This window comes from Plutella xylostella, chromosome 23, assembly GCF_932276165.1.
Source record: "Plutella xylostella chromosome 23, ilPluXylo3.1, whole genome shotgun sequence".
In the NCBI taxonomy this organism is placed as follows: domain Eukaryota; kingdom Metazoa; phylum Arthropoda; class Insecta; order Lepidoptera; family Plutellidae; genus Plutella; species Plutella xylostella.
In genome coordinates this window covers 5,861,794-5,933,882 of record NC_064003.1, presented here as the reverse complement: position 1 = coordinate 5,933,882, position 72,089 = coordinate 5,861,794, and the positions used below count along the sequence as shown (strand labels likewise).

Sequence of the window (72,089 nt, the reverse complement as noted above, 5' to 3'; positions counted from 1 at the left end):
ACAAGCTATAATCATAAGTCACGTTCAAAGCATTCTGAATAGTACATAATAAAATAGTTATAGGTAAGTATACTTATAATTAATTTTGTTTGTTTTTAACTAATTGCTACGATTATTTACCAATAAGTAATTAGTAATTTACCAGTTACCTACGGATGAAAAAAACGACTCATAGTATATAAATAAAAACTGAACAGTTCTACTTTTTCATTTTTTAATATATATATATTGTAAGGACGTACCTAGCACCTGCACAATATTCCACCGGGAAATCTAAGTAATGAACTTCGCAAAGACAACATTAGCGCTGACATAAAAACATATTTTATAGAGAACTTTTGTTTTTTATCTATTTTATATAATTTTATGGGTAGATACAATTGAGTATGAATGGTCTGGAGACGAAATAGGCAGACGTTCCCCTCTGGCGGGGTGGTAGGCCAGAAAGGCCCACCGATTTATAAAAACTAGTTGCAGTCTCAATTTTCACTAGACTCAATCTAGTTGGCAAAGCGTTCGTTTTATAGAAAATGATTTGTTTACATACTAAAATGACAGCTTCAATTCATTGAATATCCGGATTCCAGATTTGATCACAGATTTGGTCATGGTTTATTGTTATTAGCTGTTTCCTAGCAACCAATGTCAAAAAAATGCAATTGTGATGTACCGGTATGTAGATATGTATTAATCGACAAAAAAGGTCATAGTTGGGAAGCGTCCGTAGTCGAATTGGCTTCAGTAATCGTAACTGATCACTGAGGTTAAGCAACAACTGACACGGTCAGCCATTGGTAGGTACAGCATGAGTTACCGATTTCAAATGGTTATTTTCTGGGCGCTTCCGTGCTTCGGACGGGACGTTAAGCCGTGGGTCCTGGTTGCTGCTTCGGCAGCAGTCGTTAAGCCTATTTAGAGGCCGCCCGAAGGGGCGGCTTGAAAGCATCTGACCGTCGGGTTGCCCACTTACTCGACAACTTCAGTGCATTGTACTCATTCAAAAACGGCGATACGGCTCGCGACCTATCACGTGAGTATAAATGTACAGCGAAAAGCGGGTGAATTCATTTATTAATCATTCCTAATTAAATTTAACTATACCTAATTAATTTGAAATTAGTATTTCTAACCCATGTTCTTGAATTCATCGATAACACTTATCGATAATTGTTACATTCATTGGCAAGAAAAATGAAGACACTGTGTTCATTATTAAATGTCACTTCACGTAACCCTTATTGCTGGGAATTAAAACTCATAATGATATGTCCCATGAGACATAAACATGGTAAACGGTAAAATTTCCCCCCGCAAAAATTGGCAGACTTTTTTGTATCAAGAAAGATCGCTATGACGCTTCCCGAGGGTACACCCGAGTCCCCGTTGTTCTATGGTAGATACTTATACAATAATAAACATATACATTTGAAATAGCACTAAAATAGGAGTTTAGAGCTAATCTATCTGTGTAACTTTCTTAAGGCAGTCCTACACTAAGGCCCTGTTTCACAATGTCTGGTTAGTTGGCTACCTGTGAGATAAAATATGTTCATGCTGTCACTCTCTGTTTTATTTTTTTTAACAGTGACAGCATGTATTTTAGTTCACAAGTAGCCACTAACCAGACATTGTGAAACAAGGCCTAAATGTTTTATTCTAAATGGCAGTTTTATTATCCCTTAGTTTTTTATAGAAATCTCCAAAGGAGTACAATTTACGTTCACTTGCAAAGGAATTTTACCCCAAAAATTTAAATAATATATAAGCTTTGAGTATTAATTTATCAACCTTTTTACGCTCAAATAGACAATTACTAGCAGTCTGCCCAGTTTCCATGCGAATGACTGCACAATATTATCAGAATGAACCACATATCCATGTACTTACATAAAACTTGTACCGACTTACTCACAAATGTCGATTTAAGAAATGTCAGTCCATATAAAATTTGACACTAAATCGAGATTTAACACTAAATCTAGAATTAATATGTTTCTGCAAGTGGCCCTAAGTGCCAATATCTCCATAGTCGGTTAGAGCATAACCAGGTATTTGTTGTTTGATTTTTTGACATATCTGTCAAGATTTGTATATGGTGATGACGTATAATTGATGAATAAATCCCTGGAATTTAAATCAGCAATTTTAATTGAGAGATTTATTTACTTAGAATACCAACATGATACGTGTGCCACTATAGTTGCTATACAATACTTAGCAACATACTGAGTTGTGCCAACTTGTGTCAAATAAACATTAAATGAATGTCTCTGAAGTTAAGCAATACAACACAATAGTTTATTAAGAATGACAGGATCTAATAAAAAAAGGTTCAAACAAGAAAAACAGAACGTAGGTAGTTGAAATTTGACCTCGTTGCCACATTATGTAGGAAAAATGGCAGAAAAATATTACAGAGAGGGAAAATATAAATAGAACTTGACCCTATCAAAACGATACCTGCCTGATGGATTGTTTTCACACGACACTAAGTAAATTAAGTTTATATTACCGAAACTTTCACACTAGTTAAAAGATTTAGTAAACCGTAATTTATTTTATAATTTAAACCGGCCAAGTGTGAGTCGGGCTACATTATATATCTATAAATTGAAGGTAAAAAGGTAAATATTATTTATATATTATATAGTTTTTGTAAGAAAATTATTTCGGGGTTGGTTGTAATGGCTGAATACAAAGTCAATAGTCAGTAATATATTATAGATTGGCAAGTTGCTTGGCGACCCTTCTTGCGGGGTGAAAGACGCGGAGGGGACGAGGTACCCAAGACAACAGCGGGTAGCGGGAGGGGCAGCGGTGAAGGGCAACGCGTGCACTGCATTTGTCATTGTTACGGCAGTCTCGGCCGCGCAGCCGAGGCGGCCACATGTCTTATATAGTCTGTCATAATTTGAGTGCGACCCACATGAGATCATTGATCCTGAGACGATTAGTCTTAGGATGAGTGTTGAGGCCTTTTTAATATTATCATTATATTATTATTAGGTATCTATAATTCGTCAACAAAATAACGTTAAAAACAACAAATCGTATAATGTCTCAATATAGGGGCTTCTTGTAGAACAGCGTACCGGATCAGTCATGCTACGCGGCTAAAGGTTGGTACTGCGCAGTCAGATACGAAAAAGTAAACAACAAAGACGAAGAGTCCATATGACAGTGCGTCAGTTGTCAGTTCTTGTAACTAGGAAAGCAACCAAAATTTATGTGATTTAATGAAAGTAATTAATGAGCAAAACACAAAATTACAAAATTGATGAAATTTTGAAAGAAAATGGTCATATCGTGCTTCGCCTACCCCCATACCACCTGGAATTAAATCCTATTGAACTTGTGTGGCGGTACGTGAAAGGCGAGCTCGCAAGAACATCGATTGACTCTAACTTAGATAAAGAGATAAAAGACTTAGAGTTGCTTTTCTCTAATTATTCGCCTGAAAAGTGGAGAAATTGTGACGACCATGTCATAAAAAATTAAGACGAACATTATAAATCTGATAGAGTATTTGACGATGTATTGGACAGGTATGTTATTGTTTATTTATAATTTAATGTAAATTAAACATAAAATATTATAGGTGTACACTGAACTAATATGACTGGCGTACTCTAGTACATTATACTTCAAAGTAGGTATAATGTTTTTTGGTTTTTGTCTTAGATTTATAATTGAAGTTAATGAAAACGATGATGAATATGAGGATGACGACGATGATGAACAAGTTCAAACAGAGAGTGAACATGAAAGTGACATGGAAATTGATTTATAAAATAAAACACTTTTACATAAATAAATTCAAATTGGTAGATATTCTGAAGGTAAACATTCAAATTTTAATGCTGTCAAACTATAAATTTTAAGCTAAATATGACATTTACGGGAACACTCATCGAATAAAATTTTACTTACGTCAGTGTTGGGGCCATAGGCATAGGGTCAAGGAACTTCGTGGGTACACACACAAACAGCTGACAGACAGGTACACAGATGCTTGTAACTCCTTCCCACCTTCCCTATCCTAATGGAAACTGCAGGTAGATGAACACTAGCTGTCATCTGCCACCTCAACGACTGACCCTCGTCCACTTTTACCACCGCCGCGATTCGAGTCGGTCGACGCACCTTACGCTCCCGTCACTCAATCCGCGATAGAAGCACACTTCGCCGCGTACTACAACACACGTAGCTCTACGCCGCGCACCGGTGCATCAGCACATCAACCTGGAGAAGAACGGGTGGAAAAAATCGAAGAGGTCAAACGCATTTGCGCAGCCGGACAACCGTTCCTGCCAGGTCAGTTTCTTCCTTCAAACTTCCCCCTTGCTCCTTCATTTCATGGTCCTTCGTAAACCGGATTCCCTATTTTCAGTCCATCCCGGTTTATTTACAACCATCTGTCTAAACTTCACAACTGAAACTGAAGTCTTCAGTCAGCTGTTTTGTGCGTGTCATCGTTACGTCACGTTGTTCTGTTCTCTTGGTGTCTATGGTCAATCGGCATAAATCGGTTAGTCGAGTTCCCATCACTTCTGAGAATTAGGTTCACAGACCAACTTTCGTTTTGACACGTAACTTTTAAATATCTGGGACTGCTTTTAGGTTATTTTATTAGACGAAAATATTAACAAACAACAATGAGCAAATCAGAAAGCAAAATGGTTAGGGGTTCCTCAGCCGACCCCACCAAAGTGTGTATGGCCCAGCTGGAGGCTGCAGAGCAGTACCTAGCTGGGATCTACAAGCTAGCTTGTAGTTTGCAGGGAAAATCGGACCCAGCTAGCGTTTCAATGTTCAGAGTCCGTTTTGAGGACTTAAAAGAGATGCGTGACCTATATCGGGACGCCTACACGAGCCTGAAGGGTCTGTCGGTTGAGGAGTCCGCGCTGGAACAGGCTGACCATAATTATATAAAATTCTGTGAGATGGTCTATTCCGTGAAAGTGATAGCAGAGGGATTTTTATCGACTAGCAGCGGTACTCGGGTGGAGCCGAGATCAACTCAATTTCAACTACCCAAAATAAATCTACCGAGTTTCTCGGGTGTCTACACCGAGTGGCCCAACTTCATAGGGTTGTTCGATAGCCTCATCCACAACAATGAGGGTCTGTCCAGTGTACAGAAAATGCATTACTTGGTCGGCGCATTGGATAGGGAACCTCTCGCCTTAGTTAAGCACCTGCAGTTGTCCGACGGAAACTATAGTATTGCTTATCAGCTTCTCAAGGAGCGCTATGAAAATAAGAGGCTTATAGCTGATAAGCACCTAGAAGCCATACTGTCCACATCATTGGGACAGGGTTCAGCAGTCAACCTCCGCAAATTTGTTAATGTTATTAAGGAGAACAGTATGGCTCTCGGTGCTTTAGGCTTTGATGTGAAGTCCTGGAGCTTCTTATTACTCCACATCATCCTTAGGAAACTTACCCAAGACCTTAGAAGTAGGTTTGAGCTTAGCCTCGATGGTTCTTCTAGCACCATACCCACATTCTCCTGCTTGCTTGCCTTCTTGGAGAACCAGCTTAGGGTGTTGGAGGCTGTTGGTGGCTCCAGGGGTTCAAGCAACCAGGGGACTCCGGGGACTTCACAAACCAGAACAAGTCTTGCCGCTATGGACATTTCATGTGTGCTCTGTAGGGGTAGCCATAGTATTTATAACTGCGACACATTCAACGCCATGACACCTAGCCAACGTAAGGAGGTAGTCACACAGCAGCGCCTATGTTACAATTGTCTGCGCTCTCACTCTGCAAATAGATGCACATCAAAAAGTAGGTGCTCAGTGTGCAATGGTCGCCACCATACCAAATTGCATCTTGCACTATCATCTTCATCTTCAACGTCTCCATCACAGTCATCATCATCATCGCCCCGATAGCTTCCACATCATCATCATCTATGGAAGTGCTCTCTGAAAGTCTACCCGCAGTGTCCGGGCACTCGGCTGCATCCCTCAACTCGACGGTCTCTGACGGTAGGGTGCAGAGCACCATGCTGCTGGGAACAGCGATGGTCGGAGTACTTGACTGTAATGGTCACGTACATATAGTGAGAGCCTTGTTGGACAGCGGATCTCAGGTATCAATTGTTACGGAGAATTTGGCCCAGAAGCTGCGGCTTCCCCGCAGTTCATCTGGCAGTTTGTATGGTTTGGGAGGTTCATCTGCTCAGCGGACCAATGGCAGCATTGAGATCCGAGTGACATCCCGTCATGATCGGTCAGCTCCTGGGTTGGTAACCACAGCTGTAGTTTTAAAGCGCATCACGGGTAATCTCCCTACTGCTTCTGTATCTCCACGTGTCATGGAGCGGTGCCAACATCTTATGCTTGCAGATGACAGGCTGTCCACCCCGGGTCCCATCGATGTCCTCATAGGCGTGGACCTGTATAGTCAGGTGTTCAAGGGCGGTTCTTACCAGTTGGGTGAAGGGTTTCCCACAGCGCATGAATCTGTGTTTGGGTGGATTTTGATGGAGCAAGCGCCAGTCAACTCTCAAGTGTGTAGTCTCATGTCTCTGTCTTGCACGACCGACGAGCTGAACTCTACCTTGTCCAAGTTCTGGGAGGTAGAGGAGGTTCCAGCCACCGCCGTGCAAGATCCAGAGAACATTCTTTGTGAAAGGCATTTTGTGGAGACACACACTCGGGACGAGACGGGACAGTTTATTGTGCGACTTCCCTTCAAATCCACCCACATGCCTCTGGGCGATACCCGTACATACGCCTTGAAAAGGTTCTTTAACTTAGAGCGCAAGCTACAGAGAGACGCCAGGCTTCTGTAGCATGTGACGTAGTACAATGCATTCCATAAATATTTGTAATAATATATTTAAACAACATACGTCACAAGTCGCATACCTTCTTTTTAATAGATAGCCAAACTAGACTTTATTGACATGTTTACGTCATAGCGCATTCCAGAATCTTCATATAAATATGTTACTATTTTACTGAATAAAGAGAGTTTTACTACAGTTAGACACGACGCGTGTATCATTTCACTACTCCAAGCGCCCAACATCTCATGGCGACCGCGACAGCCGGCCTGCCGAGTCGCGGCAGTGCCGGTTGCACTCGAACGTAAAAGTACGCGTTATGTGTCGGAATAAATAAATTAAAATAAAATCCTTTAAAAAATAATAATTTTGGAGTGCGTGAAAAATAAAAGTTAATATAAATAAATAGCATAATTGGATGGCGCCTGGAGTCTGGAGCAGTACAATAAAATGGAGCTGACGGCTGGTGATGGAGCTGGAGACAGACGGAGCAGGGAGACTGGTCTGATGGCTGATGTGAATCAGCGTGATGCGTTGACAACGTATGCGAGCAGTGCAGTGATGTCATCGTCAAAGTGTAACGTGATGAGTGCAGTGCGTAAAGTAAAAAAGTGAAGTGAAAACTTGCCATTGGTCATCCTTAATATGACGAAAGTTAAGTAAATAGTTCGTTAATGTAATGTAGGTTTTAGGTTTTTTTTTTATTCTACTTAATAGATTTATGAATTGTTTTTTTTAGTAGTCTCACTTATGTTTTTTTTAAATAAATTAATTGGATCTTTAAGGTATTAATTTTAATAATTAGATATATTTTAGAAACGATTGTTGACGACAACGACGGCAAAAAAATATATTAACAAAAATATTTAATAGCATTTAATAATCACGAGGGGCTTACAAAACCGTAAAAACAGTTTACATTTACACTAATATAGACAAGAAAATATATGTATATTGACTATTTATCAATATTTAAAGAATTATAAATACAAGGATGAAGGCATAACTCAATAAAGAGTGGTGGACTCTCTTTCTGATCATGGTGTGATCGAGCATCCACTGTGTAGAAATGCAGAAATTTTCCACAAAAGTAAAGAAATATTAAATAATAGTGCAAAGGTGCACAACGCGCAATGGACGCGATAAATATAAGCGTAGTATAGTATAGACGTACACGCATAATACGCATGGTGTAAATGATACATGCAAATATATAAATACTTAAATAATGAGTAAAATACAACGTCCCCGTAGACGGTTACCGCGCCTAGAAATTTCTAGTGATAACAAAAAAATGCAAATATACTTATTTGCTATCGGTTATGACAAAAGCTCAAGAGAAAAATCTCATAGAGCCAAGGAAAAATACTACTATTGATTCAAGTGTATGTAAATTGAGATTTTAATAATATAGATACTTAGAAAATCAAACCATTTACCGGAATTGACATTTATTTTCATGATTAAATTATGAAAAAAAAAAACATATTTATGAGATAAGACGCAATTATTCGCCTAAACTGCAGATTTTGTTACTCAATCTTAATTCCAGATCATGTCTGAAACGAGCTTTCTTCGTAAGGGAATTAGATATATTTTGTGACACTTAATAAAGGAATAGTGTAGGTATATTACGCACTAAAGAAAATGATGATAAAATAAAGCATGCTTGCAATATGTTAATGTGAAGAGAGGAAAGTACCTCGATGATATAAGTTTAAAGACTAATAATATAAAAACACAATTATTGACTGATGAAAGACATACGTGGCCGTAGTATATCTACGTGTAGTCATCGTAAAAATATAAAATACCTAAGTGAATGATAACTACTGAAGAATATCAGTGGGTGGTAATTAAACACCTAAAATATAACAAAAGTAATGACAACCTTTAATGTAATACTGTATTTTTTTTATAAGTTGTCAACAATGCGGTTCTAATAATTAATAATAATAATATATGGCAAAAATACACACTAGATAAAAATATCTATGTTTAATTTCCATAATGAGTATAACTTGGAATTACCTATTTTAATTGTGGTATTCATAATAATTGTTACAATAAAAACATATTTTGTTCGCATCATCAATAAATTCCAACGTATCATATTTCAGCTTGGATCCTGCCTGTTGTACCTAAGTTAAATCAAAACATTATCCATATTTGGAGATAGGAATCTATTCAAAGGTCAAGTGCAACGCTCCACTATGTTATAAAATTTAAACATGTGACCATTAGAAATAAGTACTTATATTTAACCGAAACGTAATCTCTAGAATATTTTATTGTTATGAATAAAAAAAAATTCCCGTAGTTAACCATTATCAAAAATATTTGCAATATTTTTTTCTCAAAATTAGGGGGGTGGTGTAGCATGTGACGTAGTACAATGCATTCCATAAATATTTGTAATAATATATTTAAACAACATACGTCACAAGTCGCATACCTTCTTTTTAATAGATAGCCAAACTAGACTTTATTGACATGTTTACGTCATAGCGCATTCCAGAATCTTCATATAAATATGTTACTATTTTACTGAATAAAGAGAGTTTTACTACAGTTAGACACGACGCGTGTATCATTTCACTACTCCAAGCGCCCAACATCTCACTTCACCAGCTCTACAGCGCATTCATGGCCGACTACCTTGAAACTGGCCATATGCGGCCTGTGTCCACGCCTAGCTGTAACGAAAGGTACTACATACCTCATCACGGGGTTCTCAAGGAGAGCAGCAGCACCACCAAACTTAGGGCGGTCTTCGATGCGTCTCATCCCAGCTCCACCGGTGTTTCGCTGAATCAAATTTTGATGCCTGGTCCCAAGCTGCAACAGCACATTTCGGACGTCATATTGCGCTTTCGCACATACGCAGTCGTGTTCACTTGCGACATAAAGCAGATGTACCGGAATGTGCGCATGCACGACGACGATTGTCGGTACCAGACCATCTTTTGGCGCGAGTCACCGGACCAGCCCCTCCGGGAGTTTGAGCTGACAACCGTCACCTATGGCGTATCCAGCTCGGCTTATCAAGCGATCCGCGTCTTGCACGAGTTAGCCAACATCAACGAGGTCAAGTGTCCAGAGGTTGCCCGTATCCTTCGGGAAGACACCTTCGTTGATGATGTGGTCAGTGGTTGCGGATCCATTGAGGAAGCGAAGCTGTTGCAACAGCAGGTGGTCGATGTGTTGTCACAAGGGGGTTTCACTGTTCGGAAGTGGGCCAGCAACCGTGATGAGGTCCTCAATGGCTATCCTAGCGATCATTTGGAGTGTCCCTTTCGATTCGAGGAATCAGGGGACAACATCTTCAAGATCTTGGGGATCGAATGGAATTCGGACTCGGACAGCTTCGTCTACCATGTTTCACCCTTCGGGAGATGCAGAAGTAAGCGGGAGATTATGTCGAATGTTGCTCGTATCTACGATCCCTGTGGTTACTTAACTCCTGTGACCTTCAAGGCCAAGGCCTTCTTACAAGGTCTTTGGTCACACAATTTAGGTTGGGATGAACCTCTGCCCGAAGAACTCACTACTGAGTGGGCTTCCTTCGCAGAGGGCTTCGTCAATTTACGGCTGCCCCGGATTACAAGATTTGTATCGTCTGATCAACCTCAAACCCGTGAGTTGATGGGTTTCAGCGATGCCTCGGAATCTGGGTACTCAGCCGTACTCTATTTACGCGTGCTAGACGCGTCAGGTGAGGCGACGGTGCATCTTCTCATGGGCAAGTCCCGTGTGGCACCCATCAAGCAGAAGATGACCATACCGCGCCTCGAGTTATCAGGAGCCTTCCTATTGGCTCGCATGATGCATCATGTTTTAACGGTGTTGCAGAGTAAGATGATCGTCGACCACTCAATTGCGTGGTGTGACTCCAGCATCGCTTTGGCCTGGATTCACACTCCACCGCATAAGTTAGGGGTTTTTGAAGGAAATCGGGTCTCCCAGATTCAGGGTCTCGTTCCTTCAACTGAGTGGCGACACGTTCCATCAGCGCTCAACCCTGCTGATTGCGCCAGTAGAGGTCTTCGACCCGACGAAATTGTCGGGCATGATTTATGGTGGTCCCCGTCTTGGTTACGGGACGACCCTTCCACTTGGCCGGAGAACATTGCGGTGAACTCGTCCAGTGCCCAAGTGCATACTGGAACCATTGCGAGCGAGGAAGAGGTAGTAGCTGTAGACCCTTCTTTCATTGTCGGTCGCTACAGCTCTCTATCAAGAACCAAGCGAACAATGGCTTGGGTTTTGCGATTCATCCGCAATGTTCGAAGTCGCAATCATCCGACCAAACATGACCCGTTGGTCGTACCGGAACCATTGACGGTTTCGGAGCTTGATGGTGCCTTGCTGAGAATGATTAGGTTGGCGCAGATGTCTTCCTTCTCTGAGGAGATCACAGCCCTGCGCGAGAAGAAACCCCTCAAGCGACTGACTCAGCTCAGTCCATTTTTGGATTCAGAGGGTCTTCTTCGTGTAGGTGGACGTCTTCGGCACTCCGGCTTGCCATTCTCTGCAAAGCATCCCATCCTTTTGCCTTCGAAGCATTGTCTGACCGATCTGATCGTCGACTACCACCACGTCACTCACATGCACGCCGGACCTGCATGCTTGATTTCGGTGCTGAGCCAAAGGTTCTGGATCCCTTCAGCGCGTCGTGTGGTTCGACACCGAATACATATGTGTCACCGGTGTCACCGCCTGAAGGCTAGACCTTTGCAGCCGCTCATGGGTGACTTACCTCCCAACCGTGTAGGCCAAATTCGTCCCTTCATGAAGGTCGGCATTGATTTCGCGGGGCCTTTCCTAGTAAAGGCCTCCACTTTGCGAAATACGAAGTCCCACAAGGCATATCTGTGTGTCTTCGTTTGCTTCGCCACTAAGGCGATGCATTTAGAGGTCACCACAGATCTCACTACCGAGGCGTTCTTGGCAGCATTCCATCGGTTTGTGTCGCGAAGGGGAATGGCGTCGGATGTCCATTCCGATTGTGGGAAGAACTTTCAGGGGGCTAGGCGTCATCTATCGGAGGTAGAAACCTTCTTGCGGAGCAAGCAGAGTGACATAGACGCTGCTCTGGTTGGTCAGGGTGTCAGATGGCACATGAATCCACCGTATAGTCCGCACATGGGGGGGTTATGGGAGTCCGCAGTGAAGTCCGCGAAGCAGCTGCTGAAACGAGCCATCGGGGATAGGATTCTCACTTTGGAGGAGCTGATGACCGTGTTCTGTCGGGTAGAGGCGGTGCTTGACTCGAGGCCGTTGTGTGCTCTGTCGAATGACCCAAATGATTTGGAGGCGCTCACCCCCGGGCACTTTTTGATCGGTCAACCGTTGGTGGCGCCACCCGAGCCCTGCTTCGAGGATATCCCAATGCCACGCTTGAAGCGATGGCAGCTTGTGCAGCAGATTGCTCAGCACGTGTGGCGCAGGTGGCAGCTGGAGTACTTGCACACTCTGCAGCAGCGTGGCAAGTGGACCAAAGATCTCCCCAACCTTCAGCTGGGAGACTTGGTTTTGATTAAGGAGGACCACTTGCCACCTCTACAATGGCGCAAGGGGCGAGTGCTCGAGCTGCACCCTGGACCCGACGGGGTCGTGCGGGTTGTCAAACTCAAGACGGGCTCTGGCACATGCCTGCGTTCGATGGCTAAGCTGTGTCGACTTCCCACTTTGCAGGATTAGGCTGGCTTGTGGGTCCCACCCCAGCCGCCCTGTTAGGTTTACTAGGTAGGTAATTTAGTTTTATAACTTTTAGGTAGGTATTACTTTTTTTTTGTTTTTTTTTTTTTATGCGGAAAATCACCTCGGAAAATCATCTTTCTTATATGTTTTTTTTCAAATTTTGTTTTTACTTTCTCGTTAAAGAGCCTAGACGCTCTTTGGGGGGCGGTTTATGTTGGGGCCATAGGCATAGGGTCAAGGAACTTCGTGGGTACACACACAAACAGCTGACAGACAGGTACACAGATGCTTGTAACTCCTTCCCACCTTCCCTATCCTAATGGAAACTGCAGGTAGATGAACACTAGCTGTCATCTGCCACCTCAACGACTGACCCTCGTCCACTTCTACCACCGCCGCGATTCGAGTCGGTCGACGCACCTTACGCTCCCGTCACTCAATCCGCGATAGAAGCACACTTCGCCGCGTACTACAACACACGTAGCTCTACGCCGCGCACCGGTGCATCAGCACATCAACCTGGAGAAGAACGGGTGGAAAAAATCGAAGAGGTCAAACGCATTTGCGCAGCCGGACAACCGTTCCTGCCAGGTCAGTTTCTTCCTTCAAACTTCCCCCTTGCTCCTTCAGTCAGAAATAGTTACAAGCTATCGCGAGATTAATCCGGGCACACTTTTCTACGTGTGTAGCATGTCGTGCTACCTCGCCCCCGCCACTTCTTTCACCCCGCAAGGAGGGTCGCCAAGTAACTTGCCACATTATAGTCTGTAATACTCTAAATTGTAGACCTTGTGATTCTTACGTTGGAGTTACTATGAGTTGTTTTCTATTGATTAAATTGGCATGAAAATTACTACATGCAAAACATTTTTGTCTTCTAGGTATAACGTCGTCATTATTCTTTGTAGTTTTTTTATATCCAAAAAATGCGGTGTACCTAAAAAATGCCGCAATCTTGTTTCATACATCTATGTCAACGGTAAAACACCCGTTTCGTTTTTTATGCTCCGTTCTTCTTTCTTTTTTGGTGGAAAACTAAAGTACCTACTTATTACAGAAATTCCTATGAGATACCTTCAAGGAATTGAAACAGTGATATATTTACCAGTACAGTCTACTCAATCAACCGATTTGGCATAACCATACACAAAAATTGCATCGTAAACAACGTAGCTTAAGCATGGTACTTCTAAGCCTTAAGCTAGAAAGCCTTTATATTTTTAAGCCTTCTCAGCAAGTAATATGTCTGCCCGCATTTCCTATCACTGTAGGAATGCGAAATCCAGTTTCCCAGCGATAAGCTGGAAATAAAATTTACTGAATTTCTGAGATAGCATGTATATTTAAACCATGTATGTATATATGTATGTAGTAACATCTTGGCTACGAGCTAAGAACAAATTATCTCACCTTAAAGTAACCCAGAAGAAGGAAACAGGATCCTTAGCATCACTAGCTACGACGCTAACTTTTATTGTATTCATACATTATTGTAACAATAAAATATAGAGGATAGGTTGGCTGATTTTTGAAACAAAATTTATTACCTAGGTACTACGTCCCTAGCGAGAATATAGGTATATTAGTATTTCAGTTAATTAATCAATATCATTAACATGAGAAGATGCAGCATAGGTATAGATCATAAGTAAAACAACAATTACCTACTTAGATAAAAAAACTGTTACCCACCTTTTCTCGCAACGTTTTCTATGCATACTATTTGCATAGTAACAAAATTACATTCAGCATTTCTTGTGATTTTAATACGGAGCGGGCAGCTGGGGCCGCGGCGGAAACGGATACGCTTTATCAAGCAAGCCGCTGTTAGAACATCTTAATGTTGCATTTATCCTCCTGACACCTGGCGTGCTATGAGTAGGACATTGAAAAAAAAATATACATATAGTTTAAAAATACCTATATTAAAAGTTTTATGGAGTATCCCTGTTATTCCTTTAAAGTTTTATAAAGTACCTATCCCTTAAAAAATTTGTTCTTTGAAAAAGTGACAAAACAGTCCAGTAGTTAAAATTTAAATTTTAAAAAAAATTTAATAACAGTTTTTACCTTTATACCTCTCGGGGTCAGGAGGATAAACTAGGGTATGTTTTAGAGTTATTATTACTTATTTTGTATTTTTTTCTAATGTACGTAACGCATAAATGAATATATAACTATTCGCAAAATTAGTACACTCACGGGCAATGAAAAGTTCCACACACAAAATCTCGACACAGGCGACTAATTTTATTTTAAACATTTCATTTAAAAATTTAACAAAATACTCTGTTTTTTGTTGGTAATATCCTGATGTTAAATGTAATTCAATTTTGCAGAAGGCGTCATTAAGCTAGCTTTTTCCGTTTAGGAGTAATTTGGTGCTTTTCTCATTGGAACCTTTTCATTGCCCGTGAGTGTATTAAATATTGTATTGTAAACAGATGCACACAACTCGTTTTTAAGATTAACATTGTTTGTACGAATTCCATGTTTTGGGAATCCAAGTTTACGTGTCGTCTGTTGCATAAATTCTTACTACTTAATTCATTATTTATTTTGGTGGATGCAAATTATCTCGGTGACTTACTAAGTAAACTGCACAGTGCTTGTGAAATATATATATACAGGGTGTTGCAAAAAGGGTATACTAAGCCGAAACCTACATGTGCAGCATGGTATATCTAAGCCCGAAACTGAAATAAGAATTTCAAAATTCGCGAAAAAAAATACGTGACTTTTTACTATGGAGAATGAATATATATTACATTGTAGCTGTTCCCGCACGCTTCGCTTTGCCTTAAAAAGTTTACCCGTGGGAATTCCGGGATAAAAAGTACCCTATGTTCTTTCCCAGGGTCTAAACCATACGTATACCAAATTTTATTAAAATCCGTTCAGTAGTTTTGGCGTGAAAGAGTAACAGACAGACACAGTTACTTTCGCATTTATAATATTAGTTAGGATTAGGATTAGGATATACCTCGCTATATACATAGTAGAGTTGCAATTTACTGGCACTAAAGGTCCGCCGGATAGCTCATATATTTTTATCTGCGTTCCACACTGCTCGTTCGGACACGTACCATAGGGCGTTAAAAATGTATTTGTCAAAGTTAAATCTATGTATGTACCTATATGTTTTGATGTTGTTTTTTTTAGTTTCAATTTATTTACTGAACACAAATCATGTTTATGGCTGCGTTTTCCTTTTGTTCTGTTCTTTAACAGCAAACCTGCCGAATTTCCAGTAAATTACTAACGTTTTATAACAGTCTTAAATGGAAAGAAAAGTAACGAAATAGGTAATTTAGTACGGAGAAGTCATTAGTTTTCACTGGAATATTTTTTTGTATTTTTAATTACGGCTCATTTACCTACATCCGTTTTATCCTATTTAAGTAATACATTTTAATTCGTCAGTGCTGTAACGGAGTTCTATCTCCACGGAGATCCGGTAAAAAGGGTGATATTTGAATGAATGAAGGTTGCTAGCCATTCGCTTGAACGTTTTTTAGCTGTGTGGCAGCATTTTTTTTTTGTTAGTGAAGCTACCGCCAAATTGCTAGTTCAGAAGCAAAGGCTGTATTGTCTCGCCTCAAAAACTCATATTCTTTACGAGTTTACACAAGTTGCCATTTCGGAATAAATACATAAATTCTAGTTAAGTATTACTTGTGCCCAGGATTCAACCCACAACGAATGTGTGTGATCATGTGATTCAGTGTTATATACAGAATAAAAATTTATAAAAGAATAAAAAACCTATTTAGTTCAATCTGCATATTGTGTATAAATCCACAGTTTAGAATAAATTGCGTAGAATAAAATAACACACAAAACTATAAAACTATTGTTATTCAAAACTACTCATACATTTTGTGTGCCGATTTAAAATGGTTGCGCAGTATTTAAAACGGCTGCGTTTGGCCAAATTATTATGTAGGTATTTGTTTTTTTTTACATATCGCTGACATCCTGTTTTTTGCTGTAAATAACTAAATAGTTGATTTACATCAAACGAATATAAAGCTGTAACAAAAATGTTACAAAATGACTCATGTCATGGACCTGTTTCCAATGTTGAATGAAAGCTCTCGTTGCAGCCCAAGCTCTATGCTCGTTTGATGTAAATGGACCTGAACACAAAGATGTTTTTGACAGGGGTCCGAAATGGCTGTCACATCTGTGAAATGGTTAAGTAATTACTTGACCAAAGCCAAGTGAATTAGGTAATTCGACTTTGAAACACACAAAGCCTGGCATTAGCCGCACAAGTGACCATTCAATTGACCTATATTGAAACCCCTTTCCAATATACCTGTAAGAGCATAATTATATGCCCGTCTGACGTAGGTAGCTTATTAATCAGCTTCCACAGCTTCTTCCCGGAAGCCCTTGTTTGATGTTTTAACTTTATTTGCTCAATTTCCCCTAACAAACAGCTGTTTACGGAAGGGAAAATTAGCAAGAAAGGTCGATTGCACCGGGCAGGCTGAGACTGTTGAGAATACCAACTGCATTAATTGTTCAGGAAACCCTGTCTCAAATCTACCTATAATCACGGGAATTCTCAAGTACTATTTGTTTACTTTGGTTTATCATGTATTTCAGTAGGAATATTATCCTCTCATCGGCTGTTTTCACAGCATGCGGATTTGATCCGTCAGATGACTAAGATTACCGACATAGCTGTCAAAATATGTAAACAAGCTGAGGCGCGAGCATAGGATTCGATACTATTTTCGAATCTACACGAAGGGTCACTTTTACCAAACGCTAAACGTATTTAAATCAAATTTTAAATACATTTTGTACTGACAGACGTATGACAGGCTACTAAATACGTTTAGCGTTTGGTGAAATTCCACCTTACATATGGAAAAAACAAATGTCACTTTTGGAACTAACTTTGCCTTGACTTTGCCTTACATTTTGACAGTGACAGTTGACGATACGCAACGTTAACGGAGGATCTAAACTTGTGCTCACGACTCTGAAGTGGCAGTGGGCTGGTCAACCGATGAACCGATAACCGTTGGGCTAGACGAGTTCTCGAGTGGAGACACGAACAGGCAAACCGCGTGCGTGATAGTACACCATCGGTTACACCAAACAATATTAGTCTATGGGTTACACTATGGCCATAGCGTAACGTACATTTTTTTCTCTCATACAATACACTAAGGGCCACTAGCACCAATATATTAAATCTACATTTAGTGTTAAATCTCGATTTAGTGTCAAATTTTATATGGATTGACGTTTCTTAAATCGAGATTTGACACTAAATCTAGATTTAAATGTTTGTGCAAGTGGCCCTAAGATTTAAATTTTAAGTTCGGCTTTATAGGATTGTCCAATAACGCCTGAACTTAACTGGCATAATAATAATTATGATATAATTATGTATGTAAGACTGCACTAAGAAGAGGTAGGTTTGAATGTAAAAATTGTTTCTGGTTTCGTTTGTTTGTGTGTTACTTTTGGAGAATCTAAAATTAATAAAGATGGTTCTCTTCTTAATACCTCTACCGTAATTTCACACTTTATCTTTGCGGCAATGGTTAGGGGGGCAAAATTGAATGCAAATAAGGTGATTACATTAAATCGTCTCTCTTTTTTACCGACAACAAAATAGGAGGTGTTTCTCAATTCGTCTGTACTTATGTATTTTTTTATGCAGTTAAAGACTGATTGGGTTTACTTCTCGTAACAACGTCGTCTACTCGTCGTATTTCCCCACGGCCGGCCCCACCGCCTATTTTACTTTACTTCATAGATAAGTTTCCATCAAATAATTTTTCATCAAGCTATTTTTGTACTAAAATTGAAATATATATTTTTTCACAAGTAAAACATAGCTAATAATAAATATTTGTACCATATCAAAAACTGCACTTAATGGGCATTTTTTATAAATTACATGCTAAGATTGCGTTGTATATTTTTTAAAAGTATAAATAATAGAGTAAAAGGGCTTATTTAAAATAAACTTATTTATGTGAGTTAGCAGACCATTATTTTTTTTTAATACAACATGACTCGTTATTTTATTGGACTGTGATCAATAGCAGGACGCAACATCAAAAAACATTACAATATGGCATTTTGTACCGGGTGTCACGAAAAAGCTGATCCAAGGTTTCGATTTATAAAAGTGACAATATCTCGAAACTATCGACTTGTTACTGAGGTCAGTTGAGATATTCTGGTCACTCCTGAGCCTATCAGCCCTCCAAGGCATGACGTTGACTCTTGAGACACCCTGTATAAATGGCATTTGGTAGATATCAGGTACGAGGAAATCGTACAAATGGCCCGTAAAATAGGAGATGGGTGTGGCGTGTCTGGTTTCTGTTCTACTACCTACGTAAATTATTATATCCCTGATAATGTGTATAGTTAAATTCATAGCATCATAATTAGCCAATAATCATCCATTGCTAGACATAGGCCTCTCCCAAGGAGCGCCACAACACTCGGTCCTCGGCCTTTCTCATCCAACCACTACCCGCCACCCGCCTAAGGTCGTCAGTTCAGCGGGCAGGAGGGTGTCCCACGCTGAATTCATAGCAAATAACTTTAATTATATTCACCAGGCATAAGCATCTGTCAATAAAACGTCATAGGGCTCATGCTATATTTTAAAAGTATAATTATAATTATAATTACTATAATTACTTACCTATTTTTACATAATAATATGACTCGACAATAGCTTCGCTCGGGAACGTTATGGCATACTATAGTATATTATACTGTGGTTATGGATTCTCACAGTAGTACATTAGCATACACATTTAATTTGAAATGCCTATTGTTAAGAGTAGAGTATAGCACTTGCTCGTCCATACAAAAAGAGAAAACGTTTTACTACCCCTAAATATTATCCAATCTCCATGATTTTTTAATATGTTATTGACACAGGGAATAACTAGGTTTATAGGTTTTCCTTTTTTCAAAATTTTCTATAGATTCAAACTTATAGGCACCTCAAATAAAGTTTTTTATGTGATTGCGACTTTGTTGAATTAAGCCGTTTGTGGATCAATAACAACGTATTTTTTTAAAAAAAGCGAAACCTATAAACCTAGAATATATTAAGCTGAAGCGATTGACACTAAAATCAAAGAGATTGGTTGATATTTAGTTAGTGTAAAACGTTTTCTCCCAAAACCAGAATTTCATCAAGAAAAGTACCTATTGTCAGTCCCGAGCTGCAGTGCTCTCTATCGCACGATTGAGGGTCGGGGGGGGGAAGCAAAGCACACGTACGATAGGGATGTCCATAGTGAAGTCGATAGTAGAGATAGGATCCCGCCTGCGTTATCGATATCTATAGATATACAGGATGTCCCATGTTAAATTGCACATCCGAATCATAGTGACACAACTTGTCATTCTAAACATCTTTTGTTTTAAGACTTTTAATTGTTTGCGAATTTTATTTTTGCTAATTCATATAAACTTTGTTGGCTATAAATATAATTTTTTTACTATAGATATAGACAGTAGATTTTTTTTCACGAATTTACAAAAGTCGTAATGCAAAAGTTGTTTAGAATAACAAATTAAGTCACTATAATTTGGATGTGCACTTTAATTTGGGACACCCTGTATATAAAAAGATGTGAATAGGAAAAGTTTAAAGTACTGGTAGGTTTTCAAGCAAAAAAATGACTAGTGGCTATATTATATTTAATCCTCACTCAACATGGATTAGGTTACTTAGGAAATTTTATTTACTTACATCTAAACTAACATAGTTACTTACATAAAAATATAATGCTTACTTACTTACTATAAATTGACTTGAGGCCACAAAAGCGAATAATAAAATGTATTCTATGATATAACTACTTAGGTAAGTATACTAAGACATCATCAGCCAATAATCATCCACTGCTGGACATAGGCCTCTCCCAAGGAGCGCCACAACACTTGGTCCTCGGCCTTCCTCATCCAACCACTACCCGCCACCCGCCTAAGGTCGTCAGTCCAGCGGGCAGGAGGGCGTCCCACGCTGCGATTGCCTGTTCGTGGTCTCCACTCGAGAACTCGTCTACCCCAACGGTTATCGGTTCTTCGGCAGATATGACCAGCCCGGTTTGATGTGAGCATTGTACATGACTTTCGTCTTGTCCAAGTTCATACCGAGGCCTACACGTCGGGAAGCAGCATTTGGGCCACTTAGCATCCAGCTGAGTTCCTGCAGAGATTCTGCCATAATAACGATGTCGTCCGCGAAGCGGAGGTGTGACATGTACTCGCCATTTATACATATGCCATGTCCTTTCCAGTCCAACGTCCTAAAGACATCTTCCAATGCATTGGTGAACAGTTTCGGAGATATCACATCCCCCTGTCTCACTCCACGTTGCAGTTGGATAGGTCTTGTCTTGTGGTCCTGTACTTGGACAATCATAGTAGCGGCATTGTACAGACATCTCAACACCTCGATATAGCGCCAATCGATTTGGCATCTCTGCAAGGATTCCAAAACTGCCCAGGTCTCGATGGAGTCGAAGGCTATTTCATAGTCCACAAAGGCTAGACACAGAGGCTGATTATACTCTTCGGTCTTCTGTATAATCTGCCTTACTGTGTGGATGTGGTCTATTGTACTAAAGCCTTTTCGAAACCCAGCCTGCTCTGGGGGCTGAAACTCGTCTAACTTTTGAGACAAGACGGTTCGTGATAACCCTTGAGAACAGCTTGTATACATGGCTTAAAAGCGAGATCGGTCTATAGTTCTTCAGAAGGGTTTTGTCACCCTTCTTAAAGAACAATACCACGACGCTCTCAGACCATGCCTCCGGTGTAATGCCATTGTGAAGAACCGAATTGAAGAGCCTCTGGAGCTGTTCGAGGATTGCAATACCTCCAGCTTTCAGAAGCTCTGTAGTAATTCCGTCTTCACCCGGAGCCTTGTTGTTTTTAAGCTGCTCAAGGGCTATCCTAATCTCGCCTATGTCGACGTCAGGGATGTCGTCAGTATAGTGGCGTATTAGTAGCGCTCTGGAATCGGTGAGCTGAGCCACAGACTTCTGCGCGTGTGAAGCATAAAGTTGTCCGTAAAAACCTTCGATTTCGGCAAGAACCTCCGGCTTAGAGGCAACGATATTACCATCTGCAGACCTCAACTTCGTCAAGTGGCCTCTCCCAAGTTGCTGAACGAAGACTTTTGACCCCCGATTTTCACAATTGCTGCTTCTATGGCGCGTGTGTTGGAGCGACGGAGATCTCTTCGAATCAGCTTCTTTATACACTTGTTGAGTACCCGTAGTTCTGACGAAGTGTCACCTGCCGACGGAAATTCGCGTCTCTGCCTCACAAGCTCGAGTGTCTCGCTTGAAAGTTTAGACTCCTTGCTTTTGCTTCTCATGCTAAAAGAAATAAATACTAAGACAACTCAACATCTATACTCGTAAACAGCCCCGAAACTTTGTTAGTAGGTACGAGTACTTATAAACTTATATTTTTACAAAACTATCATAATGTTTTTTAGATTCACTGCATATATAGATCTAAATAACCTTACATACAAAATGATAGTCCAAGTACCGGCAAAAGGTCTATTTTCCAATCATCAAAAATCCATTTTATGTACGGTGGCCTGCGCCTAAAAGTATACAGGCGGAGTTTCAAAATAGCGATCCCTGATGATGAAGGGACCAGCTACATCTGTTATAAATCCGGGGACGTGTTGTGTGTGATGTGTGTCGCAGTGGTGTTTATGTGGATGTGCTTGAGCAGCATGTGAGCTTGAGATCGCTATTTTAAAAACTCCTCCTGTATACTTTTAGGCGCAGGCCACCGTACCTACTTACCTACTAACTCGTTACTAGGTTGGTAATTACCTACATAATAAAATACTTACTCACATGAAATTATCACTAATTACTTATACTTCTTTCTATTTATCTTCAATAATTTCAAGTTTCGCTCACAAGGTCACAAGTCACAACTCACAATCACAACACAGAAATAATAATATGAAGGTAAGACGAAGACACTCCGTGTTTGGTCGTAATTTCTCGCCAACCGGCGCGGCGCGGCGGTGCGGTGGCGCGGCGGCGGTGGCGGCGCGGCAGCGTCCATCGATGTGTGCGTGACGCTACTTGCATGTGTGTGTGCGGTGCCCGGCGCGGGCGAGTGCACGAGCGACAGCAATACTTTTCCTAAATACCTATTTCGCTAGGATCGCGAAGCTATACTCTCCTCTTAATTGTTATACATAAATTGTATTACAAGCTAGCAACACGTATAATAGAGCTTCACATTACTGTATTATATACGCTATTAGTATGTATACGTACATTGAGACTGGTACAGTTCGAACCACGTAACTTGAATCATTTTCTTGTGACCTTTGTATGAAGGATTTCACTGATGTATTATTTCAAACAACAGAAGATAGTAACATGAATAAATGCAACGCGACGTGGACGAAAACAGACGAAAATATTGGGTAAGTACTTTCAGTTCACGAATGATAATGACAATATTGTGTCGCCATTTTGGATCAGAAACTTAAAGCCTAACGTCTACTGCGAGCTAAACTAAGTTATTCATAGTTTATAGTTTGCGATGGACACACATTTACGAAAAACTGTCTCAACTATGCGAACTAACTTAGTTTAGTCCGAAGTGGACGCTCGGATTAAGTGCTCGATGCCCGCCCGTAAACAATACCGTAAGACTACGCCCTAAGACCGAAGGGTTATTTCCGTAATATCCATACCAGGCAGGCGAGTTGGAGATTACAAAGATTTTTGGTCAATTTACATGAATCACAGTGTAAGTACTATAATAATTACTGACTGCCATACATCGCCGCGGTCAATGTTGATTAGTGTGTTGTTTAGTGAATTAGATGTTATGCTTTCTTGTGGCTTAGTGTGCCGGATCACGATGGTGCATATTATAATGAGGTCATAATATATTTAGTTAAGTATTTAAATTATATTGCACATAAAATTAATGTGAAGAGAACATACCAATTATTTAGGAATATGAGACAGCATGAAATATCAATTACGTCTGGTCGGCATCCCTGTTTACTAATACGGAAAGCGTAATTCTATAAATGTGGCAAGTTACTTGGCGACCCTCCTTGCGGGGTGAAAGAAGTGGCGGGGGCGAGGTAGCACGACATGCTACACACGTAGAAAAGTGTGCCCGGATTAATCTCGCGATAGCTTGTAACTATTTCTGACGTAAGTAAAATTTTATTCTATGAGTGTTCCCGTAAATGTCATATTTAGCTTAAAATTTATAGTTTGACAGCATTGAAATTTGGATGTTTACCTTCAGAATATCTACCAATTTGAATTTTATTTTATAAATCAATTTCCATGTCACTTTCATGTTCACTCTCTGTTTTAACTTGTTCATCGTCGTCGTCATCCTCATCTTCATCATCGTTTTCATTAACTTCAATTATAAATCTAAGACAAAAACCAAAAAACATTATACCTACTTTAAAGTATAATGTACTAGAGTACGCCAGTCATATTAGTTCAGTGTACACATATAATATTTTATGTTTAATTTACATTAAATTATAAATAAACAATAACATACCTGTCCAATACATTGTCAAATACTCTATCAGATTTATAATATTCGTCTTAATTTTTTATGACATGGTCGTCACAATTTCTCCACTTTTCAGGCGAATAATTAGAGAAAAGCAACTCTAAGTCTTTTATCTCTTTATCTAAGTTAGAGTCAATCGACGTTCTTGCGAGCCACACAAGTTCAATAGGATTTAATTCCGGGTGGTATGGGGGTAGGCGAAGCACGATATGACCATTTTCTTTCAAAATTTCATCAATTTTGTAATTTTTCTCTGTGTTTTGCTCATTAATTACTTTCATTAAATCACATAAATTTTGGTTGCTTTCCTAGTTACAAGAACTGACAACTGACGCACTGTCATATGGACTCTTCGTCTTTGTTGTTTACTTTTTCGTATCTGACTGCGCAGTACCAACCTTTAGCCGCGTAGCATGACCGGTACGCTGTTCTACAAGAAGCCCCTATATTGAGACATTATACGATTTGTTGTTTTTAACGTTATTTTGTTGACGAATTATAGATACCTAATAATAATATAATGATAATATTAAAAAGGCATCAACACTCATCCTAAGACTAATGGTCTCAGGATCAATGATCTCATGTGGGACTATATAAGACATGTGGCCGCCTCGGCTGCGCGGCCGAGACTGCCGTAACAATGACATGCAGTGCACGCGTTCCCCTCCACCGCTACCCTCCCGCTACCCGCTGTCGTCTTGGGTACCTCGTCCCCTCCGCGTCTTTCACCCCGCAAGGAGGGTCGCCAAGCAACTTGCCAATCTATAAAAGCAATCTCTCAATTTATAAATGATTGAATTAAACTACTGCACATTATTAAATTACTAACTCCAGGTATTCATACTGTATTAAAATTCATAGTAACTAACTATAGTACCTATACTTTATCTAAATATGGCCTCGAATTATGAATGAAGTATTTTTTTGGAACTTTATAACTATGTCATCTGAGAGTAAGTGCCAATTTCTCCATAGTCTGTTATCTCTAACCAACCAGGGATGATTTATCAATTATAAGTCATCTCCATATGAAATTCTTGGCCGATGTGTCAAAAGTCCATCACTAATACCTGGTTATGCTCTAACCGACTATGGAGAAATTAGCACTAAGTATATTTAATAAAATAATACCTATATCCTGTTTAATGCTGCGAGTGGACATCTAAGATTAAGCTCGGTCGTTAATGTAAGAAGTAGGTAAATGTTCTGAGTAATTTCCACTGATAATAATAAATTGGATGCGAATAATTGGACTTTAACGGGGGTTGTTCGGGAGATCATTAACACTCCAGATTGGAAATGTTTAGATAGCAAATTCGAAATAAAGGGTTAAATTTAACAAAATCTTTACACAACATTTTATGTTATCCTACCATGAACAACCTGATAGGCGGTTTATATCTCATTATTAAAACTGAGTTAAAATATTTATTGAAATTCCCTAGTACACATAAAAACATAAGAAACGCGTTTATCGACGTCGATAACGGACCCGTGCCGTTGGGTCAGGAGTGTCAGGACATATAAAATAGATTTTCCTGAATGGTTTTCCCTGCAGCATCACGGCTTATGTCAGTTTCCATGAAGTGAAAAAGCACCCGAGAGTGGTGCTGAAATATTCATCCGCATGTCACACACACTGAAAACGAACTAAATTATGTCCCATCCCGAGTGTGACGTTTTTGACCAAAAATAACTAGAGGTGCGATCACAGGATTCGATACTATTTTCGAAACTACACTAAGGGTCACTTTTACCAAACGCTAAACGTATATAAAATAGTATTCAAATCAAATTTTAAATACATTTTGTACTAACTGACAGACGTATGACAGGCCATTAAATAGGTACGTTTAGCTTTTGGTCAAATTGAGGTGAAATTCCACCTAACATGGAAAAAACAAATGTCACTTTTGGAACTAATAAATTTGCCTTACATTTTGACAGTGTCAGTTGACGATACGCAACGTAAACGGAGGTTTCGAATCTTATAATCGCTGCATATATAGGAGCCCTATTGATGCATTGCGCTGCGTTGCGAATGCGTAGCTTCTTAGGGCAGCTTGCACAAACATATTAAATCTATTGAAGAAACGTCAATCCATATAAATGTATGGCTGAAATCGAGATTTAACACTAAATCAAGATTTAATATGTTATTGCAAGGGGCCCTTAGACTAATAATAATATTAATGGTAATAATAAAAAAAAAGATGATTTAAATATTTAACGAATCACATCTTAGTACCTATACTGTTAGCATAATCTATACCTACTAAAAAGTGTTATTAAAAGCACCGTGTACGATATGGAATTTTCTTTGAGCGACAAGAATATATCGTGACAACATCTGCTGAAATATAATTTGAAATTGAAATCACGGCATCGTTACTATAAGGCAGTGGTTAAAGTGTGTATAGGTATAAAATTGTTACTTGCTTTGCTACCTGGCTTTGTAAAAAGTTTTTTTTTTACAATAATATTTAAAATGTTCAAGTTTTGTTTTGTTATTTTATGTTCTTGGTACAAATAAAGTGTATTGTATTGTATATGTATATGCACACATGACTGTTATCCCCGAAGGGGTAGTCACAGTAGTCAGAGGTGGCTCACAAGCGAGCCACCCACTTTTCGCAGCACATTAATTTTTTGTACTCACGTGATAGGTTGCGAACCATATCGCCGCTTTGGAATAAGTACAATGCACTTAGGATACACATCTAGAATCTAGATGTGCAGATTTCCTCACGATGTATTCCATCACCGTAAGAGCATGTGGTATTATTGTACTTAAACTCCTTAATTGTAATTGTTGTATTGTATGGTACTAAATGCACTAGACTATATTTATGTCGTTAACTAACGTCTGCCGTTGAGTGGGTTGCACGTGTTTCATTCTTCGAGTCTGTTATTTGGAAGTGTTTAAACCAAAAACGCACTATGCGTTAATTATAGGAAAATGGATTACCGTTTCTCGCAACTCTACGTCAGGCCCCCTTTCGCGAACTTGTTTTGACAAGAATTTTCGGATTCAAAATGGATGGAATACCCTCACGGGCAATGAAAAAGTGCCACTCACAAAATTCCGAAACCAAATAACTCCAATTTTTTCAAAGATTTAATTTAATATTTTAACAAAATATTATTGTTTTTAGTTGGTAATATCATGATGCTCTGATATATGCACTTTAATGTTACAGAAGGCGTTATTAAGCAAGCCTTTTCCGTTGAGGAGTAAATTGGTGTTTTTCTCAGTGGAACCTTTTCATTGCCCGTGAGTGTATTATTTCATTTTGAATCCACGGTACCCCCCAAGGAATTCGTATTAAAAAATGATTCGGTTATTCTATATTTGAATTTTCAAAAATCTAATATAATAGTTATAGGTATGCATTGCATGTTTAAAAATATGTATATATACTCACGAGCAATTTAAAATTTCCAGTTGCATATACAATGTGTTATTTTTCGAACCCGACAAACTTTAAGGGTGTATTCTACGACAGATTTCATCGAGAAAACACCCCCGTATGTGGGGTCAAATCTCAATATTCTAGAAAGGGTGGCTATTTTAAAATTTTAGATACTTAGTTTTCATAAAAAAATCATTTTATTTCATGTCCGTACGGCGTTTAAATCTCGAGATATGATTTTTTATGGAAAGTAAGTATCTAAAATTTTAAAATGGCCACTATTTCTAGAATATTGAGATTTGACCCCACATATGGGGGCGTTTTCTCGATGAAAACTATCGTAGAATACACCCTTAAAGTTTTTCGGGTTCGAAAAACAACACATTATACAGGGTGTTGCAAAATTGGTATATCAAGCCGAAAAGGGTCCACACAACTCGTTCTGGAAAAGTCATTGGCGATGTCAGATTTGGGCGCACGAATAAAAAAAAGTTCCATACAAAACTTAATCCATATTTTATTTGTAACTTTTTTGACAACCCTGATGATTGTTTCTGGTAGCCCTGGTACCCTACTTCCGTATAACTACAAACATGACATACCAGACGACCTTATACGCTATAACCCTAGTACCCCACTTCTGTATAAGTATTAGATGCACTATAGCACAAGCACGCATCTCCTGGCTGGCGGACACGGCTCAACCACCCTGGTACCTACCATTTTTTTTACGTTAAACGTGGATTTGCACTAGACAAGCCTTAGATACCTAACCAGTTGCCTACTAATGACTTCATCAAACGAATTTCATACCAAAATAAATACCATAGTTCATAAAAAAATACTACCTACGTACATTAAATAAAGATAGGTAACATACCTCTTACATCCAATAGTAGGTAAGAGGAAAATCCTCTGGTAACCGTGAAATAACGCCGGCCGGCACATTGATTTTGTTTATCATTATTAACACTTCACATTACAACTGAACTTGGACACTTAATTGTCCTTTTACTTTTCACTCCAAGGTCTACCATACGATATTAGGTTTTTCACTACACTTTTAAAGATTATGCTTAGATACCTAATTATCGCCGTATCAAATAACACAATCAGGTTGTTTATGAACTCTCACTTCACATTACACGGATTACGCCACCAATATTACGCGAAGAAACCCAAATAACTAATTAAATTAGCAAAACAATGCTTCGCGGTGCTATGCGCCAGGGCAACTGAACTGATTGAGAGACCGCCCGGCGCCGCGCCGGCGGCATTCCTTTGAGTCCTTTGGTTTCTAATTTCGCGCCGAAAATATTGACGCGCCGCGAACCAATCATAGCGTCACTGAGGAAATGCAGTTGTGTTGACAAAAGGCTGCTGATTATGCTGTTTCTTTCTATTTCACGCGAAGGCTATTAACAACAAAAAGTTTTATCTCTTTCTTACGCAAATCATCATATTAACACATACATAGACAATTAGACATTAAAATACTTTAAAGTAATACAAATAAAGAAGTATCTATCTCTCTTTTACTTCATAGATAAGTTATATCTTTTTTCTTTTTCTATAAAGATAAAAAAGATAAAATACACTTTATTGCACACAAAACGAAATAGTATCACAAACATAGAAAAGAAAAATGGTACAATTGGCGGCCTTATTACTAAAAGTAATCTCTTCCAGACAACCACATTGAAAGGAAATATAAAGTATAAAGAACGGGGTAACGTGTGACAAGACAAGAGAAAATACAACATAATTACTATGAACAATGTGTAAATACCTACATACAATAATACTTAAATATATTATGAACATATATAAATACTTTAAACCTACATAGCTATTAATAATTATATACCTAGACCTTATATGTAATAATATAATACATACATAAATAAATATCTATATATATATATATATATATATATTATGCTGGTTTATTCTAATCTGGATAAGCTAAATTTAAGTAATGCTGTCTGAGCTTGTTTTTGAAGGATGGTAGAGAGGGTGCGAGTCTGATTTCCATGGGCAGATCGTTCCATAATTTAACAGCCTGAAAAGTGAAGGAACCCTCATAAAACACCGTGGTGCAAGAGGGAACATGAAGGCGAAAGTTATGAGATGAACGTAGTGAGCGGCTGTGTGTGGAGCATCTCAACTCAAAACGCTCCTTAAGGTATGTTGGGGAACAAGGATTGAACAGTACCGAATAAAGTAGTGAAAGTATGTGAGTATTCCGTCGAAGACGAATTGGGAGCCACTTGAGTTTTTGTCGGAATACAGATACATGGTCATATTTTCTTAAGCCAAATATGAATCGTATGCAATAATTTTGAAGACGCTCAAGCTTGTTAAGTTGCTCCTCAGTGAGATCAAGATAGCTGGCATCGGCGTAGTCAAGAACGGGAAGAAGGAGTGATTGAGCTAAAGCAATTTTGGTGGAGGTAGGAAGGAAATTGCGTAGTCTTCGAAGTGATCCCCCGGAAGCAAACATCCTCCGGCTAACCGCCTCCAGCTGAGGACTCCATGTCAGAAACTTGTCAAAAATAACGCCAAGATTCCTGACCGTATCACTATAGGGTACATGAACCCCGTCAAAATAAATTGGCGGCACCATCCGAAGAAAATTATTGTTCATCAACCTAGAACTTCCAATAAGAATAACTTGAGTTTTCTTCGGATTGACCATAAGGCCATGGTGTTTACTCCAGTCTACTATTTTAGTTAGGTCAGTGTTCATAGTATCAATTGCTTGAGCTAGATTAGAAGGAGAAGCGTGTGCATAAATCTGGAGATCGTCTGCATAAAGATGGTAGGAAGAAATCAGCTTATCAGAAATGGAGTTAATAAAAATAGCGAAGAGCAGAGGAGATAGCACACCACCTTGTGGGACACCGGCTGTGATATCACACCATTGGGAGTATGAATCCTCAATGCGTATACGCTGCCGTCGCCCCTGCACATAACTGCGAAACCAGTCAATTACCATTGGAGATATGTTAAGTGATCGAAGTATTCCTAGCAAGATTTCGAAGTTAACAGTATTGAAGGCATTACTAAAGTCTAACAAGGAGAGGATTGTGATTTTACCATTGTCCATGCCCTGGCGAATGTCATCAGAGATCTTAACGAGCGCTGTGACAGTGCTATGGCCAGGGCGAAAACCGGATTGGTAAGGATTCATAAGGTTATTGCGGGTAAGGAAATTGGATAGTTGGAAATGTACAAGGCGTTCTAGGACTTTTGAAAGGAAAGGAAGAATAGATATGGGGCGATAATCGGAAAATGAGGTTGGGTTGGATTTCTTAGGTAAAGGGACAACTTGAGCTTCTTTCCAGGCAGAGGGAAATATACCACAGGAAATAGAGGAATTGAGGATATTTGTGATGATGGGAAGGATAATGTCTAGGATAGGGATTATCATGTTACGACTTAAACTGTCGCTTCCAATTGCATTGGAAGTAATAGAAATAATGACCTTCTTAACATCACAATTGGAAAATTGACTTAAATGGAAAGAAGGAAAGTCAGGGGTTGGTAAGGCTGATAGGCGACCGAGTGTACTAGATTTCACGGCATCATTCATGGCCGAAGACGATGAGAAATGTGAATTCAAGGATTCAATGTCTAAATCTTTACGGATAGAATTGTTACGAGATTTACCAACTCCCAGTGACCTAAGGAACTTCCAAACTTTGGCTGGATCGCCATTTTCTACAGATTGATGGATGTGGCGGCGTTGTGCATCCCTACACAACTTATTGCAGCGATTACGAATAGCAATATACTTCTCCTTGTTCGCTTCAGAGGCACGGAGTTTATACTTGGTCTTGGCAGAATTTTTTTCAAGAATAACCTTCTTAATCTCTTCAGTGAGCCAGGGAGCCGGAAGATGTTTTAACCGAACCGCTTTTACTGGTGCATGCACATCGTATAGGCCGGTAAGGAGGGAGTTGAATTTTAAAACCTGTTCATCAACGCTGGCTGCGTTGAGAACAGATGTCCAATCCGTACGAAGCGCATCACGACGCAAACTGTCCAGGTCCATACCACCAAAACTACGCAGCATGAGAGTTCTTGACTTCGCCTTAGGGGGGCGGACTTTATACGATAGATATATTAAGTCATGATAAGAGAATCCAGTGGACCCGCACTGGCCGTGCTTAGCAACATGATCAGTAGAAGATACGAGAATAAGATCAAGAAGAGAGGGTTCGCAATTAGGAAAATGATGAGTGGCACTCAGAGGGAGAACATTCATGTTGCTAGACTTGACTATAGATTGAAAGGTAGAAGACCGAGAACCATTTTTAAGGAGACAAGTATTAAAATCACCCATAATAATGGTATGACTATAATTAGGAATATAATTGACCAATAGCGTTTCAAAAGAGCTGAAGAAATTTACACGCAATGAGGAGCTGTAATACACGCCAAGTAATATTTTGGCGTGTGACATCGTTACTTCAATAAGTAGATGTTCGCCCGCATTGCCTGGTGGTGGTTGAGTGGACAAGCTAAGTATGGAGTAGGGAATGTGCGAGCGGAGATAGATAGCTACGCCACCGCCACCACTGCCAGTGCGATCATTGCGTATGAGACTATAACCAGGCAACGCGTACGAAGCAGACGGGAGACATGGCTTGAGCCATGACTCGGAAACTAAAATTGCGTGTAGGTTTTTATTTTCAAAAGAAGTCAGCATATCAGAAAAATGAGACGGAATACTCTGGGCGTTTATATGAATAACGTTGAAATTATCCTTCACATCCGTGAATACGGAGTCAAGGACATCAGGTAGATCAGGAAGACTATGAAAGCTACTACCGGCACTGTTCAATTCATCTGACTCGGAACCATCGAAATATTCAGAAGCTAGTGACTCTTCATCACTACTCACGTCAAGAGCTACTTGCATTAATACCAGCAAAAATAAATATAATTTTAAATATAATAAAATAATATACCTAATATAATACTAACCTACACTAACAGTACAAATAATAATATACTAAAGTTTTACAATAAACTTACAAATACCTGTAGGTACCTGCGAGCAACTATTAATACAGAAAATTTAACTAACAGAAATATTTTAACATCACAAACAACATAAGCAAAAAGAAACAAAACGCAAAACAATATTATTTCGTTCCAAAAACTAAGTTATAACAGGAAAAACAAAATTACAAATAATAGTCTGTGTAACGCACGCTAAGACAGAATGTCAGTTGTCACTTGTCAAGTTGACAATTTACTACGTCACGGACAACACGGACATAACACATAACCAATAAAAAAGAAAAATTCACATTGAACCAGTGGAGGGTACCAAATTGAACGCAAAAGAACGAACTCCGGAAATGAAAATGTGATGGGGACTACTTTCTTGGAACCCTCTTGACCCTAGCCTTAGCTGATGAGGCCACATCACCGGCTGTCTTCGCTTCTTTAGGCGCAGGCGCAGAGGCTGGTGCTTCTATCTTAATAATGTAGTTACTTTTACTAGGACAATCTGAGTTCATTGGTTCTCAAAGTTTTTTCAGGTAAAGTGGATACCGTAGATACGTTGAGGTAGGTAAGTACCTACTTCTTCTCCTAAGCGTGTCGGTGAAAATATTAGAGCTGAACTAGGGTTTGTCACGGTCGTGTTGTTATTGGTTATGATTATGAAGGTAAAAGTACGTATTAATACTCATTACTCACACTATGAAAGTAAGTAGTAATTCACTCAATCGAATCGAATTCGTGAATAAAATACCTACAATAGTACATTGCACATTGTTCTGTTACCTATGTGGTGAAAGCTTATTTAGAAGCAGAGTTATCCTTAAGTACCTACATCACCAATCAAAATATTCCCTCACGTCACTGTGCTATGAAACGAGCTCAATGCCTTTTTTCATGCAATTCTTTCGGTGATTATCAGTTTGAACAAGCGTCGCGTGGCACTGACTACCAGGAGACCATTATGCGCTGCTCGCGCGCGAATTCTTAAAGTTGGAGAGCCATTGGTCAAAAGTAATAAATTTTTATTGGTTTTTCTATTGGTCAAAACTCTCGTCTCTCTTTTTATCTTCTTTCTATCTTTGTTTAATAATGGTTTAGATAAGATACAGACAGTTTTTAATTTATTTAGTACCTACTATGGAAGAAATATGTAGGTAGGTAAATTTATTGTGCGTTAAAACCAAGTGATAGTGGGTAAGTGTTGATTGTGTTTTGTGTTTATCAGAATATTCGGGATGTTGGATGTCGCACGTAAGTACCTACCTAGTTACACGATTAATTTGATTCTAGGCTGTAGTAGGCAATTGTAGGTACCTATGACGTAAATTATCTTAGTTTTACATTTCCTGAACACTACATGTAAGCCCTTACTTAAATGTAGCTAAGTTCAAATTCTGTTGTGAATTAGTTTTCCCTACTTTTAGGGAAAAGAGAAAATGGGGTAAAATGGCAATTATTCAAATTTTGTGCATGATGTCCTAGTAACAGAGACAGAGTTCATTGACATGTAGGTCAGTGGGTCTTGTAATCAGCTGTTTTAGGGTTGCTAGACCACTTTTTTTCTGCGTGATTTTTTGAAACTTCAATCGTCAATAACTCGAAAACGGTAAACTTTTTTGAAATTCTGATTTCAGTTTCGGGCTTAGATATAACATGCTGCACATGCTGGTTTCGGCTTGATATACCCTTTTTGCAACACCCTGTATATGTCGCAGTAAGATAGTTATAGCTGTAATATAGTTATATCCCTAGGGATATGATTATATACCGGAACATAGTTATACGAAAGCGATTATAATTTAAATTGCTAATGCTAAGTAACTAACTGCAGAAACACAAAGTTGTTTTTTTAATAGAGATAAAAGCAATATACTAATATACTTTTTATATTTACCAATATACTTTTTATTTAATTCTATGTGGTAGATTTTTATTTCACTAAGTTTAATCAAGTTATATATTTATAACACTGAACATAATCTAGTAATATCACTAAACTTGGTCCGTTTTATAACTATATCCCTAGTGAGTAATGAATCGCTTTCGTATAACTATGTTCCGGTACATAATCATATCCCTAGGGATATAACTATCTTACGGCTATAACTATCTTACTGCGACATATACATTATTATGGAACGTCAATGGGAAGTGGAACTTTTTCATTGCACGTGAGTGTATTTGCGTTATGTGAAAAAATATTAATACACTTTAAAATCTCACATCATGAACGTCGTACGTTTATACACAATCCAAAATATACAATAAATAAATTGTCATAAGTACTTAATATTTTGCTCGCCTTCATATTTAATTTAAAGACAGTTATTTATCAGATTTTGCAATCCGATTAAATATTTATCGAGAGAAAACATCATCCAGCTCAATAATACTATCCATTCCAAACGATTGTTCACCGAGACCTGCTTTTAAACAATAATATTCCTTATAAACGACGTGTTAAAGTCCAGGAAAACTATTTCATTTAGTAGCTGCGGGGGAAGGTTATTCTATATACAGAGTAAAAACAAACGAACGAGAGCTGTTGTGCAATCAGCACGTTTAATACAACGAGATAGAGTCGGGGCTCGCGCGGCAGCGTTCTGAAACTTACCCCCAAATTCATAGATCGTATTGTAAAGTTACAACAAGGTTAAAATTTACTTTGACACACAAAAGTTTCGACTCTATACATCAGTCAAAATGTTGATATTTGTATATCACAACGTCAGTTTTAAGCATAGACTAAGGGTGGGTTGCACCATTTAACTTTAACTATTACAAACGTCAAATCCCTTGGCGAGACATATCAATCTTCAAGAGATTTGACGTCTGTAATAGTTAAAGTTAAATGGTGCAACCCACCCTTAGTATATATGTACTACGCCAGTATATACTAAGTCTATGGTTTTAAGCCTATTGTAAAGTGTCAAAAAGCTCTATGAATTTGGGGGTTAGTTTTTTGTCATATAGAGTGACCCCCCAGCGCCGCTCGTCGAGACTACTTGAACTCAAACAACGCTTTGCACAATATCCGGTCTCGAACTAAAATTGCAATTATTTCAAGCTCAAAGAGAAAACCACGTTTAGCTTTAAAACTAAGATTAAGTATAGTTTAAAAAATATATCAAAATGGATTTTTTTTTGTTCTGCCAAACATAACTAAGTAGGTATTTACAATAATAACATAACTATTATATACTTACCTACATAATTTTTCGATGAGCATGTATGATACAATCATAGAAAAAGTGTGTTCTAGACTCTTGAGTGATGAGACAGGCAAACTATAGTCACATTTTCTTTTGTGTAGATGTATAAATAGCATAATTAATTAGCCTTAAGTTGTTATTAAAGTTTAATACACACATTTAATCCTGTTAAATTCTGACGGCACCGTAGCTAATGCGGTAGTGAAGCTGCTTCCGAAGCTGAGGGCCGCGGGTTCGAATCCCGCCCAGGGCAAACATTTGTGTGATGAGCATTTGTGTTTGGCTTGCGTCTGGCTATCATTTATATATCCAATATGTATCTATCTATGTATTTGTGTAGATATATCAGCTATCCGACACCCATAACACAGGTTCTACCTAGCTTGGGGTCGGATGGCTGTGTGTGAGATGTCCCCACATATTTATATTTATTTATATTTGTTAACTGATTAGAGTAGTAGAAAGTTCTTCTCCTCCCGCCACAGCTTACAGACTTACAGGCTTACTTAAATCTTATAGCATTATTACTTTCTGAGTGAAAAATACCGGACCTACTATGACATACACTCACGATTAATGGAATTTTTTTGTGACAATAGCACCAAATTACTACTAAACGTAAAAGGCTCTCTTTTGAAATATTGAATTACATTTAACAGCGCATCAAAATATTACGGCATTTCCAACTAAAAACGTAAATATTATAATCAAAACCAAAAATTAGACGTAAAAAATTGGGTCATTTTGTGTCGACATTTTGTAAATGGAACTTTTTCATTGCACGTGAGTGTAGTAAATTTCCCACTGCAAGGTCCACTTCATAGGCAAGCTACTTAATTGAAATTCTGCAGCCGCTTCGGAGCAGGCGCTATCTGAGTTATGGACGCCGCCGCCGTCGCCGCCGCCGCCTGTCGCACCGGCCGCATAGGTGCACCCGATTCGGGAATTCAATATCTATATTTGGTAAAATTTATACCGTATACTTAGTAAGTTCGTACGAATGTAGTATTTCAGAATTACAGACTGTCGATAGCAGCTAATATTAGAGGTATCTTTTTTATTTAACGGTAGAAATCATCACCAGATAGAACCAATGAAGATCTAAATTTACAGACAGATCTCTCCAAAGGAGCTCTTCAGTTGTTTCATACAATCAGCTTTGCTTCAAGAGTCAGGATATCCCAGCACCCACTCCTAAACCTAAATACTTACCTATCAATTATTTATATTAAAATGGCACTCAGCGACTTTAAGTAGTTAAACTGCAGCGCGCTCTAAACCGCTTTCTGTTCACTCGACGCTCGGGCGCGGATGTCGATACTATGAAAGCACTATCACTTCGGAAACACTTCGTTACACGACTTCGATCCCACTGTGTTTAGTGGAACCGCAGGTACATCCGTAACACAGGTATTTCCGTTACCAGAATTTATTGCTTATGAACGTGTCGCGCAAAAAGGTATAAATCAACATGGAGGTTTTACTGCAACAAATACTTTGTCAGCTAAACGGCACACAATTTACGACAACAACCGGCACTATGCAAATTGCGACATCCGCCCGCTGCGGTTACTAAGCTTTTGTTGTCCTAAAGCTCCATAAACTGAGCTTCGTAAATATGCATCTGAGTGTCCTATTAGTGGAACCAGTGGTGATTCCAGCTCTGCAAGAGCTTTATTACGCTTGCATGAAGTTACCTAATACGTCATCATAATAATCAACAATCGTCGACGTTCCATCCATTCAACGCGATCATCACTAAAATATTCCATCACAATGAAAAAATTTAACTTGCTACACGAAACATGCATGTATGATTATTATCTATAGATGTTACGCTTTAATTCCTAACTATAACGGTTTTTCTATTGTTCTTATGAAAGTGTAAATAGTGCACTAGGTATAGATTTTGGATTACATAATCATATTAAGCGATACGGAGTCTCTTCCAACAACACTGGGCCGGTAAATCAAACAAAAACTACACAAGTAGAGACAATTTATCTTTATTTCTCGTTATTCTATTATATATTTCAATTATTCTGTTCACATCGAATGCGAAGTTCAAACTAAGTCAGACTAGATAAAGATAATAAGAAATTTATAATTTGTAAGGTTGATGAAGGTCTTGACTTTTCTAATTCAGTAACTACAATAAGTTTAACAGTTAAGTAATAAGTTAATGTTGAACATTTTAACAAAATGAAATATTCACGTATGATTTTATAATCTGTTAATACCTACCGAAGCTTTTAATTACAAATAATATTTACACTTACTACTACATCTTATAATATAATAATAATGCAACTTTAAAAATTCTAAACTTATTCCACCAATCAGTAACATTTAATTAAGTACTTAAAAGCAAAAACACATTAACTTAGTGGTTACTAAAATAACTTTTCCCTGATTATATCTTTGGCATTAATTTGTTTATGATATCAATCATAAATTCTGTACCGCTGTATTTAAGCAAATTATGTATAGAATTGTAGATTTCTTTGACTTAGTAAACCCAAACAAGAATAATATTTGACTTCAATAAATAGGAGACGATTGCTTGGTTTAATGAATATCTGTTTATCTTTTCAATGGGATTTGATAAGCCCAGCTGTGCCTAGTTGCTTTTGAATTCCCCAATTTGAGTCTATTCATACATTCATAATATTATCAGGTCGCCAGCCTACGCTAAGAAAATAAAATTTGAGCGACTACTTATTTTGTTATCAATTGACTTCAATTACGAAACATAAAATAGGGAGTTAAGATGATAGATAGAATAATATTAATAAAATTCACAAACTTAAAATTCTTAATTAAATAAAATACTTAAAATTCACGTAACATCGACACTAAAGAAAGTAAATACTTACATAGTTAACTGATGTGCTATTCATACTTGTCAGATATTATTTTCTAAGAAGCCGTAGTGTATACGCAAAAGCACAATCGTCCTTGTTTGGTTTTGCTAAAGGTAAAATTAAATTTTAAATTGCGTTATTGTTATAGGTACCTCCAAGTTTAATGAAAACAAACTTAACCAAGAGTACGACAATTAAAAAACACGTTTTACTTCTTTTAATTATTCTCATTAACAAAACTGAAATAGATACTTATGTGTCAAACATTACTTACTTATTTTTTGAGAAATCAATATATTTCTTTGAATTGATTTCCATAGAAAAGTCTCCAATTTATTTTGTTTAATAGGATTAAAAGAGCAAATCATTCCAGTATGCATTTAAACAGCCAAACTAAACCCGCTGGTATAAATTAAACCCACTCAGTGGTATAAGCATCACCCTAACCGTCACTTGTTTACAAGAAGTGCGTCGGATACGCCAGCAGCGTGGTCAGCAGCGCGAGCAGCGGCGCGGCGGGGGGCGGGGGCGCGGCGCAGCGCTGCTGCTGGCTGCACGCCGCCACGTCCTGCGCCAGCACCCACGCCATGCGCCGCAGCAGCCCCGCCGCGCTGGCGGAGCACGCGCGCCCGGCGTAGCTCACGCACTGCATGTACTCTTCGCGCGCACTGTGGGGGGAAGGTTTGGGTTATACTAGCTAGAGTTGGCTTGAGACCTGAAGGCCTAGTACGGGGTTTAGCGTCGTGCCCACTCACATCGCGCGGCTTCGAGAGTGGATAACTTTTGTCACGTCTTGAAGTGCGCGTCTTTCGCCCTGTGCCAGGTCTTCTGCATAGGGAGTGACAGTTTTTACTACGTTGGAGTAGTAGCGAGAAAACGCATGCACTAGCTCCGCGATATACTTTTAGTTGATTTTCCTGCTCGATCGGTTAAGAAAACCTTCTGGCATGATTTCTGTCAGTTCAAATGTATTGCGAAAATAGGGCGGTTCGCTTGCTGTTCACTTGTGACTCCTCCTTCGGGGATTATTATGCATGCAATTACGAAATGAATTAATTAATCAATTACAATCAACACACACACATGCATTCCAGTGGAGTTAAAAGTTTTTTGGAGTCCAAAAGAAACTTGCGGATTGTCTAGGTACAATTACCCACATCAAAATCTTGAACACACTGTAGCTAACACATTATTGTTGTTATTAAATGCGGCTAAGGAAGGCTGATAAATAATAAATTGTTATGTTTTCAAGAGATATATTATTAAGTATATTGCATTAATTAGGATACAACGAATGAGAACGTTACATGCAAATAACACTATTCTATTCTATTCTATTCTATTCTCTGTGGGGGTGTAAGTACCTGCACCTGGCTCTCTTGAATGGAACCTTTGTGCATATCCCCAAGGTCTAAACTGCCTTCCTAAGCTTGGACCATTTCCACACCACGCTGGTCCACTGCGGGTTGGTGGGTTCACATATCTAGATGTGCTAGATCTAGATATGCAGCTTTCCTCACGATGTTTTCCTTCACCGTAAGAGCGATGGTATACATTGTACTTAAGTTAAAAGAACTCATTGGTACATGTCAGCGCCGGGATTCGAACCCGCATCTCTGGCGTGAGAAGCGGGCGCTTACCCGACTGAGCTACCACCGCTCTCTAAAATAACACTAATTCTGAAAAGGAACAGAAAAAGTTTCCAGACATACTACGAGCTTGGAAAACTCTTTGTTGTGCTTTGTTCTTAATTTCATTTCTTTGGACTTTTTAATTTGGTATTTTTGTTCTATTACATTTCATAACTAATTTAATTTTGTGGCTCGTATTTTAAGTTTTTAGAATTCACTAATGTCATACTAACGAAATTTACGCCGGTATTCATGGAATTTAGATTAATGGTCCGATAACACCTACAATAACACAGAAGCTAAATTCACAATTTAATTAAAAACGAGGACACATCCGCATGCGATTTCAAAAGGATTTCAGGCATGAAATTTCAGTCTTTTAAATACAAAGCGTTTGTAGAAATGCAATTATGAGGAACCATTCCGGGTGTGCAATAGGTAGTTGATTGTAACATTTATTTATTTCTTTATTTATTTATTTATTTTTTTTTAGAAAATTAACAGCGTTAAATATGCAGTTACAAGATAAATGTATAAATAGTAAGGCCAATAACAAATTTTCCTTAATTTAACATACAATACAGGTGCACAAAATATGAACTTAAATTAAGTAGTAACTTTAAAAACTTAAACAACTTAAAAAACAGTTAGGTTATAATCATTTAACACTTATTTTATATTTGTTTACATCTCCTATACCATATCCTTACGTATACCTACCTACTATAAGAAAAACAGTCAAGGGTATGGGTGGATATTATATTCAGACTAATATATTATACATGTATAGGTACAAAAAAAACATCGCTGAAACCTTATCTTAAACGAAATTTACACAGTTTAAATGCAGATATTATGAATAGAGTAACCGTTTGAATCCCTGGAAATCAGACACAATAGAAATCTATTGTCGTCAGGCGCGATATCGCGACTTCGGGTCGCAAAAGGTTAATGCAATCTCCAGATTCCGACACAAACTGGACTGAAACCATAATTATTAATTTCAGGACACTTCAACAATTACGGTAATTAAAGTTAAGGACTCGTTATGAAGTTAATAAAATTATGGTTTCAGTAACAATATCAATTGTTTAAGTGTCCTGAAATTAAAGAGAAACTATAAAAATTTAACTAACGGTAATTACCAAATACTTTTAATATCTTTACTTAGAATAAATATTAAAAGTTTTATAAATATCAACTTGAGAAGCCACTCGGAAACAGTAATGGCGAGTTCAATTATTTTAATTAAAAATATGGTTGTTGACTTTAAATGCAATGTGGAAACGTATTCGTGTCCGTACTTACTGATAAAATTCTACATTGCCTTTAAAGTTAACAACCATGTTTTTCTGCATGCTCCAATACTCCGGGGATCTAGGACTACCAAGCATAAGAAGCGGACGTGTACGAAGGTTCTACTTGAGAGAGCCATTTACTGGGGCATTACTCCCTCCTATTGTAAAATAGAAAGTCACACTTTTTTTCAGTTCAGTTCAATGTATATATTAAACATAAAAAACACAGTACAATTAATAATGACCCACAAAACCAGTTTACTGGTTTGTCTGTGGATTCAGACTTAATTCTTGATAATACTAATGAATATTATATTTTAACAATAAATTTAACTTGATACTTGTTTTTATAAACATCAGACAATAGGTTTCTAGATTTTACTTAACAAATGTTTTTTAACAATCTTGAGAATCTTGCCTTATTTGTTTTATCCCTTATTTCAGTAGGCATTTAAATCATTTAATAATTTTGGTCCGTCAACACAATTTAATAACATTTTAATATATTATATTTTTTCTCAAATTATAATATATCTTCTGATTATAATAATGCTTACGAAAGAATTCAGACTATTTCTATCTTGAAAACTAATAAAAATATGACTGATAAGACAAACAAAGCCTATCATAAATAAATAACATGCCTCGATGGAAATTAACGACCGACGCACGACGACGGCTACAAATCTGAGTTCTATGCTTCGCGAATATATGAAAATTGGACCGGCTTTTGAAGAGATTATCCATGCATGAGAGACGAGTCCAGAGGCAGCGGGAGCGTCAGTAGAATATAACATGACAGGACATGATTTCCCACGATATAAATACCTGCTTAGTTGCGTCATGAACTGACATGAACATTTTGATCTCTTGCGGGTAGTCAGAGGATTCAGAACTAAAGTCTGTTTTTTTTATCTCTGATACTAAATTGAACGATTCTAAACGGTTCATCAACAATCGATTGTCCCGCCAATAGAACAATACGTCACTCAATCTTCGACTATTAAATAAAGACTTTAGGTAAGTAACATTATGTTAGGCCCTATGTAATAGTGAAAAGGCGGAAAGAGTCTGACCGTAGGAACATGGACAGGAAACCTTTTCTAGCAACAGGAAAACGGAATCAAATACGTAATTTTCGGCGAATCTATTTCGGTACCAATACATCATCTTGGTTATCGGGATCAAAAGAATTCCAACTATTTACCTACTATTGACCATCCACTTATGTACCATTGACCGACTGAAGTTGAGTTATTTTACTGCACCTCTACAACCACCCTCTTCAAGTAAACATAGTATAACTTATTGGGAAAATATCTTATATCTACTATTCTACTCATCGTTATAATCAGTATTGCCCTGACTCCTAAACTAGGAGAACCTGTATGCCAGGAGCCAGGGCCGCATGACTGCTAACTTTTATAGGTGTCAATAGGAATTAACTTAGGTGTACCTATTTACCTATAAAATACCTAACTGCATTTGCTACATAAAATTTAGCAGACTAGCGGCCCATGTATTCTACTAAAAAAAATACACCTATCGAGCAGTGAAAAGCAAACCGTACGGTGCGTGTGAGTCACCACAATAGCTACTTATGTACATTATTATACATAAGTACGTGTCCAGCATCTCACCACCGCGCGAGAGTCATCACCTCACTACCCTCCCGGGGCAGTCAGCGACAGCGACATACTTATACCATACCATACCATACCATAGTCCTTCTACAAGCTATACCAAAATAAAACCAGCCGTGCGCAGCGAGGCATCCGATAAGTAACCCTGCCATAAACTGGCTAATCCTTTCTTATACTCTAAGAAGAAGTAGACTGCTCGAGCGGTCACTATGAGACCCTCTAGACTAGTCTAGACCCTCAAAAAAAAAAGTGCGTGAGTTTACCACTGCTCAAGCGGTGTCACCGTGACATCCTCTAGACCCTCAAGAAACAAAAGCGCGTAAGTTTACCAGCACAGCTCCGAGTTCCTGTTGACGTAGTTGAGCAGCTGCGCACGCTCTGTGATGTCACGTACGGCCATCTGCAGCAAAACCCCCACTTGGCAGCAGAAGGCTGCAGTGTTTGTCACCGACACGTTAGGAAGATTGCTCAAACGCTGTCACTATGAGATCCCCTAGTGTCTAGTCTAGAGTCTCTAGACCCTCAAAAAAACAGTAGCAAGTGAGTTTACCAGCACAGCTCGGAGTTCCTATTGACGTAGGTGAGCAGCTGCGCGCGCTCCGTGATGTCACGTACGGCCATCTGCAGCTCGTCCACGCACTGCGACCAGGCGGGGGACACGCGCGACCAGCACATCGGCTCCTTCAGGAACTCTGCGGGAGTGTATAGCTTTAGTGCTGGCGATGAGAATGAAGTGTGATATGATGAAGATACAGTTGTTACTTTTCTACTGTATGAGAGGTCTTTAGCACTGGTGATGGATGAGTATAATATGCTTCGTCCAGTGATAGTTACTACTTTCTCACTAGATGAGAGGCATTTAGCACTGGTGATAAGGAAACAGTGGGTTCGCGATAGTTTTAGCATAAAAGTCTAATATTATATATTATTTAATGGCATATAAACATAATATTTTGTCTGATAACTATCAGTCCGCACAGTATTCATCATACGTTGGAAGTTGGCTTTTTCAATTTCCACATTCTAGCCTGGATATATAATATATAACACACAACAATTCTGAGATTAAATTATCAGCATAGGCAAACGCCTCAATTAAGAAGCCATAACATTATTATTCACTGGTCTTAGGCCCAGACTCTGCATATAGGCTTCTATGTAGCGTCAAAGCAAGAAATAGTACCCTAGGAAACTTTAATAAAAACGGCAAAATAATCCAGTGAGCATTTCCACTTTCCATTTATTCTAGCGTCTTAAGCATGTCAAAGGTTTTCTTCAGAAGTGGGACGCATCGCTGGCAGCAACTCGAGGCAACAAAGAGCGGACTTATACGTTTATTGCTTTCACCGTCACACACGTGTCTCGTGAAATGGTCGGATAGCCGCGAGTCAGCGTAATCTATTGTTAAAACTTCCAACTGTAAAATGTAGTACTGTAAAATCTCGAGTACGCCAAGAAAATAAAACTCAAGATTTCCGACAGCAAACGGGAACTTAGCATTCTCGTGAGACTTTAAGTAATATTTCTAAGCTTTCTTGCAGCTCTTTGAAAAATAAGTCTTTGTGTGGCGTTGAAGAGAATCTAGGATTCAAGTTATTTAATAAAATGGGCTATAACTAGGTATGTCAGTACTTCTTTAACAATTACTGTGCCCAACTTTAAGTTGCTATACCTACAGCACACGAGATCGTAATTATGTGGGAATATCTTAGTATGTAACTAACTACCTATATAGGTACTTGCTTATATCTCCTTCACTCGGGATGATACAGACTTTGAAAACTTTTGAGACTTTGAGAAGCGCACACATTAAAATAGTTTTACTTGTGTTGAGGCACGAGGCCAGCGTGGACGCTCACTGGATATCCGGCATGACTTGCCGTCTTACAGAGATGGACATTTTTGTTTTTAATTCGTGGTTATGTGTGTAATGATACAATAGGGAATATGCGTAATTTTTTTTTATACTTTTATTGGATAGTTTTACATCACTTTATTATAGTAAAAAAAAATTCAACGCCAAAATAAGTAATTTAAGGTATTTTAAAGAAAGTTAAAAAATTACAACCATCACGACCACTTTGAAATTCCCGTCAGGATGGCGGGCTGGTGTGACGTCATAATCTTTTAATTTCACGGCTCAGAATAATGAGTCCCGTCAGTCGGCATAGATTTTTTACCTAATCAAGTAATCACAGAGTACTTTTGTATTTTCAACAAACCAATGTTGTCATGGTAACAAACGAAAAAGGAAGTGTATAAAGTGTGATCAGTGGCTGTTTTATAATGGTAATAAAGTGTGACCAGTGGCTGTTTTGTAATGGGAGCTCGTAAATAGCTGCTAGTAGCTCTTTTGAAATGGGAGCGCGCAAACCAGAGGACCTTTGTACACAATATTACGCTATTATGGCAATATGGCAATATGAATATAAAGTAATATTTGTATTGTATGTAAGTACTTACTGTAACTTTGGTTCTCAGTAAGAGAGACTAGGGTTAGTGGGTCATTCTATTCTATTATCTGTGGGGGTGTAAGAACCTGCACCTGGCTCTCTTGAATGGAACCATTGTGCATATCTCAAAGGTCTAAACCCCTTTATCTAAACTATCGAATAAGAGTATAAAAATATATGCATATTCCCTAATATTTGGGCACACGGCTCTCGACTTTTCAATAGTCTTTGCTGTCCTTTTCCGCAGCTGGCCACAGTTTACTCGTTCATACTGCGTAATAAATTTAATGTGTCCAGTTCTTCTGATTACGAGAATTCTTCCATAACTTAATTTAGAAAAAAATAACAACTTTTGAAATATACTAACGACTGCCATTATAACCTAAAAGTAGAAAGAGCAACTTGTGTCATGTTCATGTCATAATACTTACAATACAAATTTAATTTTATTGTGTTGCAATATGCGTATTTGAGTGGCTCGTTGACTAGCGAATGGCTGTTTACGCCTCATTACAATAGAACAACTAGTGGCAGCCCATACACTACCAACAAAAAATATAAAAAGTCCTACACTTTGCAAACAAACAAGCATATCAAACAAGAAGTGGAGAGGTTATAGGAGGCTAGGATCTACTCGTATTGGAAGAATTTTTATGTGATCCATCGTATCTGATCACAACGAGCATCACAAATACTCGGTGACATTAACATTTCTTTGTTTACACTTGACATTTATTTAACTATACGCAAACGCAAAGAAGTTATTATTCTGAGATTGATATATAAAGAATTATGACGTCACATCCGCCCTAAGAAAATGGGTGACGTTTCTCGGAAGTTAGAATTTACCGAAGTTTTTTTGTACTTTTCAACTTCATTTACTTGCTCAAAAATAAATTATAATCAAAAATAATGATGGAGTCGTAGTTATGAAACAACAAAGTTTATTATAAATAATATTTGACCTTTATTTGAACCACTTGCATATTCCCTATTCCTATAATACACCGTTTGTTTTATTTTTAGTTTTTTTAGCGTGATGGGTATTCTATTTAAAAAGTCTTAGCCAGTAACTAAGTAGTCAGAAAAATAAACTAAAGTATATATTTGTTGTTACCAAAATACATTTCTGAAAACCGCATCCAAAAACAGTTCAGCCAAACTCCAGGTAAACGCATACGCAAACGCACAAACTGAAACCTACCAGTTTGACCTGTCTGTATGTTTGTGCGCGATTCCCTAGCCTTTCACTGGTCCGATTTCGATGCGGTTTTCACCTCACTAAACCTGGTTAAAAACCCACCAATAAACCGGCCGTACCTTTCCTCAACGCAGTCTCATTGGTGCACAGGAAGCGCATGAGAGCGCGCGCGCCCCCGATCTGCTGCTGCACCAGCCGTTGCCCGTCGCCCGGCAGGCAGCGCTTGATCCACGCGTCCATGCACACCATGCCCGTTTGGTAGGCCCTGAGGGAGAGAATGAGCGTAAAGTATTTGATTAAATCCTAAATTAAATTTAATGTCTGACGACCTTTTGTAAGTAGAACTTTTTCATTGCTCGTGAGTTTTGATTGGGCGTAGCAACGGCTACAGTTGTTTAGTGTCTTGTTGTGTAACGCAAAGTTCAAGACATCGACTGCAGCCATAGAACAACGCGGACTCGGGTATACTCAATGACTGCAGCCGACCGCTTAAACTCGATGCACCCGAGTCCGCGTTGTTCTATAACTTGATGTCATGATTGCATGAAGTCGAACGTAAAACTGCATGCAGTTAAATAATGTTTAAAGCGATTCAGTCCCTCTGATGATACACTAAGCTGGCCCTGACTGCACGGCATCATTTATCTGCGTAGATAAACTTGTGTAAAGCACGTCCCACCAATGAAATAGCCGTAGCGGGAATTGAGTTAACCTTTAAAGTAACCAGAATCAAAAAAAACTGCATTAAAATTAGTCAAGTCTTGTCGTAGCTAGTTTTGGGGAGGTATGTTAGGATGCTGGCAGCTCTGTCGGTAGCACGCCGCGCATACAAAGCATGGAATTCGATTACTCGCTTTGATCACACGACACTGCGAATGAAGAGCAGACCTATTTCCATCTTTCGGGTTAATTAAAGACTCGAAAGATATTATTTTCACCCGGGAATCGAAAATCTTAAAACAACCAACACTGCTACCTACTTACCTAACTGCAGCTGTCATAAAAAAACAAAGTACCTACTTAAAAGGACAAAAAAAGGATTTCATTCTAAACTGGTCAATAAAAAAGGATGTTGAACAATGAATATCCATACACATAAATATAAACAAGCGGTCCGAACTGTGGTTTGCGGGCTTGGAATTGCCTCAATAAGGTTTTACATGGAAATTTCGGGCCAATTTATTATTCTTTTGATACGTTTTTTCATGACTGGGAAACCAAATTTCAATCAAATCCTGTTTGGGCAAAAACACTTCTTCTAATAAGGTACTTATGTTTTTAGATTTTTATATCAATGTATAAATTGATTACATACTTTTGAACTAGAATACTTACCAAACTAAACAGATTTTAATGAAATATCATTCAAATCGGTCCAACCATTTTGAAGTTACGTGGCGAGAAATACAAACTTTTTTAGTCACGGGTTAAATACCTACGCGTCTCTCCTTTCGGTGGCAAATCTAAAAGCAAACGACCCCTGTTTTAAGAGAAGTAATATTGGAGGCAGAATTTCACACAGTAACAGGGAAGTTTACACCTACGGTGAAAATACACAAGGTCTTTATTGGAATAAGGCCAATACAGTAACAAAACTCTGTTCCGAAAGTCCCGAAACAAAAGCTTTGTAAAAAAAGGAAAGTACCTACATAGTCAAGGGTGTTGTCAACTCTGAGGTGAAATTGGAAAAATAATGAAACACTAGTGACTACATAGTTTGAACATCGCTTGGTCGGATTGTATTGTATTTTTACGTTTTGCTTCCGAAAAACTAACGATTCGCTACCAACCGATGCAAAGTGCTATCAAGAATTTGATTGTAGCTTTTAACTTCAATGCTCTGTTTGTGTACTCAATATAGAAGTACACCAGCTATTCAGAATTATAATATTTTACACGAGTATATAAAACGCTTTCAACTTTTATATTTTTGCACGAGTAGGTACCAATTAAGTCGGTACTCAGTACTAGGCACTTGTTAAAAATCCTTTGACATTCCCTCTACATACGGAGAACTAGAAGTATAACTTTTAGCGGAAATCGCACGCTTACTTATGTATTTATACGTCATAATATTTAGTTACAAAAAAAACTCATAGTGGTTAGCAATAAATAATCCTTAACTATGTTTTTTTACGTGTGTAGCCGAGTTTTTTTAAATAAACACACTTTTAACGTCTCGGCTTTAAATAATATTAAAATCTTATAAATAAGATTGGCTCCGATGCCGATGGAGAAACTAAGCACTTCAATGTACAATGTACAATGTTCAATTCAGAGACATTGTTAGTATGAGAGGGGGGTCAGGTTTATCTGCAACTGACCGTACATCATAGTTATTTTCTGTTAACTGAGTAATGTTTTGAACAACTACGGATATAAAATAGAGACCTATGGAAAATTTAATTTATTTTGTGCTATGTAGATACTCATTTAACTCCTCTCCTTATACCTAGGTCAATCTATGTCCTAGTCAAGAGAGCAGTACGCCAGTATTAGTGCTTTCATTTATAGTATGCAAATACAATCTTGATTTGGCATTGATAACTAGACTTCGTGGCTGATTCTATTATTCTATAGGAGGAAAACTTAAGACTGTGTGCCCAGTAAGTAAACTCCGCCTTCGATTGAGTTAGCGGCGCGCGGGCCCGGTTTGTAATGCCGAGTGTTCACAGTTTGCTAGTTTTGCGCTCACTCTACGCTTGCAGTGCGCCTAGCAATGGGCGAGCAGTTTTCTTACTGGGAACGTAACCTTAAAGTTGTCTAGGATGTCATTTCTTGATTATTTTAATATTATGATTCGTCATTAAAGTACCTATGCAAATACAATATTAAAGTTCTTTAATTACGGACTATTTTCATTGCCAATTTGTGTTGCCATTGCCAGATTTAGTTGTAAGCCTTTAATTGAGCATACATTTACCAGCATGCCCAATTACTTATGGAACTCGAAATAACATTATCTACAATAAATATAATAATGTTACATTTCGGTAATTGTTCAATCGTATACACACATGTGATACGATATGGCAGGAGAAGTGAGATATTGTATTTATTACTCTCGACACAATAAGTACAACAGCGGTACGTAAGATAATTACATCCAATTTATTGGTTATCGAGAACTCAGAGAGATGCGGTCTATCTCTTAGCTTGAGCAGTAAACATGTTAAAAGCAGTGTAACATCTAGAAAGTCTGCTATGGTATGGCAAAATGGTAAACAATGGCAATTGTATTAAGAAACCATTTCGAGCAACCCCGGCAACAAGCGTTTTTTTTTCTTTATTTCATATATAGTTATTGTAAAATACACAGAATACATTGTGAAAATGTGTATGTATATAAAATGGATCCATATCTTAAGTCGTCACTGTGTGCTTAAGCCTAACTAATCACTCTGGTTCTGATTGCTTAAATTAATTAATAAATGAAGTGGATCAACAGAGCGCCTATCTCAGCTATTGCAATACCCAGGCTTGCTGCTCCAATTTACACGGGAGCTGGGCTGGCTGGGCTGAAATTAAGGGGATATGTATAAAGGTTCTACTCGAGAGAGCCACTCACAAGAGCTTTGCCCCCTCTCAGAATAGAATAGATTTCTTTAAGTAGGTAAATGGGATAATCTTCAGTCATTCGACACTTATCAGTCATCACAGAAATGAGATTATCTATCAATCAATATACATACACCGTGATAATTAAATTTATTAAATATCTATAAGCCCTATAGTATGCCCTAGTTCCCAAATCTCATAATATGCCTTACTACAGACGATCCTTCCCAGTATCCTCCTACCGCTGTTTCTAATTTACTCTCACTTAGGTAAATAATATTACCGGGGACTAATACTCGCTAAGTGAGCACTTCAATATGTTTAATATAATTTACCTTCCCAAATAATATACAATTATTGAGGCGGCGTACAATACATTCTTGTCACTTAATTGTTTGTTTCGTAAGTAAGTGGTTTCCAAGTCAACATTATGAACAATATAAGGCTTTTAGGCTTTTATACGAACACATCTAAAAGTACATCGCTATTCATGATTAAACTAAATAACTTTAAATAACTAACTCTAGCAAAAATTTTAGATAGAGAGTGAAGTTTTTACAAGACGAATAAAATTTTAATATTCACATTGATATTCGAGGTAACATCAATGGTAAAATTTAATAATGCAAATGGGTTGATTTATTATTATTTCTGACAGAATTAGCTAGCAGGTCAACAAAACTATACTTCACTCTAAAAGGTCTTCTAATAAAGCAAGCGACACGTGTGTACCACTTGCGGTGTCGGGTAACTACAAAGGGTTACGCTGTTAAGACTGTAAAGTTGAATAATAAAACAGTCCGCTGAGCTGAGATTCAACAGACTTTGTCTCTGCGTCGTCGTTAATCCTATTGTCTCCATTTTACTACGTATGTTGTGTAACTTGGGTCGAAATAGTCACTTTCGTATCGTTCAAACGGAATTAATTTGAATGTTTGCACCCGGTGTCGAACTCCACAGTCGCTTCATTTTAAGTAATCAATTTATCATGTTATATTAGGAAATATGTACCCAGTATGATACAAAGTTATATTGACTAGTGAAAATGTGCTATTATTTTATTGAGAATTTCGTTAAAACGGAGGATCCGATGCAACGTGTCAACGTGATCAACTGGCAATGAATGGACGTCTACTCAATGGCCACGTGTGTCATTAACTGATACTAGCTGTCTCTAACTGTCAATGTGTGTCTACTAACGGTAACCATGTCTTGTGTGTATATTAACTTGAAATGTGAATCTACTAACTGACAACGGGTCTACTAACATTTAGGTCCTTACATATGAAATTGGCGTTTTGTCGTACTGGCCACTTTGATCTCAAATATTACCTTTATGGTTAGGAATTCCAAATTCAAATTCATACAGCTATTTACTCATCCATTTGTGTTTCAAACCTCCTAATTCATTTGTTTTTTCTTCTTTTGTTTTTTTCTTTGTGTCACTCTGTTTACAAAATGGAAAACTTGAAATATCGCGTTATTTACGAGTATGAGTTCCACCGTGGCACCAGTGCTGCAGAAACGGCTCGAAGGATTAATGATGTGTATGGTGACGGTGTCGCAAAAGAAAACACAGTGCGTTTTTGGTTCCAACGTTTTCGTTCTGGAAATTTCGACCTGCAGAACAAGCCTCGTGGACGGCCGGAGACCAAAGTTGATAATGAAGAATTGAAGGCTATTGTGGAAGCGGATCCAACCAAAACCACGTCCGAGTTAGCTGCAGGCTCCGGTGTTAGTGATAAAACTATTCTAATCCACTTGAAGCAAATTGGGAAGGTGAAAAAGCTTGAAAGGTGGGTACCTCATGAATTGAGTGAAGCAAACCGACAAACGCGCGTCGACTGCTGCGTTACTTACGTTACTCAACCGGCACAATAATGAAGGAATTTTAAATCTAATCATTACCTGTGATGAAAAGTGGATCCTCTACGATAATCGGAAGCGCTCATCGCAATGGCTGAACCCTGGCGAACCAGCCAAATCCTGCCCTAAGCGAAAATTTACTAAAAAAAAGTTGCTTGTAAGTGTTTGGTGGACTAGTGCCGGTGTCGTTCACTACAGCTTTCTTAAATCTGGCCAGACGATTACGGCAGATATCTATTGTCAGCAACTGCAAACCATGATGGAAAAGCTAGCTGCTAAACAACCGAGGCTGGTCAATCGCTCTAGGCCACTGCTGCTTCAGGACAACGCTAGACCACACACTGCACAACAGACGGCTACCAAATTAGAGGAGCTTCAATTAGAATGTCTTAGACATCCACCGTACTCTCCGGACCTTGTTCCAACAGATTACAATTTTTTTCGCAGTTTGGATAACTACTTGCAAGGAAAAAAATTCAACTCCGATGGGGCAGTCCAAACCGCCTTCAAAGATTTTATTGATTCCCGCCCGAATGGTTTTTTAGTAAGGGGATCAATGAACTACCTATGAGATGGCAAAAGTGCATACATAGCAATGGTACATACTTTGATTAATTTAATAGTTATATTTCATTTAAAAAAAAAACGACTTTATGTTCCTCCTATAGAAAACGCCAATTTCATATGTAAGGACCTAATATTATGCTCACGACTGTAATCCCCGAAGGGGTAGTCAGAGGTGTCTACTAATTGGCTATGTATTTCTAATGCCAATAATAATCTACTAACTGGTTCTGTTACGGCAGGGCGACGAGCTAAGTGCATCGAGTTTGTTGCGGCTGCGTGGCAGGCCAACGGGCGTGCTGTGTGTCTACTGTCAATGTGTCTACTAGCTGTCATTGTGTATACTGACTGGCAGTGCTCGTCGAACTCATCGCAACTGCGCGGCAGGTCGACGGGCGTTCTGTGTGTCTACTGTTAATGTGTCTACTAGCTGTTACCGTATATACTGACTGGCAGTGTGCGTCGAGCTCGTCTCGGCTGCGCGGCAGGCCGACGGGCGTGCTGTGTGTCTACTGGCAATTTGTCTACTAGCTGTCACCGTGTATACTGACTGGCAGTGCGCGTCCAGCTCGTCGCGGCTGCGTGGCAGGCCGACGGGCGTGCGCGGGATCAGCTCGATGCACACCTTCAGCTCGTTCACGTCACAGTTGTCCACCTCGCCGAGCCCCGCGCCGCGGCTGCCTGCCAGCGACAAACAATAATAAAATTACTGGTAAATACAACAATAAACAGGCTGAATACCGTGAAATCAGACAAAGTACAAATATTTTGTTTTTCGCTGTGATATCGCGATACGGGACGCAAAAGGTTTTGTACTACTCGTACGAATTAACTGTGTACCTGGCCAGCAAGAACCAGGGGCCACGCCGGGTATGCCAAAGCTAGTTTATACAGGGTGAGCCTTTCATAGGTGCACATCCCGGAAGTATGTCACAGATCTGTATAATATAAAAATAAAGATAAAAAGTCTTTATTCGATGTCCAGCACCACACACCAAAAAATAGTAACAACATAAATACACAAAAAAACGAAATTAAAATTAAAAGTGAAACAAACAACATCTGGTTTAGTCTGGAGTTTGTGTAGTATAGATGTAGTCTGACTGAATGGCCTTAAAAGGGTTTTTGTATCGCGGATGTGCGGCAAAAAGTAACCTCTATATGTTATGGATTATCACAGGTTACTTTTTATTTTTAAATGTTTTTTTTTTAATTAATTAATAAAATTAAAATGTGAAGTATGAAATATTCTAACGCACTATTTGTTTTATTTAACAATAATCTTTAGCATAAAAATATGTCAAAATGCTCTAAAACACATGCCAGTTAAAATAGTAGTAGTAGAGAATACTCTCTGTACTGTAAATTATTTTGAAACAAAGTGTGTTAATAATAGCTGTCCTGCGTCTATGACTAATGCTGATGTTCTAAATTAATTATTCTGAAATTTCTACTACTCAAATTGAAATTTGGGCACTGGAAAATAATAACCCTAATTATAAATTGATACTGATACTCTATTATATTATGGCATGTTACATTCATGATTACAAACATAAACATTTCATCTGATAGACTTTGGGGGAGTACAAAATTTGATACATTTAGGGTGGCTTGCACCAAAACGTTAATCAAAGTTCAAATGTCAGAGCAAGAGATCATAGATTTAATTTTGATTAACTTTTTGGTGCAAGCCACCACATATTTACATATTAGCGGTAGCTTTGTATAAAATATATCAGCAGGTATATAATTACTTTGTTAAAGCTTAGGTTACATACGTGTTGTGAATTAATGACAAATTTAACTAAATGCTTAATTACCTATATGTAGCATTTATGTAGGTAGATGTTTATAGGTACACTGCCGGGCAATGAAAAAGTTCCACTCACAAAATGCCAACATCAAACAAACCCAATTTTTTCAAAGATTTAATTTATATTGGAACAAAATTACCGATTACCGATTTTAGTTGGTAATATCCTGATGCTCTGTTAAATGTACTTTAATGTTGCAGAAGACGGCATTAAGCTAGCCTTTTCCGTTTAGAAGTAATATGGTGCTTTTCTCAGTGGAACCTTTTCATTGCCCGTGAGTGTAAGTACATAATTTCTACACGAATTTCTAATCACAGATTAACTGATTGTATAATAGGGCTACTTAATTTTATAGTGCGACAAACTTATCTGTTCCGGTGAGACCGAACTAAATTGATCCATATCTTATTACTCACTAATGAATTGTATATTGTAAAAGATTAGATGGGTTTATTAACACCGCAAGAGCAAATTAACAATACGAACAAACTTAAAATCTTATAGAATTAAGAAATATTAAACATTTATGTGAGCTGTCACCGGAACAGATAAGTTTGTGGCACTGTAAGGTCCACTTGCGCAGACCTGGGTTAGCGAATTAACTCGGAGATATTTGACATAAGGAGGGTTAGATTATTAATTTGTCTTGCATCGCTGAAATATGAGCGCTAACCTTGGGATAAACTCTTAAATATTTAACCCCCCAATATTGAAGGGTTAAGACGCTAACCCGGCTTACGTCAAAAGAAAAGGTTTTTATCAATATTCTTGTATTCGTTGGAAATGTTTGATTATGATGATTAACTCATCATTCTTATATTTTTCCACTATCTAGCAAAGTAGCAAATAGTTCCACTTGTGAAATTAAGAGCACAATGGTGTGGTTACATACATAATATATGCTCACGACTATGACTGTAATGTAGTCACTCAGAGGTGACTCACCCACTTTTCGCTGTACATTTTTGTACTCACGTGATAGGTTGCGAGCCGTATCGCCGTTTTTGAAAGAGTACAATGCACTTTAGGGTACACATCTAGATCACGATGTTTTTTTCACCGTAAGAGCTATACATTTTTGGAGATATTGCGTAGAGAAGGTAGAAAATAATACTCAGAGTGGACAGAATAATAATAATTTATTTACAGAAAATAAGCCTACTTATACGCGCGGTGCTAACTTAAATACTCGTGGCGTTGGGAATGCACGGGGACTCGTTCCTTTTCTGCGCTGTCGAAGGCTCTCCTCCCCGAGCTGCCGCGGTGACGGTGGTGGTCGCTGCTGCTGCTTGCTTGAGCTTGCTGAACAGTTATTTTCGGAACTCCCTCTTTGTTTCCAGAAACAGCTCTTTTCAGGGCTATCTTTGCTGTTATCTAAAGCACAACTTGCAACCGCGATGTGTTCAATAAAATCAATACTTGCTGTTGTTATTGGTTCAGTATTGCTTGCTGGTACGGTTAGATTGAAGAGAGCTGCTTATGATAAGGTTCTTGAACGTTTTGTGGTAAGTAGAATGTGTGGTAGTAAGTTGCCACACATTGTACTTAAATTCCAAAGAACTCATTGGTATGTCTGCGCTAGGATCAAAAACACGCATCTTTTGTGTAAGAAGCGAGCGCTTACCCGACTGAGCTACCGCCGCTTCTTTTAAATTTTTTATAATTTTCGCAATGTATATCTACAAGGAAATCACAAATATGACACTTTGTTTGTAAACCAAATACAAATTACTGACAGATTGCGAAAATGGAAATAGAGAGAGATAGTTTTATCCACCTCACGGGTGAAAACGAGATAGAAGACAATGTTTTTTTACGGCAATAGAAACTTGGTCCCTTTCAGCCTGGAACGGGACATAGATTCACAGAGTGCAAAAAGAAACGTCAGGTTAGCTAACTCAGGGTTATTTTCCATTAGCGCAATCAAAAGTCCGGGTTAAAATTTTACAAAGTTAACCCTGAGTTAGTTACCTCTGAGTTTATATTTTTAACCCTGTGATCCACGCAAGTGGGCCTAATTGTGTGAAATTTCCACTCAGAGATAACTGTCAGTTTAGAAATTGTTATTTTTGTTTTAATTCAATCATTATAAGGTAGGTATAATAATTGGATTGCGGCTATCAAATTGGTCCTGACTACGACCACAAATATATATACTATTTTGAACATTGTGGTATGCGCTTCATACATATACTGATTGGAAAGTCGATGTATTCCTTCAAATGGGTTATAGACGAAGGCATTTCCAGTCGATTGAACTCCATAATGCATTATCCGAAAGTCAACCGGTCAATTCAATGGTTATATAAAAATTATGTAAGGAATAATTCTGAGGCTGTCGCGACAGTATATTTGTACTAGAAAGTGACAGCAACAATTTTATTCTGCAGATAACATTTCATCAGAAAAATCTGCCCTTAGACAGTTAATGTCCGAAAACTGTAATGTCCCATGCTCGACGTGTGCGCGTAAAAGCATCGGTCCTGCGCCTAACTCTCCCCAGTCGTGCTGGTTATCCATCCCATTGAGTTCTGAGAGTGACGCTGGCTCCACATGTTGGCCCCAATACTGGCCCCAACGCTATTCAACGCGTTTCAAAGCCTATAACTAAAATATTCGAACTATCTAAACCATAAGCTATAGATAAAGGTGTATACAGAGTGCTAAAAAGGGTATAGTTAATCGACAAGAGTACACTGATTTTAAACTATTTTTAATCATCCACTTTTAAAAAAAATAGTTTTTTTTAATTGTTTATAGAAACTTTGTTTGTCGCCTGTTTTTTTTCTATGAGCAGTGCTTATTTTTGCTAATTTTTTACTGATTTATTGACAGTTCAGATTAATTTTCCGGCCACGTAGCAATCAACTTGCAGCTGCTCTGCCAACTGGATCCCGAGAGCAATAGGCTGGCATTGAATATTTTACGAAACGAAACGGCAGATTTTTAGTCAGTCGCCAATTGAATAGACGGCGCACGTAACGAGTTGTTAATTGCGTGTTACAGTGAACAAAAAACTAGCAAACTTAGAACACTCCATCAAAATATAATGGAAGGACATACTAAAACCACTACTCCGCTTACTCAGCCAACGGTACTCTTTACCTATTGGAGCCACAGCTTTACTCTATGAGGTAAATATTGTCAAATTCGTTGTAAAAACATAACGGTGAAATAAATTAAAATATTCTGTCGGAGCTAAAATTAAATTAAAATTTTATAACTGGTATGCAGTGGTTATAGAGTGGTTGCGTTACAATTTTCCCTTTGATACGTTGACGCATATGACACACTCAATTAAAAATTGTGGATTTAAATTTAAAAGTAACTGAAATTATAATTATGCTTTCATAGAAATGTTTTTATTCATCGAAAGCTTTTAGTGAATAAATAGCTTTTAAAATACTCTATAGCAAAATCCAAAGCTGGAATAGCTGGACTGGGCTGGACTATGTCACTGTAGCAAAAGGATTTGAGTTCGTTAGTCAATGAAGTGTGTGATAGACATACGAGTAAGTACGCCGTACTGGCTCGACGACTTTTTTCGCTCATTTGTCACCTTCAATTCGCTTTCTTCACTTAACTTATAAACAAAAACGAAAAAAAATAATCAATTTCATTTCATTTCACGAAAAAAAATATTCGTCGAGCTATAAGTACGTGTACTTATTCTTATACTCATACGGGAGTTTTAGATTAGACATAAATGTCATATTTTTTTTCTTTACTTCGCTGTCATCCAAGTTAAAATGTAATAATGATGTGTAAGCTGAGGCTGTAATTTCTATTTTTATCCCTAATATATTTTAATAGTTTTGTACATTGTCACCAACTTGAATATTTTTAGGTTAATAATAATTAGACGAATTATTAAACCTCTTGTAATGAACAGTAATAGTCAAAACGCTTTTAGTATTAAATAGACAAATGTGATTGTACTTAATTGTAAACTGTGCAACAAAGGTTTAAATAAATGTTGAATGAAATATGAATGCAACTGTCATTTAAAACAAATTTAATAGCAAAGTTACAATTTGAATTAAATTAAAGTGATATAAATATTTATATCGCCGTTACGTGAATATGAATTGTAGCGCCCCACGGGAGAAGCCTAAATGGACGATGATGGAAAAACCTATATTTATAAAATCATTTAAGTATCTGCATTACATGCCATTTGGGCACGTAGACTCGTTGTAAGGAGTAGGTAGGACCTTAAAATTTCCCTCCCTAATGATACCTGCGGCAGCTGCATATAGGTATAACGTAAATTTAATAGAGCACAAATTCATCAATTCCATTTCAAATTAGACTATTGTCTTGGTGTATTTGAATCTTAAATAATCTGTAATCGCGTAAAAGGAGAACCTATACAATAAACACACTTTTTACTTAATAATTAAGAAAAAAAATGCGGATTTGTAATTAAACAAGTAAAAGTACCTATTTGATATATCAGAAACACAAAAATAAAACATCACTTGGTATATAATATAAAATTTTCAACAGCTAGGTCTTCTGGATATAAAATTATAATATGAATCTTCTCCTCAATTTAATATCCGGCACAAGATGAGCTTTAAGGAAGTGAATATTTTTAACTTATCCTTCTTTTACTAAAATTGGAATTTGACAATTTGTAGCTTCTTGGGTCCGTTTATATCTACAGATATGACTTTTCATGCGACAAAGTACCTACACTCGCCAACAATGAAAAAGTTCCAGTCACGTGGCAGTTGGCACCAAATTACAAAAATTAGTAACTAAATTATTAACATTATTACACTAATTTTAGTTGTTAAAAAAATGATATATTTTATAATTATAAGATTTATAAATGCCCTGATTGTTTTTCTGTGAAGTAATTAATAGAGGATTATCTGGTTTAAACGTTTTAATCACTTACTCGTTAAACACTTGCGCTTGAAATTATATTTCATTAATTATTAATACCTTTTCGGGGTATAAATTAATAAAAAGACCTTAATTATTCCGGTAAGCGCTTTCCAAGCTTCCAGCTTTCTTTCTGTTTATAGCCTAACCGCCTAATCCATAATATCCCATAGCCATTAGCCCATAGCATTGGACTACGACAAGTTGCAATATACAAGTATTATCTCAGCAGAATAGGATAGAAGAAAGTTCATCTTTTCATGCACTCAGTGGTTGTTGTGTGTTATATATAAGTTTTTTTTGCACTCCCATACAATTTACTCCCTGTACCTCGCGCAGGTTGACTGGTAGAAAATGCTTTTAGCATTAAGTCCACCTGATTGTACATAATTAATTTTGTATATTGTGCAATAAAGAATAAATAAATAAATACTACGGCGTAGTAGGCTACGGCGTAGCAAATACTACGGCACGGCGTAGCAAATTGAAACTTTTGAAATCGATTCTACTCGTTTTTTACCCGACTGCCGAAGGAGGAGGGTAATGTTTTTCGATTGTATGTTTGTATGTATGTATGTATGTATGTTTGTCTGTTTCTTTGTTCCCTTCTGTAGCCTAAACGGCTTGACAGATATTGATATATGAGGTGTCGTTAGAAGCGTATTGATTGCGCGATGGTTATAGGTTATGTGACGTTACATTAAAATATATAGCGCCCTCTAGAGGACATAAAGTGATGATCGAAAAAAAAATATTTTTCCAACTATGCCATGTGGGGTATCAAATGAAAGGGCTTGATTAGCAAATTATAAAAATATGCATATTGTATTGTATTTAAATCACAACGCCAATATAATTGAAATAAAAAAAATTCATAAACTAAAACCTCAGTAGTCGGGCTTTAGTTTATGAACATTTTTTACAAAATTTCATAAAATAAAAGCAACTAAAAAGTTACAAATAAAAAATATATGATTATAAACAAACAAAAAACCCGACTGCACGCTAAAAAGATGAAAACAAGCCCCAATGTTAATGGAAAGTATCGCAGGCGGGGACCATATAGAACGCCACACAAGGTATATCTACCTAAGTACTCGTATCTAAGTAACATTCAGCTAAATCTAAATGGTGAAACCTCTGCTGGTCCCCTTTTTTATCTTTTTAGCGTGCAGTCGGGTTTTTTGTTTGTTTATAATTATATATTTTTTTTATTAAGTATTACAACTATTTATGGTATTAGTAGAATTTAAATAAGTACTAACTTTCTCTTCATACACTTTTTCATTTGATACAACTTTCAAGAAATAAGTACTTAATTCATATTATATTCAATGTTTATAAAAACATTTAGAAGCTGTAACATACATATTTTATCAGCTGTTCAACTTCGTTCAGTCGGAAACTGGACATGAGCTGGTATACACTATAATAGTAGGTGTCGGAGCAGTGGCGAGGTGGACAAAGCATCGTGGACTATTGTCCAATATTCTACCCAATACTCGCAAAGACTTCTTATATAAACTGAGGTAGACGCGACGTATTAAGCAAATCATTACTGAAAAGCGATAACGAAACACATACTACCAAAACTGTTATTCCTTTAACAGTGCGGGATGGCCACATTTGACATCAATAAGAGCGAAAGAAACGGCAAGAAAAGAATAGTACTAATTATGTCAATTCAAAGGCACAAATTCATATTTTAGAGCTGTCATCCTTTAATTCTTTGTTCAAATTCGAATTTCGTTTCCGTAAATCTCATTTTTGATATCTAAATTATTGCATCTTGACACGTTAAAAAATGTTTTTATCTTTGAGAATCAATGAAAAAATCCCATTGTTGTAGCGCTTCAACTTTCGTCGCAATTCTCCCGTCTACCTCAGTTTATATGTACATATAAGAAGTCTTTGAATATCTGACACCCGCCGCACCCGGGCTGCCCCCGCCGCGGTCTACGTTCAATAACAATGCTGGTCAAAATCATTTTAAGAGTTATTAAAATATTTATGTTACATCAATCATTATATATTTATTTAGTATATGTAATGTTAAAATAGTGTACCACAGCTACCTCTAATCCTATTTTCTAAATTTTTATGACTCTCTTCCATCCAATGGTAGAGAAGGCTATAGTCAATAAGGCCGCCTTTTTGTACTGTTCTTATTTTTAAGTTTTATTTTGTTTTGTTTCTATTTTTGGTGCAAATAAAAAGGATTGTATTGTATTGTATATTTTACTTATTATATGCATTTATAAAAAAAAAAGTTTTCAAGTGGGAATGAAAAAAAAAGTTGTTTTAGGCCAGGGTGACAACTTCTTATATTCAATAAAATATTATACAGCTGTTTACCTGTGACTCACGCTTACGAGAGACAGTAACATACATTCATTCTTACATACATTCTATTCTATTCTATTCTATTCTATTCTCTGTGGGGGTGTAAGTACCTGCACCTGGCTCTCTCGAGTGGAACCTTTGTGCATATCCCCAAGGTCTAAACTGCCTTCCTAATGTGCTAGATCTAGATATGCAGGTTTCCTCACGATGTTTTCCTTTACCGTAAGAGCGATGGTATACATTGTACTTAAGTTAAAAGAACTCATTGGTAGGTACATGTCAGCGTCGGGATTCGAACCCGCATCTCTTGATTCAGAAGCGGGCGCTCACCCGACTGAGCTACCACCGCTCTTACATACATTTTTTTACGTGTATTACCTATATTAGTAAGCTCTGGTATGTTCATTCTATTTCGTGAAGGGATTTAAAGGCCTTTACCCGTTAACGTTCGAAGTGTTAACACTTTATACACGAAGCTGATTGGAACCTTTGAAAGTCTTAACGGTTTAGTAACCCTCTAATCTTAGAACATTGCTTACCTAGATGGTCTACTTCAGATTGGAAGATTCACAAACATTGTATTTTTATTATACTTAGATGTGATCTATTCTATTCTATTCTATTCTCTGTGGGGGTGTAAGTACCTGCACCTGGCTCTCTCGAGTGGAACCTTTGTGCATATCCCCAAGGTCTAAACTGCCTTCCTAAGCTTGGACCATTTCCCACCGGACTGGTCCACTACGAGTTGGTGGGTTCACACACCTAGATGTGCTAGATCTAGATATGCAGGTTTCCTCACGATGTTTTCCTTCACCGTATATAAGAGCGATGGTATACATTGTACTTAAGTTAAAAGAACTCATTGGTACATGTCAGCGCCGGGATTCGAACCCGCATCTCTTGCGTGAGAAGCGGGCGCTTACCCGACTGAGCTACCACCGCTCCAGATGTGATCAACTTACCATTTGTTTCTTTATCGTAGTGTCTTAGGCAAACCCACATCAATCAAAGATTACATTGGCACAACGTCAAAGAAATAGTAAATCTTTAGCGGGTATTTATATTTTTAGATACTAACTTCTAATCACATACAATCATAATAACATATACCGCAGGGAAATGACAATAATTGCTAATATCTCAAGTTGCTAAATTTCTAAAAGGCGTAAAATAATAATAGTTTTAAGATGACATCCTGATCCCGAGTCACCCTCCTGCGGTTTACCATTCCATTTTTGCAACACCCTGTACCTATATTAAACCGTTGACCAACATTCGGTTTATCAGAGAAAGTAAACGGGCCGATGAAGCCGCATTAACTGGTATTAAAAGTAATTTCATTTTAAATCCTCTTATTTTAATCACAGTAAATTGGGTTATTCTGCAGAATACACTTTATGTAAATCATACGTATCGAAGGATCAGTTATTTATCCAGAGCCATGTTGACTGTGAGGGCAGTCCGATATTGTAGTCAAAAGTTGACCGGTACAGGCACCAGGTGCCTCTTATATCCTTCAATAGTACCTATGCAGAAATAATAAATCATGTAAAAAAACAGTGACTTTATTTTATTGGAATCCCAACCCATTTCCTTTGTTTGCTATTACTTATCTATTATGTAGAGGGTATATATTCATTTTTTATTTGATTTTTTACTAGCGTGGTTGACGATTTTACGAGATCGATTAGGCCAAACATTATTTCATGCCACCATTATTTCACCCACTGAGCATTATTTAATCATTTACCGCTATAATTTCACAGAGTTCACAGCTGTGTGTCTATACAAAGAACAATCCAGTAAGGTGTACGCAAACTTTAAATATTTCTTCACGATTTCGGATTCAGAATTAGTAAGTTCTATTCATTAACGAAACCATCTTCCCTAATCTAGTAATAATATAGTCACGTCACAGGCTCATTTCCGTGAAAATGCACCATTTATAATATGATAAAATATCTATTGTGTCGTTGCCTACCCAAAGCCTTGTAAATTCGTGTCGAGTTACACGCTTCGAGACGCAACTTATTTCCGCTTTTACGATGCCATCAGCCAACCGATACCAATATGTCAGGCTTTTCATGAGCTACCCAGATTTTCCTAAAACAAAACCTCCGAATAAGTACGACCATTTTGGTTCCCAAATTGAATCGTAAAAGAAATAATGACATTGGCATCTGCAAACGTTTAATTTGATGTCGTAATTTGTTATTGTTACGAGTTGTATGTACGAGTAGTAGGTAAATATGTCAATTTAGTCTTTCTTCTATCCGAATATTTTGGGTACGGACAATTAATGTTATTTATTGGATATGATTTATTTATATTTTGTTATAATATGAGCCAGACCGCTTACTTCTTATCGTGTTGGTGCTAGGATATGATTTGTCATCATAGTAAAGCATTAGTAAAAGGATAAACAAGGGATTAACCTGTCAGATTATTTGTCAGACACTGACGGCCCAAGATGCGGCGGACGCTAAGATTAAGCATTTAAAAACAAGATTTTGTGTCACATTCACATAATAAAAACAAAGTTACACTTATTATTTCACAAGTGAGAGATAGCAAGCTTTAACAATTTCGTATGCTATTATTAAAATCCTTTATTTCAATAGTTTTTTTATTTAATGTAAAACTGGACACCGGAATGCATCATACGTTTTACTTTGTTTTTTTTTCAGAATATTTTTAAAGAACAAAACTTATTTGGGATAACGACCCTTTGCCCTACCCTTGCAATATTAGCTCAAGTATCCGTAAAAAGCTCTTACTAACAGACAAATCAACGTTGTCCATTTAGCAATATGTGAAGCTTCAATGAATATCATTTTATTCTGCTCTTAAGAAAAACTTATTCTCGTTGTAAGTATCGTGGACTCATTTTCACATCCATAATCGGATACGAAGACAATCTAACTCCTCTTTCGAATTTGACTTGACACTAATTACTTCCGAAGTGTTACTTCGTCCGTTGTCAAAAGGAGTTCGCGATAACACCCCGGACTGTCTCTTTGAGGAAGTCGCTAACAATGAACCTGTAAGTAGGTATTAGCATTAAAATACAAGATGAACGAGTAATTATTACGGAGTACTGTATTGATAAGGCCGCGGACAACGTTAACATGAGTCTAAGTTTTGATGGCAAGCCTTACCACAAAAACTTAGACAGTATATTTAACAGATGTTTAGCGCTGTCAAACGCCTACAAAATCTGTAAAATTTCGTTTTAAACACTAGTTAAACAGTGTTTAAAGTTTTTTGTGGTAGCATAGAAGGTGTTTAATATTATATTATGTTTTTATTTAGGAAAAATAATAACAAAAAAAAACCTCATTGTAATATTCCTTTGTATATTTGACTTCCATACAGAGTTCTGTTGTTGCGAAGTAAAATGGGTAATTTAACTCAACTTCTTTGCACAAAGTAATAATTTTCTTTATAAACTCCGTTCATTCAATTCTGTAGACCGGGGTTCGCATAGCGTTTTATGTGACAAAAACATACAAAATGCAAAGGGTATATTAAATAACTTTTATTGGTATTTTAAACAGATTAAGTACCTAATATGCTTTTACGTGACTTTAAAATTTATTTAACCCTCTGATTTATCTGAAGGCACCGATGTACCCCATATTTAGTTCATCGGGTTCATCGAACTCTCTATGGGTCTATCACTGATAAATCCACTTTGTTAAATTAATAATAAGATAGAGATTAGTTTGTAAAGAAAAAATATATATTTACAAAATAAATACAATTGTATTAAAGTGATTTTCACACATTTTTACTTTTATTGTACTCTATTTTATTCTGATAGGGGATGAAGTTCCTGTACTTTGCTCTCTCGAGTGGAACCTTTGTAGTTGGACCCTTATTTTCAGCTCAGCCAGCCTAGCTCCCGTGTAAATTGGAGCAGCAAGCCTGCGTGTTGCAATAACTGAGATAGGCCGGAATAAATGACGATACCCTTACACAGGGTAAGGTATTATAAAAGAGGTATACGACTTCCAATATATATTACTTTACTGAATAACTTTTAGAACTTCGAATGTATAATAAGCAGAGCTACCCCAATTTGACTTACCATAGTGTAGTTTTGGCAGAAATACAGACGGAACGACAACCAAGTGAGCCTTAATATACCTCTATAGGTATAATAAGGTTTAAAATAAGTAAGGTTTTTTCGTTTCCGTGTAAATTGGTGATTTTCTGAATGAAACTTTTTCATTGCCCGCGAGTGTATATTGACAGGCGAGAGGATGCTTATGTATTGTTAATTAGTAATGTGTCGGTGGTGGCACGGTGCCGCGGTGCCCGCGGTGGCTGTACACATCACATTTACTCATTTATTCGACATCCGCCCGTTCTCCGGATATTACGGTCCGAATATGCACCCATCCGTGTTAATATTGACTTTTTTATTCAGAAAGTAGGTCTAAAGTTACCTAAAGAGCGGTTTAAAAGTAATACTTTATCCAAAGGTTGTCTGGTAGACATTTCATTGAGCAAAAAGGCCGCCTTTTTTGTACTATTTTATATATAAGTTGTGAATTGTAATGTTGTCTTTAATGGTGCAAAATAAAGAGTATTCTATTCTATTCTATTTTTTACAGCTTTAGGACGACGCTGTTTTTCAATAAGACAATAAATATTTTTGTCAATGTGCCAGCTTTATTTCTTTTTACCAATAAAATTAAGTACTACATTACAAGACATACCTACTGGCCTTAATGCTTTTTACAACTTAATCATATTTTATTCAATTATGCCTAGCATAAGTGCACATACAAATCTTAGGGACAGTTTTTGGACATGCCGGTATCCAACACAATAATTATTGGCTGATGATGATAAATATAAAAATATACCTTACATATTTTTTATAATTATTGGTACTTAAGTATTACTATGACTATAACTTACCCGCTATAAACACAGCACTCAACAAGAAAAGTAGCATCATGGAAACTTGTTAACTAATTTATATAATAAAAAAATCACTTCACATATTTTAACACATACCTAATCGCATTACTGAGAATTAATGAAATTTTGTTTTCAAAAGTTGTTATAGTAGTATTGGATCGCGGGAATTTTACAGTGCGCACGGAATATACGTCCGTCCTCCTTGAGATCTCCGCGTTAACTGAGCAATCGGGACGCGGTCTTAACAGTCAACACCATACTGTGATTATGTGATACTGTTGTTATCAGTAATGTCCACCAACTTTTATTACCTAGGTACTGTGTAACACAGTACCGGATTCTGCTAAGCCGCTTCTGAGTACTTTAGCATCTAAAAGGGCTATAAGCATCGATACTTAAGACACATGCTAATGCTTTCAAAAGGCCTAGGTGAAACTTTGAACATGTTTCTTATGATACCTACTATTTTTTTATGTTTCTCAACTCATAAACATAAGCCCCGAATAGGCTAGTTTATAATTTCACGTGCATGTATAATTTATCAGATTATACATACTATAAGCTCTCGATAAAATTATACATGTACGAGTAATCAGTTCTATTGAATATGTACCTACGTATATTATGTGCCCTAAAACTTTTTTTAGATATAACGTTAATACAAAATGATGATCTGAGAGGGGATGAAAGCATCCCTCTTTCGCGACGTCTGGTTTTAAAATCGCTGTTGTTTTCGTAATCAGCGAACCGAAACAAACGACACCCATGTCGGATTTCAGATTACGTCACACCGTGCTAGGGGTTGGATTTTGTCAAATCCTGAAATACATGTTCAGTCATTACCCGACTACGTTTATTTCAAGGAGTATTTCTTCGAATTATAATAATCTTACTATTTTGGATTCCTCATACACACTTTGGACTCCTATTTCACCCCTTCAGGCGGTGAATTTTAGTTTTTATAGACCATAAAAGAAACCTACGCGATAAATTTTGGGATTCAGACTCAGGAAATTTGGGCTGTGCGTTGATTCTCATTCAGTGATACACTCGCGAACAATAAAAAAGTTCCACTCACAAAATGCTGACACCGAATAAGCCCGATTTTTTCAAATATTAATTTGAAAATGTAAACTTTTTTAGTTGGCAATAGTAATAGAGTTGCACTGTTAAATACTGATGGCGTCATACATTTTTTCCGTTTAGGAGAAATTCAGTGCTTTTGTCACTGGAACTTTTTCATTGCTCGTGAGTGTATATTACAAACGATGCCCTACATCCATTAAATGCTTATTACCGCCCATTCATCCTGTGACCTTCAGATATAAGATTCCCACATGAAGCCAAAGCCAAGCATGCCATAATGAAAAGCCATATAAATATATCTATTACGTACCTACTTCATCACGTCACGAAGGTTTGAGTTTCACTTGTTTGTTGATATTGCTTTCGTTCCATAAGAATTTCGTGATAACAATTTAGCATGACAGCGCATTTAATGATAAGGCCGCCTATTAAAATAGTGCCATGTCATAGATTTCATCAATAAAGTTTGTCTTCCGACACCTCGTTGCAATAATATAAGTTTAGGTGCCTATGTAACTATTAGGGTCAGTTTTTTTTGATCCGTGGTCAACTTTAATTCACGTTTCAAGCATAACAGCTGCATACGTTTTTTTTTATTTTACACTAAAAACTACTATGGTTGCCATTTAATGGAATTATATGAACTAACAAAACAATAGTTTCACACAACATATACAATTATACATGTTACCTAGCGGCTGTATAACTGATCGGTACGTAGTTATACCGACGCAAGGCAATCTCCAAATCGAATACATTGTTATTGTTTGTGTATTGGATTGTTGTACTAGGAAAACAGACGTGAGAGTGAAACGTGCCGTCTGACTGATGCTGAGACTAGGGTCTATTTCACTACCTTCGCCAATAGGTATTACTAGGTTTAACTACCTATGGCACTATACAAACATCCAAAACAAATAAGCATTAGTTATTCTATTTGTAAAGGAAGCCATCATGAGGAAACTTGTACTTACCTACGTCAATTATGTGTGTACCTACGTCTACTCAAAAGTACCTACATTGATTTAGAGATCTAACGGCGAATGTAAATTTTATATAATAATATATGTGACGTACGGTGGCCTGCGCCTAAAAGTATACAGGCGGAGTTTTTAAAATAGCGATCTCAAGCTCACATGCTGCTCAAGCAAATCCACATAAACACCACTGCTACACACATCACACACAACACGTCCCCGGATTTATAACAGATGTAGCTGGTCCCTTCATCATCAGGGAACGCTATTTTAAAAACTCCGCCTGTATACTTTTAGGCGCAGGCCACCGTACCTACCTATATATTAGACTGACAAATATCATACTTAAGAGAGAAAGTCACCACTGATTTTGCTTTCAGAGGTGGCCAACAGTCAGGCTAATAAAGAGTAACTATTATTAGTATGGCTGGTCCATCGCAGCAACTCATTTTTTATCAATTGAATAATGCGGTTTCGTTATTTTGCATAGATACCTAGGTGCTTAATTTGTAACACTATCTACTACCGCAACTTATATTCTTACCTAATAAAGAAAGAAAGAAAGAAAGAAAGAAATAAACATTTATTTGACACACTGAACAATAAAAACAGAAACAAAAAAGAAAAAGAATACTACAAAAAATATATATGAAAAAAAACAGAAAATAATACAATACAAACAAACAAGGACATAAATATGATGTTATGTCAGTATTCAAACTTCATATATTAAATTTAAGGTAGTTATTCATGTCGATAGATAATAAAATGTATATATATCGAATTTGTTCAGCAGTTGTCCCGTGATACCTTCAAAATTTATTTTATTTGCGAGGGAAAATTTTGCTGCCGTTTCAATGTGTTCGTCGTAATATCCAATACGTACCGCGAGGTAAGGGCGCGTGCACATTCAACGGAACTTCCGTCGAGGATATACGTCGATACGAGTACAATTTTATTGCATAGAAACGAAACTCTACGCGGTGGATCGGTAGTTTCGCAGGCAGTTTAATGTAGTTGATTTACCGCAACTGCCGCAACGAAGTTCAGGGGTCACTTTCTAAACCGACGCATTGTCACGCAATTGGAGTCGTGGTTAACGCTACATATTGGTGTTCCGAAGTTTTGGAGCGCTATGTAACATACGTTTTTCGTTAGTTCGTCCATTTAGAGAGTAACCCCATTGCCCGGGAATTTCGTCTCATGTGCCCCCGCCCTTAGCCACCAGACATGTCACAACAGCCACATGTTCCCATTTTGACATTTCCCAGTCGGTGTGGCAGCAGTATGCAGTAGCTACAGAAAACTACCTATTCAATTCAACTGCTCACTTGCATTTTAGTTAATAATAGAGGCCACATTTGATAGATGTCTATGGATTTGATAAGTACTTACTACCTATAGACCTACTAGATGTTACTAACTTATATTACATGTAGATGTAGTATATGATAGTCATACGAAAATGGAGTCGTTCAAATTAATTTAAAATGTCTTTATGTGTTCTGCATCCAGGGCTAGTAGCACGGGGCGCATTTAAGACGTGACATAAGTTTTGCATCGCGCTCACTCACATCGCGGAACAACAAGAGCAAGGGCGACGGAGAACTTTTGTCACGTCTTAAATGCGCCCCGTGCTAGCCCTTCTGGTGTGGCATATTATACAGGGTGACCGTGAAATGTACTTATAGGCAGGGTTACTCAGGAGATCTGTCTAAGCAACTTTAGTTCTATTACTACAGAAAAGTCAGCCAAGCCTTTTAAGATGAAGCAAAGCTCTCGGATACGAGCTAGTCTTATAATAATACCTGAGACATTTATTTCTGAGACGTACGTTTTCCACTCTAGAACATAATACTCCATAGATCATAGAAGGATCGAAACGAGCGAAGTCAAAAGGAAGCAACACATTTACGAAGTAATTAGTGTCAAATTCAATACAATTTTGAATCCGAAAATAACTCAACTTGGTTTAACTTTTAATTTTAATTTCGTTTTTTATTTTATTTTATGTATACTTATGTTATTACTATTTTTGGTGTGTTGCTAGACACCGAATAAAGAGTTTTTTAGCTTTTATCTTTATCTTCAAAATATGTCTAACATTAATTAACGGTAGTCATGTGGTCGAATTTTTCGTAAAGCAGTAAAGTGGTATATAAATACCTAAATATAAGAAGCCCTTGAAAGGTTGAATTAAATTATGGCAAGAACTAGGCAGCCTACCTACCTAACATTGTATTTTTTTACTAGCTTTTTCTAGGAAAGCTTTTAATGCATAATAAGTACATATAAAACCTGAAAAAATCAACTACTGAAAGTAGTTCTTACTTTTCTAACTTTTCCGGGATTAAAACTGTTCCAGAGATTTAGCGGTACCAGGTAGGAGCAGGATTGTTCCTCGAGAGAACATAATGGATTGCCGGAAAGGGCGTAGCCAATGGATTAGGTACAAAAAATACTTTTAAATCTTTTAATCTTCGGATAGAAATCTGGCCAAGTGCGAGTCAGACTCGCGCATAAAATGTTCCCTAGTTATTGTTATGTTGTTATTGTGAATACACTCGCAAGCAATGAAAAAGCTCAGTGACAGAGCACCAAATTACTCTTTAACGGTAATGACTAGGTTTATGAATCTGTCTGCATTATGGAATAACATTAATTTAACAGAGCATACGCAGGTATATTACCAGCTAAAACGTAAAATATTGTGTTATTTTTATATTTATTTATTCACTGGTCGGGAGCGTAGTAGGTACTTATATGACAAGACAAAACTATGCTTTCCAATCTTTCCATACTGTTAGTAAATACTCAAAACTTTAAAATCGCAGTTTTATTCTTTTTTATTATTCCCAAATCGAAATAATGCGGTTTACAGTTACTTAGCGAGTTTCACTTAGTATGTATTGAAATAATTATATGATACACGGACAACCAGAAAATAGCTACACTGTAATCGTTCTCATTTACCCTAAAAACATAATAGAAAGAAGAGGTTACCTACCTTATCTAAAGAACTTAAGCCAATTAAATATTCAACTTTTTCAGAGCAATTAGTAAGTAATTTGATAGTAAAAGGAAATTTTCCAAGTCTTTACACAATAGGTAGGACTTTCCGGACATAAAATAGTTTAGTAAATTACCTATTCATAATATAATAATTAATTAACCCTTGAATGACTGCATAGACTTTACTTTTCCTAATCCATC

At 37.6% G+C, this 72,089-nt stretch overlaps 3 protein-coding genes across 3 annotated transcripts; 2 read left to right on the top strand and 1 right to left on the bottom strand.

Moving 5' to 3' along the window:
• The first annotated feature begins 4,676 nt into the window (after window positions 1-4,676).
• Window positions 4,677-6,802, top strand: LOC125490427. The gene is made up of 2 exons (XM_048629613.1): window positions 4,677-5,712; window positions 5,874-6,802. Exons 1-2 carry the CDS (start codon window positions 4,677-4,679, stop codon window positions 6,800-6,802), a joined length of 1,965 nt encoding a protein of 654 aa, XP_048485570.1.
• A 2,640-nt stretch (window positions 6,803-9,442) lies between these two features.
• LOC125490426 lies at window positions 9,443-12,499 on the top strand. The gene has a single exon (XM_048629612.1). It carries the CDS (start codon window positions 9,443-9,445, stop codon window positions 12,497-12,499), a length of 3,057 nt encoding a protein of 1,018 aa, XP_048485569.1.
• A 25,251-nt stretch (window positions 12,500-37,750) lies between these two features.
• LOC119692626 lies at window positions 37,751-66,916 on the bottom strand. The gene is made up of 5 exons (XM_038113785.2): window positions 66,811-66,916; window positions 53,380-53,509; window positions 46,960-47,105; window positions 43,737-43,878; window positions 37,751-39,282 (listed from the first exon to the last, which is right to left on the bottom strand). Exons 1-5 carry the CDS (start codon window positions 66,848-66,850, stop codon window positions 39,072-39,074), a joined length of 669 nt encoding a protein of 222 aa, XP_037969713.2. The 5' UTR covers window positions 66,851-66,916; the 3' UTR covers window positions 37,751-39,071.
• Window positions 66,917-72,089: the final 5,173 nt, after the last annotated feature.

Coding starts and splice junctions, on each gene's coding strand:
- LOC125490427 (XM_048629613.1), top strand. CDS start 4,677: ATGGTTAGGGGTTCCTCAGCCGACCCCACCAAAGTGTGTATGGCCCAG. Junction 5,713..5,873: donor CGCCATGACACCTAGCCAAC/GTAAGGAGGTAG, acceptor TCTCCATCACAG/TCATCATCATCATCGCCCCG.
- LOC125490426 (XM_048629612.1), top strand. CDS start 9,443: ATGGCCGACTACCTTGAAACTGGCCATATGCGGCCTGTGTCCACGCCT.
- LOC119692626 (XM_038113785.2), bottom strand. CDS start 66,850: ATGATGCTACTTTTCTTGTTGAGTGCTGTGTTTATAGCGG. Junction 53,510..66,810: donor GAGTGCTGTGTTTATAGCGG/GTAAGTTATAGT, acceptor TGTCGCTGGCAG/GCAGCCGCGGCGCGGGGCTC. Junction 43,879..46,959: donor TGAGACTGCGTTGAGGAAAG/GTACGGCCGGTT, acceptor ACACTCCCGCAG/AGTTCCTGAAGGAGCCGATG.